The following is a 68848-nucleotide window of genomic DNA, read 5'->3' as shown; positions in this document are numbered from 1 at the left end:
GCTGTTTATTTTACATATAATTTCAATTTGCATTATGAATGATCTTATAAGAAATATGAATAAAAGGTATGGAAGTCTTTGCCTATGTACTTACAGATTTAAAACAAAGACATATGCATTTCAGCCAGTGTGATCAAACACGCCTACTTTTAACTTAATTTTATTGTTCATTTTTTACATCTTTATAATGCTTTAATATAATTTTGGAAATGGAATGGAAAACCTGGTGATATTGAAATATTCTCTCAAAGCCAGTTTTTTCTTTAATGGCATTTGTTTATTTACAGATTTTTTATGTATTCATACGGTGGCTAACATGCAGTAGCCACAAAAAGTAATTAGATTAGTGGGAGTCACTAGATTATTGGCTCCCACTGTTGTGTCCTAGAGCACTTAACCCCAAGTTGCTTCAAGGAGACTGATCCCTGTTGGTATCTGTAAGTCGCTTTGGATAAAAGCTTCAGCTAAATGCATAAATAATACAGGAATTTTAAATGGATGTGAACATTTACTGTATAGGGATCACGCTTCCCTGAGTGTTACAGCTGATTCTGAAGTCTGAAGTGTTAATGTAAACACTTTGGAAGAGTTTGTATGGAAGGCATTATTGTATCAGTTCTCCAGTATAACATTATGCTCAGGGAATACATTGTAAAGTTATTCTTACGTATATGATTATGTATGGAATGTTTTTTGTGACAAAATTAAATAAATAAATGAAATATGAAATAAATAAATGAAATAAATAAAAGTTGAAATAAATACATTACATATTAAATAGATAAATAAATAAACGATTAAATAAATAATAAAATAATAATAATAATATTAATAACTAGAAAAGCATTTCCTGTAGGAAATACAGTGCATGAAAATGCAAAAATATGATGTAAAATATCATACAGAGTAAAACAAACTATATTGGTTGCTAGGTAGATGAGGTTTAATATAGTTGGAATGACTGAACAGTTAAATAGGTGGATAGTTTAAATGGTTAAATTATTTGCTTGGTAGATGAGGTTTAATATAGTTGGAATGACTGAACTAGGTAGATGATGTTTAATACAGTGCATGACTGAACTAGGTAGATGAGGTTTAATATAGTTGGAATGACTGAACAGTTAAATAGGTGGATGGTTGAAAAGGTTAAATTATTTGCTAGGTAGATGAGGTTTAATATAGTTGGAATGACTGAACAGTTAAATAGGTGGATAATTTAACCATTTAAACTATGTTGTGGACAGAGGAAACAGTTGAACAAGATGTGTAGTCTTATTGCATTGCATTTAAATGCAATGGACTATTATCACTGTTCTTCTTATTATCGTATTTACAGTGCATGAAAATGCACTGTACTGTTCTTCCTAGGCTTCTTATTACAGTGCATGAAAATGCACTGTACTGTTCTTCCTAGGCTTCTTCTTATTACAGTGCATGAAAATGCACTGTACTGTTATTCCAAGGCTTTTTACAGTGCATGAAAATGCACTGTACTGTTCTTCCTAGGCTTCTTCTTATTACAGTGCATGAAAATGCACTGTACTGTTCTTCCTAGGCATTTTATTACAGTGCATGAAAATGCACTGTACTGTTATTCCAAGGCATTTTATTATTATTACAGTGCATGAAAATGCACTGTACTGTTCTTCCTAGGCTTCTTCTTATTACAGTGCATGAAAATGCACTGTACTGTTCTTCCTAGGCTTCTTCTTCTTATTACAGTGCATGAAAATGCACTGTACTGTTCTTCCTAGGCTTCTTCTTATTACAGTGCATGAAAATGCACTGTACTGTTCTTCCTAGGCTTCTTCTTATTCTTCTTCTTCTTCTAACGCATTTAATGCAGCTTCAACCGTTTAACGTAGAAACTTCATTCAAACTATGTTACGTAGGTCTTACTTAGGACATGGGTGCTATGTATTTTTCAACTTTGTAACTTTTATACTTTTTAAACTATTAATTAAAAACTAATCAAAATTTCCCCATTGACTTAACATTATGATTATGACATCACAATACGGCCGTTAAGCAATTAGAATCCTATGGCAGGTGTTCGGGCCACCTGGACCAACTGCCAGTCTCAGGCTTTAAGCATACAAACTGGCCCTATTAAGACTACACATCCTGTTCAACTGCTTCCTCTGCCAAAAACTGTTTCAAAATAAAAGTCCTCACTACAATATTTCACTGTTAAACAATTCAACCCTTTAAACTACTGAACTTTTTAACTGTTCAGCCATTGTAACTGTTACTTGTCATCAACTATGACTCCTACCCACTGTAGCTAGTTAGCTAAGTTAGCTAAGTCACATGGTTAGCATAGTTAGCATGTTAGCATGTTAGTTAGCATTTTTAGCAAAACTGCTTAAAATGATTAGCTAAGTTAGCTAAGTCACATGGTTAGCATAGTTAGCATGCTAGCATGTTAGCATGCTAGTTAGCATTTTTAACAAAACTGCTTAAAATGATTAGCTAAGTTAGCTAAGTCATATGGTTAGCATAGTTAGCATGCTAGCATATTAGCATGCTAGTTAGCATTTTTAGCAAAACTGCTTAAAATGATTAGCTAAGTTAGCTAAGTCACATGGTTAGCATGCTAGCATGTTAGCATGCTAGTTAGCATTTTTAACAAAACTGCTTAAAATGATTAGCTAAGTTAGCTAAGTCACATGGTTAGCATAGTTAGCATGCTAGCATTTTAGCATGTTAGTTAGCATAGTAACTTGGTTAACATTATTATCTTTGTTAACATAGTTAGCATAACTGCTAGCAAACATTAGAGCCATTCCAAGTGTCAGTTATCGTCAACTATCTACCTAAATAATTTAACCATTTAAACTATCCACCTATTTAACTGTTCAGTCATTCCAACTATATTAAACCTCATCTACTTAGCAACCAATATAGTTTGTTTTTACTCTGTATGATATTTTACATCATATTTTTGCATTTTCATGCACTGTATTTCCTTCAGGAAATGCTTTTCTAGTTCTTATTCTTCTTCTAACGCATTTAATGCAGCTTCAACCGTTTAACGTAGAAACTTCATTCAAACTATGTTACGTAGGTCTTACTTAGGACATGGGTGCTATGTATTTTTCAGCTTTGTAACTTTTATACTTTTTAAACTATTAATTAAAAACTATCAAAATTTCCCCATTGACTTAACATTATGATTATGACATCACAATACGGCCGTTAAGCAATTAGAATCCTATGGCAGGTGTTCGGGCCACCTGGACCAACTGCCAGTCTCAGGCTTTAAGCATACAAACTGGCCCTATTAAGACTACACATCCTGTTCAACTGCTTCCTCTGCCAAAAACTGTTTCAAAATAAAAGTCCTCACTACAATATTTCACTGTTAAACAATTCAACCCTTTAAACTACTGAACTTTTTAACTGTTCAGCCATTGTAACTGTTACTTGTCATCAACTATGACTCCTACCCACAGTAGCTAGTTAGCTAAGTTAGCTAAGTAACATGGTTAGCATAGTTAGCATGCTAGCATGTTAGCATGCTAGTTAGCATTTTTAGCAAAACTGCTTAAAATGATTAGCTAAGTTAGCTAAGTCACATGGTTAGCATAGTCAGCATGCTAGCATGTTAGCATGCTAGTTAGCATTTTTAACAAAACTGCTTAAAATGATTAGCTAAGTTAGCTAAGTAACGTGGTTAGCATAGTTAGCATGCTAGCACTAGCATGTTAGCATGCTAGTTAGCATTTTTAGCAAAACCGCTAAAAACGATTAGCTAAGTCAGCTAAGTAACATGGTTAGCATAGTTAGCATGCTAGAATGTTAGCATGCTAGTTAGCATAGTAACTTTGTTAACATTATTATCTTTGTTAACATAGTTAGCATAACTGCTAGCAAACATTAGAGCCATTCCAACTGTCAGTTATCGTCAACTATCTACCTAAATAATTTAACCATTTAAACTATCCACCTATTTAACTGTTCAGTCATTCCAACTATATTAAACCTCATCTACTTAGCAACCAATATAGTTTGTTTTTACTCTGTATGATATTTTACATCATATTTTTGCATTTTCATGCACTGTATTTCCTTCAGGAAATGCTTTTCTAGTTACAGTGCATGAAAATGCACTGTACTGTTCTTCCTAGGCTTCTTATTCTTCTGCTTATTACAGTGCATGAAAATGCACTGTACTGTTCTTCCTAGGCTTCTTCTTATTCTTATTCTTCTTCTTCTTCTAACGCACTTAATGCAGCTTCAACCGTTTAACGTAGAAACTTCATTCAAACTATGTTACGTAGGTCTTACTTAGGACATGGGTGCTATGTATTTTTCAGCTTTGTAACTTTTATACTTTTTAAACTATTAATTAAAAACTACTCAAAATTTCCCCATTGACTTAACATTGGGCCTTTATGACATCACAGCAATTAGAATCCTATGGCAGGTGTTCGGGCCACCTGGACCAACTGCCAGTCTCAGGCTTTAAGCATACAAACTGGCCCTATTAAGACTACACATCCTGTTCAACTGCTTCCTCTGCCAAAAACTGTTTCAAAATAAAAGTCCTCTCTATAATATTTTACTGTTAAACAATTTAACCCTTTAAACTACTAACTGTTCGGCCATTGTAACTGTTACTTGTCATCAACTATGACTCCTACCCACTGTAGCTAGTTAGCTAAGTTAGCTAAGTCACGTGGTTAGCATAATTAGCATGCTAGCATGTTAGCATGCTAGTTAGCATTTTTAGCAAAACTGCTAAAAATGATTAGCTAAGTTAGCTAAGTAACGTGGTTAGCATAGTTAGCATGCTAGCATGTTAGCATGCTAGTTAGCATTTTTAACAAAACTGCTAAAAATGATTAGCTAAGTTAGCTAAGTAACGTGGTTAGCATAGTTAGCATGTTAGCATGCTAGTTAGCATTTTTAACAAAACTGCTAAAATGATTAGCTAAGTTAGCTAAGTAACGTGGTTAGCATAGTTAGCATGCTAACGTGTTAGCATGCTAGTTAGCATTTTTAGCAAAACTGCTAAAAATGATTAGCAAAGTTAGCTAAGTAACATGGTTAACATAGTTAGCATGCTAGCATGTTAGCATGCTAATTAGCATAGTTAGCAAAACTGTTAAAAATGATTAGCTAAGTTAGCTAAGTAACATAGTTAGCATGCTAGCAGTTAACATGCTAATTAGCATTTTTAGCAAAAAAACTTGGTTAACATTATTATCTTTGATAACATAGTAGCATAACTACTAGCAAACATTAGGGCCATTCCAACTGTTAGTTATCGTCAATTATCTACCTAAATAATTTAACTATTTAAATGATTCACCTATTTAACCGTTCAATCATTTCAACTATATTAAACCTTATCTACCAAGCAAATCATTTAACTATATAAACTATCCACCTATTTAACTGTTCAGTCATTCCAACTATATTAAACCTCATCTACCTAGTTCAGTCATTCCAACTATATTAAACCTCATCTACCTAGCAAATAATTTAACCATTTAAACTATCCACTTATTTAACTGTCCAGTCATTCCAACTATATTAAACTTTGTCTACCTAGCAAATAATTTAACCTTTTAAACTATCCACCTATTTAACTGTTCAGTCATTCCAACTATATTAAACCTCATCTACCTAGTTCAGTCATTTGAACTATATTAAACCTCATCATGTTGGTTGCCAATTAGCACATCATCTGTTTTAACAATATATTTCACACCATATGTTTTGCATTTTCATGCACTGGTAATTCCCTGGAATTGCGTTTTCTAGTTCTTCTTCTTCTTCTAACGCATTTAATGCAGCTTCAACCGTTTAACGTAGAAACTTCATTGAAACTATGTTACGTAGGTCTTACTTAGGACATGGGTGCTATGTATTTTTCAGCTTTGTAACTTTTATACTTTTTAAACTATTAATTAAAAACTATCAAAATTTCCCCATTGACTTAACATTATGATTATGACATCACAATACGGCCGTTAAGCAATTAGAATCCTATGGCAGGTGTTCGGGCCACCTGGACCAACTGCCAGTCTCAGGCTTTAAGCATACAAACTGGCCCTATTAAGACTACACATCCTGTTCAACTGCTTCCTCTGCCAAAAACTGTTTCAAAATAAAAGTCCTCACTATAATATTTTACTGTTAAACAATTTAACCCTTTAAACTACTGAACTTTTTAACTGTTTAGCCATTGTAACTGTTACTTGTCATCAACTATGACTCCTACCCACTGTAGCTAGTTAGCTAAGTAGCATGGTTAGCATAGTTAGCATGCTAGCACAGTTAGCATGCTAACATAGTTAGCATGCTAATTAGCATTTTTAGCAAAACTGCTTAAAATGATTAGCTAAGTTAGCTAAGTCACATGGTTAGCATGTTAGCATGCTAGTTAGCATTTTTTCTGCGTTTAATGCGGCTTCAACCGTTTAATGTAGAAACTTCATTCAAACTGCGTTATGTAGGTCTTACTTAGGACAGGTGTGGAATGTATTTTTCATATTTGTAACTTTTATACTTTTTGAACTATTAATTAAAAACTATTAAAAATTTCCCCATAGACTTAACATTGCCGATTATGGCATCACAATAGGGCACTTGGAATCCTATGCCAAGTGTTCCGGCCAGAGCCATATGGTTCCGGCCACCTCCAGCAACTGTCTGTCTCAGGCTTTAAGCATACAATCTGGCTCTCTTAAGACTACAGATCCTGTTCAACTGTTTCCTCTGCCCACAACTGTTTCAAAATAAAAGTCTCCACTACAATAATTCCCTATTAAATAATTTAACCATTTAAACTATCCAACTATTTAGCTGTTCAACTGTTTCCATAGCAACCAAGATAATTATACTAGCAAACCACTGTAGTAACTCCTTTTTTTCTGATAGTAGCCACCATGGACACCCTAGCAACAACCTAGCAACGACTTCAAGTACCCTAGCAACAGCCTAGCAACCACATTCACAGTTAAAACCTAGCAACCAACATCATTAACCTAGCAACCAGCATAGTAACCACCATAACTACTCTAGCAACAGTCAGTTGTTATCAACTTTGACTCCTGTCAACTGTTTCCCCTGACCACAACTGTTTCAAAATAAAACTCCTCACTACAATAACTCCATTTTAAATAATTTAACCATTTTAACTATCCAACTATTTAACTGTTCAGCCTTTCAAACTGTCAGTTGCCATCAACTATGACTCCTGCCAACTGTTTCCTCTGCCTACAACTGTTTAAAAAAAAAAAAAGTACTTACTACAATAATATCCTATTAAATAACCTAACCATTTTCACTGTCCGACTATTTAACTGTTCGGCCATTCCAACTGTCAGTCGTCATCAACTACAACTCCCGCCAACTGTTTCCTCTGTCCTCAACAACTTCAACTTCAAAATAAGTCCTCAATACAATAATTCGCTATAAAATAATTTAACTATTTAAACTACTCAACTATTTAACTGTTCGGCCATTCCAACTGTCAGTTGTCATCAATTGATGACTCCCTGCCAGCTTTTTTCTCTATCTGACCTCCATCTTTTTACTTAGATTATATTTTAGACAATATATTTAACAATATTTCATTCCGCAGCCATTTTTCCATTTTCATGCACTCGTAATTCCCTGGAATTACATTCTCTAGTGAAGATTGAAAGTCATTATTCTGTGTATCGGTGTTGCGTTAATCCCACACATGTCGTTTGGCCATCCCTTTTCCATTTACATCACTATACAATCCCATTAAACCGGAAAAAAATCACGGCTTCCAGGCATTTCTATGGAGCCGTAAGGTGAAGCCAAAGATCCTTGATTATGGCAATACAGCTATGCGCTAACAAGTGACTAGTAGTTGAAGGACTTCGCTTAAACTTAATATACTGTTGCAAATTCACTTGAGTATAAACTATCCACTTTAACTAATGTCAGTAATGTTATTCAGCTAGTTGTCATTTCAAAGAAATTACACTTCTCCGTTTAAAATGTTACCTTAGCTAAGAGGCTAGCTAGCATGCTAACAACCGGACAGTAACTGGCAGCAGCATGGTCTGATATTAAGTTATTTTATTACAAATCCGAACACTAAAAAATTACACTTTTAGGCTTGAAATGATCCCAAACACTTACAGATTATGACAACATTTTCCAAAAAAAACCTCAACAAATCCAGAAAGACATAATGACCAATTTATTGGTAAAATTCCACAAGTCTTCATTGACATTAGTGCAGCGAGGGTTTACTCTGGTCTGCATAAAGGGGGATTTCCCCCCCTCCCCCTTGCAATAATCGAACGCGGAAATTGTCGAACGTTTGCGCCTCTCGCTCCGCTTTAACCCTCTCTGGTGAAGCTGTCGGACTTTATCTACATGTGCAGAGCTACTGGACTGCCATTGGCTCATCCGCGTTCGATGGGCGGGGCTTGCGATAGGTCAGTTCCCTGGACAGTTCCAGGGGACAGTTCCAACTCATGGAACGTCTGTTGGCCAATCAGAAACAAATAAATAGTTCCATAGAACCCAATTGTTGTATAAATATCAATAGTAGTCTGAGAAAAAAAATTCTGGTGTTAAAGAAAACAATAATATTAATGTTGTCTTTAGCACTATAAGTAATTGCAACAATTGAATCTGATTATAATGCAGGAAAACTTTTTAAATTATCTGAATAAATAGTTGAATTTGTCTTTCAACAGATATAAAGAGAATAAACTCAAAGGGGAACTACAAACATTCAGATTGAAGCCCACCATTGAGAAGAAAAAAAAACTCAGGCAACCCAAGAGCTATACAATATTTGGTGGCATTCTGTTTTGCATAGTTGTGATTTCTGAAAGTGAACCTTTACATGATATACCTGTCTTAAACTGTCTTTTGTTGCTTGTGAAATACATATAATACACATAATACATATAATAATTTTTTTGTATTAACAGATTGTTTCGTGGTGTTATTTATCATATGGCGTGACACCATATCATTTGATGTGGCATCAAGAAATTATGAAAATAAAAAGGCTTTTGGGTTACATATTTTTGGGAATGGAAGGGTCAGTACAACAAGCTAAGTGATTTCCATGCCTAATATATGAATTTTTTTTAAAAAACTTTTTTTCGGCCTAAAACGTCAACCACCCATATATATATTATTCAATTCATTTTAACTGACCCGCCCACAAATGACCCGGATATCATTAAAATATTTTTTTATGACTCATAACCGCGAGTGGACCGCTCAATTTCGGGCCGACCGCGCATCACTGATGCTGATTGGTAGATGACTGCTCATGCATGAGTTCAGCCAAAGATAATTAATGCGTAGCAAGATGGGTCGTCCTAGTTCATGTCTATGAGGGCAAAGTGGAGTTCAGTTAGAGACGGGCTCTGGTTCAGTTCCCACCTGCACAGGGGCGTGTCACTGACGTATGACTGACGTTTGAACGCCTCGGTTCCACGCCAGACAGAAGCCGGAGTACAAAACAAACTTGGTGTGCCTTCATTAATGTTGATTTTCTCCCGACTGGAGAAACATTCTCCTGAAATGGGGAGGAGGGTTTGGAGATCATGATACCATGTCCGAAATGTGCATCCATTGCTCAGAAAAATAAGGCTTTGACAAATTCTGGGAAATTCTTGGATTCTGCCATAGACCTCAATGTTAAAAAGGGAGCCCGATCACTGCATAAATGTGCGGGGCGTGTACTACTGCTACCCTATTTGCATACATTTCCAGGATTAGGAAATGGCCTCTCAGGAAGTATCTTCGTAATCAACCATCTTTGGTTTAGCGCTGGGCACGAGATTCCTCGCGCATCCATGTTGGTAAAGCATTTCTGGAAGACGACAAATAAAACGACTGCCTTAAGCTACGGATTCTTGACTTACTGCCAGCATGGTTTAGGGTGTATTATATTAAGCTTTGTGGTAAATAAAAGAAAAAAGTAAATGTTATAATACTATTTGCATGATTTGTGGGTTGGCAAGGTAACTGACTGTGACTCTAGGAGCCACATTTAGGAATTCTGAATCAGACAAATTCTAAGTTACTTCCTAATTCTGAGGGAATAATAGCCTGCACGTGTGTAACGTATTGACATAGCCACTCCATCTTGACGTGCCTTTCAGGCGCGAATGTGTAGGCCTTAATTGACTCACTGATTGACACTGCAGCAGGTTAGATGGCCAGATGGAATAGTTTTCCGACCGCATAGCGCATACTTGTACTCGCATATTCATATAGAATCTACTGTTATATCATATTGTTTAGTTTATCCGTATTTTTGCATCCTTTATTTTCACTTCTTGAAAGTCAACCGGACTGTGGAATAACTAGCCTGGAAAATCCAGACCCTGATAATCTAGAAAGATTAAGGGTTAAGGTTAGTGCTCTTGCGAGAACTCTGGATTTCCAGGGTAATAAATAACAGCTCTTTGGTTTCATTCTACTCTCTGTGCATGCTTCTCTGGAATGTGTGTTGGGAGAACTCAACTCGCAATGACCTAAATCCAATTATCAGCCAATTATCAGGCTATAAAAACTATTTGGAAATGCTTGTAGCCTACCTTTAGTCCATATCAACAAAGTGTTGGGATCATCTAGGCATAACCTATGTCTCCCCATGATTTAAAACGAAATTCATTTCTATTAGTTTGCTTTCCAGCAACATTGACATGATTAGGCTATGTAGGCTATTTGATTAAAATGCTTAGGCTGCCTATCAATGCAATAGCCAAATATCCAACAACCCCTTTACTTTAAATAGCCTCGATAGCAACAACTGAATAGGAAAGTCTGATAGTGACAGCAGTTGCAAACTCTTGAAATGTCTGGTTGCTCGAACCACAATACACCTTACACCACCTAACTTTGGTCTTCTATCGGTAAGTTTAATTTGCGTTGGTTTCATTTTGCCTGTCTGTGTAGGGTTAATAAGCTGCAAATTCACACTGGGTGCAGCAAAAATCCCAGCTATCCACAAGTTTCCTACGTCTCATGTCTACTTCAAATAGTAATTTTTGTTGAATAGCCTACATATGGCACATTTATGCCTAATACATGGATTTCTATGCAACATCATGAAAACATGCGTGCACAACTAAGAGGCAGAAAGCACCATAGAACAGCATAGAGCAGTGCTGTCCATGAAAAGAATAAAATGAGTTTTTGTGCTGAAAACTGCACCAATTTGAAATCACGATGGTTAGAGAATGTTCAATATGTTCAATATCCCTAACGGAATGCATATCTTCACCAAAAATGACAAAATACAATGTTATATTAATAATGCAAATGAACGGCAAACTCTGAAATATAGTCTGAAATGAGATGTTATTATCATTTAGACAACAGGGGTATACAAAAAATTCAGATTGTAGCTTACAGCAGCCGACTATTTAGGTTAAGTTTATAACGTTGTGGACAGCCATCAAGTGTCTTCTGCCCCATGGCTGCGTGCGCATCTAGTTTTGTTGGTAAACAGGAAACCTGTGTATAGAGCCTGTCCAAAGCATTTAGGGATCATTATTTGTGTGCCTAAAGTGAATCCTTACTCAATATTGACTCGCATTGTTTAACCTGTCACATTTGAACATCACATTATAAGACTTTGAGACACAGGGCAAACTTCTACACAAACGTCCCCAAAATGTTAGCCCAACCAATTAAATAAATGTGTGCCTATAGTGAGTATAGTGAGGGTAGGTGAAGTGTTTTCCCGAACAACTTCTTTTCCTCTGAGAGCATATCCAATCTGCATCAACGGCATACCGTTGTACCTTACGTTGTCTACGTCTGTAATGTGGAACCTAATTGGCTAATTCTAGCGGGTGCCGGAAATGAGCGTCCATGAAACGCCTTTTTTTTTTTTTTATAGATGGCTGCGGTCAATTTCAAACTTTTTTGGCTGAAGTAGCTAGCCTAGCATAGGCCATTGAAATTGAATGGGGGCAGGATTTAGTCACTCTCTCCAGTTATATCAAAGATGGTTGATTACGAATATACTTCCTGAGAGGCCATTTCCTGTCCGTGGAAATGTATGCAAATAGGGTAGCAGTAGTACACGCCCTGCACGGGGGGGGGGGGGGCACTAATCCCCATTTATGCGGTGATCGAGCTCCCTTTTTAACATTGAGGTCTATGGCAGAATCCAAGAATTTCCCCGAATTTGTCAAAGCCTTATTTTTCTGTAGCCTGGAAAATCCACACCCTGATAATCTAGAAAGATTAAGGGTCTGGCCAATAACAATGTAATGGCCCAACTCGAGGGGCTGCAACAAGCATGCATTTAAAAATCTCACTGCACGCAATTGGATAACACTAGAGCATGTTTACTGTCCTCCAACGTTGCAGCGCTGTCTTCATCAGTTTAACTGGTTCCCTGGAATGTTGGGGTAAAAGTAACGTGCATCATTTCTCTTTGCCAGAGTGTCTCGCAGAGACAATTCCATTAAACCAGGGTAATTTTTCTGAGTAATGGATGCACATTTCGGACACGGTATCATGATCTCCAAACCCTCCTCCCCATTTCAGGTGAATGTTGTGACAGTATGACCCTCCAGTCGGGAGAAAATCAACATTAATGAAGGTGTTCACCAAGTTTGTTTTGTACTCCGGCTTCTGTCTGGCGTGGAACCGAGGCGTTCAAACGTCAGTCATACGTCAGTGATACGCCCCTGTGCAGGTGGGACTGAACTTCACTTTGCCCTCATAGACATGAACTAGGACGACCCATCTTGCTACGCATTAATTATCTTTGGTTATATATACTACCTCCATGGCATGCACAGAGAAACAATGCTTTCGCTCACTTATCTAACTCTAGGGGAGACGGTGAATCCAATTTCATAAAACGGTGTTCCTTTAAAGCAATATCCAGTCCAGCAAAAACATCCAATAAAGTTTTGTATAAAACACATTATTATGTTTAAATAGTCATTCCAATTGAGTGTCCCCAGTATATGATTGAATCAGGTAAAGTAAGCGCATCAATGTAAGAAAAAGAAAAAGAGGGGTTGTAAACTATAGTGTTGAAAGTTAAAACTAACAAGGGTGAAATGGCATTTTGCTGCTATGCTGCCCACTACTGGAACCCCAACTAAAAACAGCATTTTCCACTGCCTTTGACTAATCAGTTGTAATTACTTTGTATCTGTAAGGTTTATTTGAGTATAAAGTGTAATTATGTAGGTGGGTGCTACACATTGGTGGTGGTTAGTGAGATTCCCCCTTCACTGTGAAGCACTTTGAGTGTCTAGAAAAGCACTATATTTATAATATACATGTAATATAATATGTAAATACATTTATCTAGCTTTGATTGGTAAATATTATGCCTGTTTTTATATTGCTGTTTATACATCCTCTATTAGCACTGTTGTTTGACATTGTTTGTAAAAATGTAGAGCACAGTGAATGATCACTAGTCTATTATGAGTATAATAATATGCTATGGATGTGTATATTGACATAAAACCCACAAATGTCCACAGTAACAATTTCACATTTCCTAGCGTTTAAAGTAGGAGTGGAGGTTCCGGTGGATCTGAAAAACTACAATGACTTTGATGACATGCCTGGTAAAGTTTGAGGGAGGGGAACATCGGAGGAAGTTGAATTTTAATGTGGTTTGATTTAGGGTAAATGATAAATGTAATAGTTATAATTCCAAGACATACATAAAAACACGCATGTAAGAATGCAGCAAAGGATTACACCTAACCTTTGACTGGAAACAACTATAAATCCCTTAGAACTTTCATGAGAAGCAGTGTCTTTCACATACTGAATGACTTTTCTCCATGCATGTGTCACCTAACATTTATACCTCAGTGAAACAGAAGGTCATGGATTATTGTTTGACACAGTGGAGCGGGCAGAGGTATAATATGGCATAAAATGTATTTACACTATCCTTGGATGGGATTACTACAGAACAAATAAAGTAACTTCTCTCAAAATGCTGAAAATAATTAACATTAATTTCACTAAAATCTGCAATTCTGTTCTGTGCCAGATGAGCAACATGAGCACACCAGTCTATTCAAGCTACTGTAACTATAAAAAATCTATGACCCACAGGCCCAAAAATGGGGTTCTCACTACCACTTGGGTATTTACTGTCATGCAGAAATATCCTCCAGATACACACATGATCTCTAGCAGTGCAGTACATGGGTAAGCCTGTGGAAACGCATCTACAATAAGGCCAAAGATTGAGTGTAGCCTTTTCCCACCTGATTGGGGAGGACAAGGGACTGAGTGGTAGCGAGGAAGTAAGACAAAACAAACTGTTATTGTATTGGAGGGCAGTACAATTCATTGTAAATGAAAGGCACATTACAAAGAAATATATCATTCAATACAGGCACACGTGGAGTTATATTAGCAAAACATGTCATTGTACATATGGCATTGTATTGTAAGTATGGAGGTAGTGCATCACAACAAAGGAGACTGTTACTGTCCAGTCTAGTACCCAGATCTGTCAAAGACATGTCTAAATGGAAATTTTGTTACAATTCCATTCTTTCATTTCACTACACTATATATAAAACATCTAAGTGGCATTTAAAAAGAATAGCAATTACTAACTGGCATACAAAATTTACATTTTCAATTACAAAATGTGACAGCAGGACATTGTATGCTAGGTGGTCTTCAGGCCTTCTTCCTCTCACAGCCTTGACTTGGCCTGGAAAAAACTCATGATGGCCTGCATGCATTCATCTGAAAGCCAGCGCTCGACCAGCCGCTCCACTTCCTGATCATTGACAGAATGGAGACGGTCCCTCTCTGAAGTCCGAATCAGTTGCTTAGAAAGGGCTAGAGACTGAGGCATACATAAACAAAGACAAAAAGGCAGAAAGCCTTAGCATTTTACACTTTAGCATTTTACACGTCTGGGCCCATATTCACAAAACATTTTATTTTACCGCTAAGAGTACTCCTAAATTTCTCATGCACAAGCTTGACCCCGGAGATTGGCTGATGAGTGACAGGTCTGTGAGAACGCATGCGCTACATGAGTACCGCGAAGGACACGAGACAAATAGGTAAAAAAAGAGACGAGTCGACAGGCTGCAAGGCAAATAGCCCATTAATGGAATACACTACGGATTGATAATCCGTGACCTTTGACCTCTAGGGGGCATTGCAATTAAGAAACATGTCTCTTGGCCTGTAGCTGCTGTTGTGCTTAGAATTAAAATGCACTAGTGGTGTCTAGCAATACTGTTGAAGGCCCTTAGGTATACAGAGGACAACTTGTGACATCAACGTAATTGATTCGGCTGCCATATTGGATTTAATCAAAATCACGAACAAGTTTTCGCAGGTCACAAAGTTCAGCTGATCCTCACCAAAATTGGCACACAACATCTTCAGATCATGCCTTAACAGTGCATTTTATTCTGGAACAATTGACAGAAGCGTTCGCCTGTAACAGCCAATCGAAATTTGCGGCGAAGCCGCCAAACAGGAAGTGAGCTCATATCTCAGCAACGCTTTCATGTATCAAAACCAAACTTACTACTTGTTCCTTAAACCCCATCGGGAGGACACACAATACATTTGGTGGCTTTTGACCTCTAGGGGGCTCTGTAATTGGCAAAAATGCATTTTGGCCTGTAGTTGCTGATGTGTATTATTCTGCAATGAAAGTCAATGGCAGCCCATAGAACCGTCTGGTAAAAAGTTTTACAATTTGGCATACTGATTGGGGACCGTCCAATAATTAATTTCACCAAGTTTCATGCCGGCACCTTGAGTGCTCTAGCGCCACCAACAGGCCAAAGTTGGACGCGCGTTCACGGACGTAACTTTTGACCCATTGACCCGATTATCAAAATGAGGTATCGTTGGAATCCTTGAACCAAGCAGAGTTCAACGCACCCTGTGACGTCAATTTTTGACCTCTGTTAAAATCACCGCAAGTGTGATCATCTCAATCGATCTTTTATTTTTGATGTGAAACTGATGACAGCAAGTTCCATCCAGCTCTTTCTAATGCGTGCGTGCAAGGGCGGGGAGGGCAGGGGCGATTGGGGGTTGGGGAGGGGGTGGATGGGGGCGGCGACACTCAGCACTGAACTCAACAGAATCAGTTATGTTTTGATGTGAAACTTGACCTTATAACTCAGCCAATCTTGGGTTGTTGGACATGGAACTTGCTGTGACTGCTTAATGCTATATGTCTATATTTTCTAGATAGATTTAGCACTCATTAAAACAACCTTAAAATTAAGCATTTTTCAGTCGCAGTTATGTTTCAGCTCTTTTGAACTTTGAAATGTGGCCATAATGGACACTTATCTCTTCTATGATCAAAGAAAGATTTCATTTGAGTTATTTATTAACATTTATTTCAAATAATGACAGAAAATATCCCGAAGTGCATCCACATATTCTAATGCACTATGCACAGTTATTTCCACTCATAGAAAACGGTGGGATGCAAGCATTCCGATCCACTCAGAAATGTAATTAGACTACTCTCACGTCCTTAAAGAGACAGGCACTCAATTAGACCTGCACAACACAAATACAATGTAATGACGTTAAAGGGAAGTGTAGCCTAATGGTTTAAAAATCAATATGAAACACTGAAATAACTAAATACTTAGTTGGCTATTAGTAATTATGTAGATCTCAGAATATGAATGATTTTAAAAATATGAACCTAATATGAATTCCAAAATGTATGAATGTATTGAAACATATGACATGATACCATCTTTTTAGGGGGTGGCTGTCTTTTTTGGACAGTTTTAGATAAGCTTATACTGCTTTGTGAATTACCCCATCCAAAGCATTTCTTCATTTAGCTACACATAAAACACTTTGATTTTTTGTAATCCTTTACTTTTCTTATTGTTTTTTAATAAGAATACTAGCCTGGCTAGCGCCACCACTTCTCAATGAGACGTGGTCTGGGAACCAAAATGCCCAGATCCGTTTATTGGGTGCCACGGATGTCTATCAAATGCGTCTGTGCATAGCTCATCATCGTCTTGCTTTCCCCCTGTTCTGTGATTGGTTCCCTATCTCAGGCGAAAATTTGCTCCATGGTCTCCAGGCTGCCTTAGCAGCGTGAATCAAATCGCTTGAAGGCAGCATGGGAACACCCAGGCTATAAGAATACCAAGATGTGTGATCATCTTGGTCAGAGTTGATCTTTACTACCCTTAGTTGCCCTCAATTAAAAATTTCTTTGCAACAAACGCCTAAAAACACGGCAACTTCATCGCAATTTTTTCCAAAAAGTTGCCACAAAATCAGCCATTTTAGGCTGCAACAATGTCAAAAAAGTTCCCCAAAATCCTGGAAGGACTGATTTTTACTGCTTCATCTAGCTCCACCAATGCCACTTTCATTTTCAATAATGCAACATCATCCCCTTTACCCCTTTGTTGATATAAAGAGCCCCGGGATACAAGCAGGCAGAACCAGACAAGAAATGTAGATGCTGACTCAATAATTAACATACAATAACAATCTCGTTGCTAGGTCACAGGAGAGTCACGCCACTCCATCTGGCATTTTGTTTTTGATTGATATTTTTTTAAAATATTTTTATAATTTAATGTAATGTTTTTTTTTTTTTTTTAGTTTATTTTTAATGTACTCTTAACTTATATTTAGTTGCTTTGCGTGGGCGTTATTTTCTATGCATTTTTCCCTGTTATCAATCTATAAAGCAATCATTGGTCTTTCGGTCTGCATTAGGCTAACGTAACGTAATGTTAACATTACCTTGACATTAACTTAACGGCTGGCTGAGACTGCCCTATGGTGTTGTCTGGGCTTAAAAGCACCATGCAACATATTCAACAGCAACTATGTGTTGTTCAATGCCGAGTCACCATTGCTCATAGAATTACTATTGATATTGTGTTTGTTTGTGTCTATGTCAAACACTTTGAGCCACTGTGCTTGAAAAAGTACACTTAAATGTATCTTACTAGGGATCGACCGATATATCGGGCCGATTTTTGCTTTTTTTACGTGTATCAGCATCGGCCGATAAGCGGCTGCATTCGCCGATAGTTTCCCCCCCGCTTATTTACATAGGCTACAGGCATCCACAGGCAGCTCTGTGTTGCTGGAGACGCTGTTCACGTGCAGACTGCCCTTCCCCCACTAGCAGAGTGCTGAAAGCCTGCTCTTCAAGACAACAGTAAACTTTAAACTTTCAAAGCATCTTTTAACTGTTTGACTTAGCTGAAATATTGCCATACTTGAAAGTGGAAGCAAGTTTGTGGGTCCAAATGGAAAACGCGAATGACGGATAGATAGATACTTTATTTAATGCTGAATGCCTCGTCTATAGCCTAAACCTGCTTGCCATTGTATTTAGGGAGCTGCAAATAGCTAAGTTGCAGGCTATCCATATGCATGCGGTAGCGGTAGCTGTTACGAACACTGGTCATATGATTAAGTAGCCTAATGCCAACGTTGTTCCGTGGCATTTGTGGGAGTTTTATTCAGCAACCACCTGGCTGAGTTTTGGACGTGTGTGGGTGTGTGTGTCTCCCTCCCCGAATGCCTCGTCTATAAAACTGCTTGCCATTGTATTTAGGGAGCTGCAAATAGCTAAGTTGTAGGCTATCCGTATGCATGCAGTAGCTGTTACGAACACTGGTCAATCATATGATTAAGTAGCCTAATTCCGACGTTGTTCCGTGGTATTTGTGGGAGTTTTATTTAGCGACCACCTGCGTGTGTCTCTCCCTCCCCTTCTCCCTTCGAGCTGGGCGGAGTTGCCATCGCAGTGATATCAGAGCTTTAATAATTATTGAATATGAATGAATTCGTGTTAACGTTTATCGTGTACCAGACATTCACTAGTTCGCCCTTCTATATGATTGCTTCAGCTAGACTAGAATGTATGGGAGAAGTGCGTGTTTGGCAAGGTAGCTGTCCGTGGTCCTGGAGTGCCTGGAGCGGATATCGCGATAGAGCGATGACCGCTTGCACCCCCCTGTGTAAGGAGGATGAGTAACAGGGCAATTGGTGAAATGGAGGAGTAGGGGGAGGAGGGGGGATGATTTTGCGAACGTCGGAGCGTGTGACGTATGGAAAAGGAGGTCGGCTTAAATAGGCCTACCCTGCGGCGGCAGTGGGTGAGTTAATTGCTGTCAATCATCCCAAAGGCTCCACCCAAACTTTGTTTAGAAAACATAATTTCACTAGTTCGCCCTTCTATATGATTGCTTCAGCTAGACTAGAATGTATGGGAGAAGTGCGTGTTTGGCAAGGTAGCTGTCCGTGGTCCTGGAGTGCCTGGAGCGGATATCGCGATAGAGCGATGACCGCTTGCACCCCAAAAGATCACAGAGAAAGGCCGCTACCAACTACATAAGTGCTTGCTGAGCGAGTCGTAAATCCGCTAGATTGGAGCGGATGTAAGACTGGTAGGCATCCGAGGACCAACGGCCCAGTATTTTAATTTGTTGCTCCGATAAGCCGTTGAGCGCAGCTGTTGTGGCAGCTCCTATCCTGAAGGAGTGTGCGGAGTAGCGATCCGCGGGAAAACCAGATTTGACTAGAATGGTTTTTAACCCTCTAGGCGCCACAGTCGACTATAGTCGACAAGATGCGGTACTGAATAAAACGGCCGATTTAGTCAAATAGGGTGTCATATTTCGTTCGACTTCCACTCCACTAGATGGCAGACATGTCATACGTCATCCCCGAGTCGAAAAAAGGACACGCTTTAAACAAAACTTTCTAGCTACAGCGCATTGAATCAGTGCATGAAATACCGGAGCTAGTGTGCGTGTGAGCCACTTTGTCAGAGCGATATTGTCAACGTCAGCGAGTATTTGCATTAGATTATCGTCTAATGGCATCAAAAAAGTTTACCTGAAATGAAGTGTTGGGTCTTCTATTCGCGGACCCTGATTTTGAAGGGGAATATCTGCCTTCAGAAAATGACGGTGATTCGTTTAGTGAGGCTTCAGATGCGTCCCTGCCTTGCAATGATGCAGCTGGACAAAGTGAGAGTTTACTCCATAGTTTAGCTTACACCAAGCACAAACGTTGAATCGTTTGCCCAATGTCACTGGTGGGAATAATGTTTCACGGGTTCGGAGTGTTCATCAGGAAGTTAGCAGGGTGTTAGTGGTGTGGCGAACGAGGCTGGAGGTAGCCTAATATCCATAGCGCTAGCTTCTGTCTTCTGAACGTGTGCCTCTCCACAATCGCGGCGACAGTAACGTGGTGGAGCCTTTGTCTAATGCCACTGGGTATGTTAGATGAGGTCGAAGTGCTCATAGGACAGTTAGGGGGGAACGTAGTGGGCACGCGCGAGGCAGATCTGGCCATGCTGCTCGCATGGTGGAGGTGGTGACACGCTCTCTCCCTCTCCCCCACACACACACACACACACACACACACACACACATTAGGTCATGCATAGTCTATCACAAGATGATGGGAATGCCGGCCCTGTATGGATAGGGATAGGGAGTCATTATCTCTACAGCAAAAGGCCTGCTACATAAAAAAAAAATGTCAGCCATTTAGTAATGATTTACACTGTTGATTTGCTATCTACTTCCCTGATCATTTAGGACATACAGTACACTATGTGTTCCTTTTTGTGTGTTCATGTCCTTGTGATGTGTGTGTCTTTGTCAGCTAAGAAAAAAAAACAAAAAAACATCAACAAAAAGAAAAAAAATACTAACATTGTCTCTTGTCTTGTCTCGTCATCTCACTCCTGATCTGTGCCTTGCCGTGGCAAATGAGCTTTTGAACTAAACAGGTCTTGTCTACTTGTGTTTGTGTGTCATCTGAATAATATATATGTGCCCCATACATGGAATCAGAGTGCCTACTGTATGTAGTAAATGGAAAATCTCTACAGCAAAAGGCCAGTCTACCGCTACATGCATTTGGTTTGTTTCTGCCATTTATTAGTAATGATTTACACAGTTTGTTCACTACTTACCATTTACCTGAGCATTCAGTATTGTGCAATATAGCATACAGAAGGTGAGGGACATTTTGGGGGGAAAGAAGTGGTGCATTTTATCATTCAAACATGCGACTTTTCATGAAAATTCTATAATCCAAGATGGCCGCCACCATATGACGTCATAATATGCAAATTAGATATAAACATTTAATCTCTACATAAACTTTGAGTCATCCTTAATATTTCTCTAATTTACAGAAAGTCTATCTCTTATCACTTTTAAGATATAGCCTTTTGAAATGAAGATGTCAAAATTGATCGTTTCGGAAAAAAACCTCTGGCGCCTAAAGGGTTAAGAGTGTCTGGAATCTGTGGTGAGTGATGGGTAGCCCTTCGTCTGACACGAAGAGCGGGCTAGTAGACGAAGCTTGAGCTGACCGATATGAGATGTAGTGAGATAGGTATTGGAAAGGCTGAAGATCTGAGGCGGAGTTAAAAGGATATGGAGTGTCCTTTTCGGGACTGATCGGTTTTACTCTGTTTGATGGTAAATCGAATGGTGTCTTGGTCTAGCTGCTCTAGATCTGCGATGCATGGGTGGACATCGGGAATGAAGAGAGACGAAGGGCATGTAAACTCTACATCTCAGCAGCCCAAAAAAGGCCAGTAGAAACATAACGGAGATGGTGGAATCGGAATGCGGTGACATGAACCCTTTGCGAAGGGTAGCGAGGCAGGTGGCGAGAATGCTTGAGGTAATGGGAAGGCGGGAGTCTTGGGGGACTGGATGTTGCCTACGGATACCTTTAATTAACAAGCCTATCCTGGTGTCGGAGAAGGGGCATTCGGAGCCGTGGGGGCGTTTGTAGAAGAAATGAATGCCAGCTAGGTAGACTCTAATGGAAGAGACTTTGATCCCGAGTGAAGTGTGGGCGATGATATGATGATACAAATGATGATATGGTGACTGCATCGAAACTGGGAAATGGTAGTGAGTGCTTTGCGTGGAACTGTTTGAAGCACGACCAAGCAGTCCAGTAGGACTGCATGGTCCTGGGTGCGAGGGCTTGAAGGGCTAGGTCGGCCGTGATGGGCTGAAGATAGCTGAGGGGGTGGTTTATGGGAAGATGGTCTCCGAAAAGCTGGGGAGTGGAGTAGGGTACGGGTCCGCCTCTGGAGCCGAGCTTCTGAATCTCTGGAATTTAAGACGAGAGAGAGAGTCAGCAATTTCATTGTGGAAACCGGGGACGTGCGCGGCTCTTATAATAAGCTGGTAGCTGGCTGCTATCCAGATTAGACGCCTAATAAGAGGGGAAAGCGCAGGCGATTTTGAGCTCGAGTTATTAATGACGTGCACTACGGCTTCGTTGTCGCTGTGGATTAGCACACTCTTGGAGGTCCACTCATTCCCCCAGGTAGGGCCGTGATGGCTACGGGGTAGAGTTCGAACACGGCTGACGATTCGTTTCCAGTTGTTAGCTCTCTGAACTCTAGTGGCCACGGGGATGCAAACCAGCGCCCTTTGAAAAAGCCTCCGAAGCCTGTTGAGGGGGCTGCGTCGGTGTACAACTGGAGCTCTTCTGGAGATGATTGGCAGTCGTCGTAGAACATGCACAGACCATCCATTCGTCTAAAACATCCTCCAGAGTTTGATATCGGCCAGACACTGGGCATCTAGAGATACGACGTCTTCGAGAGATGGGGTTGCTGAGCGCAGTTTAGGAGATGCGAGATGAAAGGGCGGCCCTGGGGAATGAGTTGACTAGTGGACACTCGACCGCGCCGTGACTGGGGCTATTGCAGAGGGGACAAGATGGCTTAAGTCCTAGGAAAACGCGGTTATGGAGCTCCATATCGAGCGCGCCCCAGTAGGGGTTTTGGTTCTAGAGGCCGACTCTGGCAGCGCATTTTGCTGAAAACAGCCGGTGGTAGCCTACGTATGAAAATGAGCTCCCCCGTAGGATACGGCTAGGCCGGCGATGATGGCCAGGTAGTCATTTAGCTCTTTGCGTCGACTGGGGAACACGAAACAGACGACTTCTGTGTAGTTGGTAAAAGCTACGGTGAACTCGGGGAATGACAGCATTTTTGATGCTGGGCCAGAATGTTTTAAAGACAAAACCAGTTTGCCGCAAACTAAATCCCGGTTATGAGAGGGAATAGGAAGGGAGGGAAGAATGGTAGAAAGGTCTACGTCTGCACCTGACAAAATGAGGTTCCTGGTGGACGCTGTGACGGGTGGTGGTTTGAATGCTGCAGCGTGGGGAGGCGGTGGCAGGGCCTTTGCTGTGGCTAATGAATAGCTTGGAAGCCGGAATGGGACGTCGTGATCCAAAGCACTCGCTGAATGCTGATGACCCGCTGCGGCGGGCTGGTCTAGCGCGGAGCCGGGGAAGAGATGGGAAGGGAGAAAAGGGGGGAGGGAGGGAGCGGTCGCTGACGTGACCGGAAGGGGAGCAACCTGGGACAGGGTCGCGGGAAGTGGGACGGGGAAGGAAAGAGGGTTAGGGGGGAGTAGCGACGCTGTCGCTATCGGCGCCGGCTGAGACCAGGTGCTCGCTAACTCATAAGAGAGATGGGGAGCTAGCGAGGTGACTCTTCGAGCTGACGCTTCGTGAGTTGAGGCGTGCAGTACAGACGTGGCTCCCGGAATGGAAAGGGGAGGGGGAAAAGGGGGAGGGAGGGAGCAGTCGTCGGAACGACTGGAGGTGGGGCAGCCCTGGACCGAGTCCTGGCTAGGGGAGGTGGATGGGGGAGGGAAAGAAGGGGTGGGGGGAGTAGCGACGCTGTCGCTACCGGGGCCGTCTGGAGAAGTGGGGTTGGACCCGGAAATACGGCGGAGATGCGGCGGAAAGAAAGTCGGCGGGAATGGGCCTGAGCCGCTGACGTGGCAGTGGCTGTGGCTGAAGCAGCGGAATGATACGCTCTGAAGCGTGTGGTGCCGGAAGGTTCTGTCGGTGTGCCCGGTTTGCGAGGTGGCTGGTGGTGTGTGCTTCGTCCAGCTGAATGGCCGGCGGAAGGAACCGCGCCGGGATGCCAGAAAGAGCAGCCTGCTTCCTGGTCCGGGGAGGAAAACAAAGTGAGGGAGCGGGAGGGCGAAAAGACCAGGCTATCCGACTGCGTTAGAAGGCAGAGGAGATGGAACTTCCTATCCGACCTACGGAATGCGATGCCGCGGGAATGGAGAGTGCTGCGGATGCGAGCCACTGTCCAGTGGGTAGGGTCGACGCCTTGCTGGCGCTGGGTCCTGGTGCTGCCGCGAGTTGAGGCTGCTGAGCGGGAAATGCTGCCCCGCACGGGGGCAGGAGAGGAGCACCTTCTGCGACCCTGTGTCCCTGATTCCCTACGCTGGCGGCGAGGGGAACGAATAAGATTATTTTTTGCCCGGCGGAGGGCCCTGGGTGTCAGGTGTTGGCGGGACGAAGTTGTCCTCCAGATCGCTGGAAGAGGCGTGGATTTCCAGTTCCATGAGAGCTGTCTTGTCAAAGCGAACAATACGCAGACTGAATGATTTCGCGAACGTCGGAGCGTGTGACGTATGGAAAAGGAGGTCGGCTTAAATAGGCCTACCCTGCGGCGGCAGTGGGTGAGTTAATTGCTGTCAATCATCCCGAAGGCTCCACCCGAACTTTGTTTAGAAAACATCATTAAGTGTAGGCTACCGTGTATGCCTTACTTGTTTTTAGAGCCGTTTGCTAACGTTATCATTATCTATCCAGTTCAATGGTGGTTGAGTTTTCGTCAGCTATCAAACAGAAGTTTGTGTGTGCGTCTTATCTGTCTCACTCAGTGGGACACACACATCACAGCGATATGAGAGTGCTGCGCTACCTGAAGGAGAGCTTTTAAAACTTTGAGAGATATGTTTTCAAACCTTTTAACGTTGATGCCGTTTAGAACAGAAACATCTGACACCGCGTTATTTTCCTCTGCTGATTTATGTTCTGTGGTTGACAAATCTGGCAGCTTTTTTTTAGAAAAATATAGACAGAAAAATTTAAACCATGCAGTCTTAAATTACAAATCAAGCACTTGTGGTTATTTCAATAGCTAGGCTACTTTTCAGGCTTATTGTTTTCTTAAATTATTTAAATGTGTGGACAAAGGACATTTTGTGATGACCTGAACACACAGCCCATGACATTCTCTATTCCTGTATTGACAAGAAATAGAACACAAATGCATCGAGCTTATAGGGTAAACCAGTCCAATCTCCTACCCGTACCACATCAACCTCAGATTTCCCCCATGGATCATATTTCCCCAACACTTAAACTAACAAAACTAGCACTCCTAAATATCAGATCTCTTTCAAACAAATCATTCTTAATTCATGATCTAATTTGCACACACAACCTTGATTTTTTACTTTTAACTGAGACATGGTTAGATCAAGCAAACAGTGCTGCTACTCTCATCGAATCAGCTCCCCCAAACTTCAGTTTTTTGAGTGCTACCAGAGCAAATAAAAGAGGTGGGGGGATAGCCACAATTTTCAAGACGTCTTTTCAGTGCAATCAGTCGTCATTCGGTGACTTTACTTCATTTGAATATCTGTGTGCATGCATTAAGTCTTCTCCTCAGATTTTATTACTGACAATTTACAGGCCTCCAAAACATTCAGCTAAAGTTTTTCTTGAAGAGCTAGGTGAACTGCTATCAGTTGTTTGCATAGAGTATGACTGTCTTATTATATCAGGGGATCTAAACTTGCATGTGGATAATCCTGAAAACAATTATGCCAAGGAATTCATTGCACTAATCGATACTTTCTCCCTAACACAGCATGTACAGGGGCCAACACACTCTCTCGGCCATACCCTCGACCTTGTTATCACAAAGGGTCTCGATGTCTCTACAGCTGTTAAAGACCTGGCCTTATCTGATCATTTTTGCGTGTTCTTTGATGTGTCTATGTCCCCACACACTCAAAACACAGCTATGATGGTAAAAAGGAGAATCATAAATGATCAGACAAGTGAAGTCAAGTCAACTGTCAGACTCTGAAGACTTATTTGATCACTTTAATGCAAAAATGGCAAACATTATGGATGACATTGCTCCATTACAATTCAAGAAAGTTAAGGACAAACAGAAAGCACCATGGAGGAAAAATCCAGCAGTTAAACTTCTAAAAAGAGAGTGTAGGAAGACTGAAAGAAAATGGCGTAAATACAAACTTCAGATCCACTATGAAATCCATAAAGAGATGCTCCGCACATATAACTCTGAAATATGCAAAGCAAGACAGTCTTTCTTTTCTAACATTATCAATAGAAGTTCAAATAACACTCGTATTCTATTTTCAACTGTTGATAAGTTAACAAATCCCCCCTCACAATTAGCGCCTGAACTTCTCTCAACTAATAAATGCAATGAGTTTTCATCTTTTTTAAAAGGTAAAATTGACAAAATCAGACTCAACATATCTGCTCAATTACAAATTCAACAACCTGAACTTCCAGCAACAGAGGGAAACTAAACTTGATGTCAGAGTTCAGCTTGATAGACTACGAAACACTTGAAAAAACGGTACAGAATCTCAGCCCTTCCACATGTGTCTTAGACACTCTGCCTACCAATTTCTTCAAAACTGTTTTTCACCTCATAGCGGCGGATGTCCTTCAAATTGTAAATGTATCATTGCTGTCTGGCACTTTTCCTAAGTCACTGAAAACAGCTGTTGTAAAGCCACTTCTCAAGAAGAATAACCTGGATGCCTCCATGCTAAACAATTACAGGCCCATATCCAATCTACCTTTTATTGGCAAAATTATTGAAAAAGTAGTCTTTAATCAATTAACCACCTTCCTAACATCAAATGGGTATTTTGATTACTTTCAGTCTGGTTTTCGGGCAAATCACAGCACTGAAACAGCTCTCATTAAAGTTTCCAATGACATACGCCTCAACACAGATTCAGGTAAAACATCAGTCCTAGTGCTACTGGACCTTAGTGCAGCATTTGACACTGTTGATCACAATATTTTACTACACAGACTAGAACACTTACTTAGCTCTATCACCAAACAACTATGGTCCTCTTGAATCTATGTGTCAGTGTATAGAACAAATCAACACCTGGATGTCTCAAAATTTTCTTCAGCTGAACAAAGAAAAAACTGAAGTAATTATATTTGGTAAAAATGAGGAAAGACTTAGGGTTGCCACTCTCCTTGACACAAAAGGGTTGAAGGCAAAGGATACTGTTAAAAACCTTGGTGTATTAATTGACAGTGATCTAAATTTCAACAGCCACATGAAAGCGATAACTAAATCAGCTTTTTACCACCTCAAAAATATTGTCAAACTCAGAGGGCTGATGTCAAAACATGACTTAGAAAAACTCATTCATGCATTTATCTCCAGCAGGGTTGATTACTGCAATGGACTGTTCACAGGCCTTCCTAAAAAGACTATTAAACAGCTTCAGGTGATACAAAATGCAGCAGCTAGGACTCTAACAAAAACTAAAAGAACTGACCACATTACTCCAATTCTTAAGTCCTTGCACTGGCTTCCAGTAAGTCACAGAATTGACTTTAAAGCACTATTGCTTGTTTATAAATCAGTAAATGGAGCAGGACCTAAATACTTGTCAGACATGCTTCAGCAGTACACAGCTTCTCGTCCTCTCAGGTCCCAGGTGAAAAACCTGCTAGTAAAACCTACAGTTAGAACTAAACATGGTGAAGCAGCTTTTAGCTGCTATGCGGCTCAGCTGTGGAACCAACTTTCGGATGACATTAAAAAGGCCCCAACTGTAGCCAGTTTTAAATCTAGACTTAAGACCAAACTGTTCTCAGACGCTTTCTGCTAACTGTGCCGAGTTACAAATTCTGAATCTGCCTCGATAATTATTCTACTTTGTCTTTTATTACTTTTTTTTACTACTTTTGCCTTTGTTTTTGCTTACTAATTATTCTTTATTTTTAAATGATTTTACCTTGTGTTTTATGTTTTCTTTTTATTATGATCTTTACCTTTTAACTATTCTTTGACTATATTGCCCTTCTATGCTTTTATTTGTTATTATCGTTTGGTTTTGTTTATGTAAAGCACATTGAATGACCTCTGTGTATGAAATGTGCTATATAAATAAACTTGACTTGACTTGACTTGACTGAATTATGTCTTATAATATGTCAGCAAGCAATGCTCTGTTGTAAGATGTTGATGAAAGCCTTTTACCCTTGCACAGTTAACCATATGCAGTGCACCCATCCATAAGTTCAATAACATTATTTCTGTAATTATGTGTAATTTGTATGATGTAAATTGAGGGAGCAAAAGCAGTATCGGCTCCAAATATCGGCTCAAGAAAATCGGCAGCCTGTATCGATCATCGGCTAAGGCTGATGGAAAAAAAATCGGTATCGGTATAGGCACTAAAAAATCCATATTGGTCGATCCCTATACCTTACCGATTTGGATTTCTATTTTTTCAGTGTGAACTAATTACCTAAAAAATGTAACTCATTGGGTAATTTTACCAGGTAAACAATTTCCTTACATTTTTTTGGCGTACATTTTATGCATATCAAAGACACTGTATAAAATGTCAATACTTATTCAGCCTGTACAATTATTGAAGGAGCATATAGTTGTAACTTTTACATGTTTAATTCCGTAACCCTTAACAGCGACCTGTGTATATTTTCATTTCAAGTAAATCGCTAATGTGCTAATCGTGCCAATCCTGTGTTGTGCTTACAATAAACAACACAGTTAACTCTAACCATTTCAGAAAACTGGTTCTGCAGATTGAAGTGATATGAATATTCCATCTTTGGTATGTAATATATATGAAACATATGGCAAGGGATAACGCACAGGTGTGATAGTGTTTTGATTGATAAATGTACTCACATTCCTAGGCAGTTTTGCATAAGCTTTCAGTCTTGTCCACACCTCTGTCTGGAAGCTACTGTCAGGGAAGACTTCAGTAATCAAACCCTGCTCACAGGCCTGGGTGGCTGTGAGCTTCTTGTTGAATAACAGCATTTCACTAGCCTAAAATGGGAAAAACACAATGTGTGGTTGTGGTTTGAGAGCTTGCCAACTGACTAGATCTCAGACATAATGCTTTATCTTCAAACAAAAGGTACTATATGATGAGCACAGTTACCTCTGTTTCAAATATTTTTCAGAATACTATCTCACATTTATTTTCCCATATTGTTTATGAGAATGTTCTTCTCATTTTAGTAGGCAATATCCCAGCTCAGTTTATATGAATCAAGCTGAAACTTGCTATTTGGCCTATACTTTTTTCACACTGACATACTGAAACAAGACAAGTGGGATGACACCACTGCACTAAAAAAAAATCCATCGGCAGGACTACACCTAGTTAAATATGCAAAGGAATATCAAATGACACCAATGCTCACCAATCAGGGGTGGCACAAATTAAAAAAACATTTGGAACATTGAACTGAATCAATTAATTGACATTCAAAAATCATATTGCAAATCACAATACATGTCAGAAAAATTGCAATTAGATATTTTCCCTAAATTGTGTAGCCCTAACAATAACAATAAAATGAACTCCACTCTGTTTATCCATACACTATACTATTTCTACATAGAGTTCGCCTTTGGGATGATAATGGCGATAAATCCACAATGCACAACATTAGTGAGCTGAAATGAAGACCAGAAAACCAACTAGTTGTTACCAGACAGGTAGCATGGTTTCCATAGAGCGATAAAGCACTAGAGAACTAATTCCTACTGCCTTTTACCTAATGTTAACTTAAACCTGTCCTCTCCTCTAGCCATGTTGTGGTTGCAGTGTGGTACCATACCTAAGACAAGTGCATGATGGGGGCAGTTAGGCTGCTCTAACCCAAGCCTGAACCCTGCAAGAAGTGCATGTTTACTTTGATCAAGCAAGTCATCCGAGTTTTGCAAATATAGACAAGCACATGCCAAAGTTCAACCCTGTGAAATCATGATGTTATATAAGCTGGCTAATGGATATGTGTTAGTCTGGGGTACAGCTGCCACTGGCGACTGACAGCTAAAGAAGTTTTGTCACCATCTGGAGCACCATTATGTTGCTATAAATAATGGTTAGCATGACTGATATGTGCATACCTTTGCAGCACCCATCATCTTTGGGAAGGTATAGGACGAACACCCCTCAGGACTTTGTCCAAGCTGGCTAAATGGTGTATGAAAGGTTGCCTGTAAGGGTTAAGATGCATGTAATTGTTATCATAAATGATTATGCTTTCATGATAAAAAATAACAGACACTGAGAGTAGCCAGCTTTCAAACAAGGTCATCGCATGTAAGGTTAACCAAAGGTACCTGTGATATACTTTTACTTCAATAGTTGAATGAAAGTATAGCAGAATTCCCAAATGTACCACTTGTGGGAGCATTCCTTTTCAAAAGCAAGTTCAGGGGTATACATCAAACCTTCAGTTGCTGGGGGCCAAATATTTAACTGCGTTTAGCTCTATTCAAAACACCATGTAATGCTTTAGATGACTTTCAAAAGTTGTAAATCCCAAACATCTTGGTTAATATTGTTAATATTTTGGTAACCTTGAAATCTTGGTACTAAGGCGATAACTCTGATATCAGTGATATTAGAAGTGCCCATTGGTGTGTGGCTGAAGGCTTACCACTCATGAACAGGATCTCCAAAAACATTAAGGGCCCTATTTTGGAAACGGAGGGTCAGAGGCGCAAAGTTTATAGACATTAACCCTCAGAATTCCAGCGGCATGGATCCACTGGTGACTATCGAAAGGGGAAGGTTCAGGGATTACGCTAAGTTAATTGGTTTTTGGATCCATTAAGTAGAACCAACGTTATCGTAATTTTAAAATAATATTTTACCGTGACCAGAATATGTCAAAGACGTTGCAAAAATATAATAACAAGGGGAAAACTCACAAAACAACATTTTTGCTGCTGTGTCTAAAGGGTTCATAATCCATCCATGCCTATGCCTGTCAAAAGTTTGGAATACCCTAATTGACTGACTTAACTGAAGTGTTTAATTTGGTTCCTTGGTTAAAATAATAGGCTATGTTTGCATCTGCTAATAAACTTAAACATAAACACAAACAAATGTGATTTCCTGTGAAATTCCTGACTGCGCCTTTAGCGTTAGCCTACTATTATTTGTTGACATCAAACCTGGAGATGAACGGACGGCAGCTGTTGCTGAAATTCACTTGCGTGTTTTTTTATTTTTAATTAGGCGACCTTTTTTACATCGGCGCTTAAATTCTAGGAGCGGCGCCAGTGCTGAATACATAGTAGGGGAAACACTGGGCCATGTTGACACTTGGCATCTTTCTTTGACAAGAAAAGTTGGCCAGGGTGTCTGTTATTTGATTAGAAAAATCACTGGCAGCAAAAAGCATTTGAGAGTCTTTTGCTCAACAAAGTGTATACACATACACACACTGACCAAGAAATTTGTGACATGTCTAGCTTAACTCCACGAACGAATGGTGATAGTTTAACTCTCATGTCTCATATAGCTCATTGTACTCAAAGTTGATCGTAATAAGTTTCTCCACCGCTACCATCTCAATTTCTACAAGTTGTTATGGGACATAAACATCTCATTACTATTACTGTAATTGATCAGCTTTCAAAAAAGCACTTGACGTGGGACACTTTTTTCTTAAAAAAAAAAAAAAAAAAAAGAACAACACTGTTTAACAAAGCTCTGAGGATTTTTTGCATTAGGCTAAAGTGAGATTTTCCCCTTCTGTTCCTTCTCCATCTCTGTCTCAAATGCACAAGCAAACCAGAGTTGATTGGATACAAAAATACCCCACTGGAATTATCCCGGTCTTCTTCTTAAAGCTGCAGTAGGCAAGGTTTTTTTTTTTATCATATTCACTAAAACCGACACTATGCTCCGACAGAACAACATAAATCAGCCGGTTTTAGAAAAAAAAAAAAAAACAGCACTTCTACCAATCAGAGCAGGGCTGTGTGAGATCTGACTGTCAATCACAGTCTGGTGCACACTGACGAGCACAAACTCGATGAGAGGGTGCTCGGTGGTAGTGAGGGAGGGGCATGAGAGTTGTAAACATTCAAAATTTTGGCTAAGTCCCATCAATCTGTCAGACTTGCCAACTGCAGCTTTAATTTGCGAATGCATTTTATGAGTGTTTTCTCTAAAGTTCTCTAGGTTATACCAGTAAAACTTATCTGATAGTCAGCAAGCAGAGTAATATCAACATGCTACTTTGCGCAAGTTTACAGAGAGCCGAGGTAAGAAATGTTAAGGCATGTGTTTGAGTGTGGGCATACGAGAGAGAGAGAGAGAGAGGATGAAGGGTGTTTTGGCTACCAGACGTTTCCCATTGTAATAGGCAGTGAGTAACATTGTGTAACATAGCCTAGGCTGTTTTAGACAAGGCTACATTGACTGCACTTACCCAGTACCCTCCAGAATTATTGCCACCTTGGGTAAAGTTGACAAAAAACAGGTATAAAACATAATCTTTTGATGATTAATTGTGGGTGATGATTCAGTGGGTAGTCTCCTGGCAATAAGCATTTGTTTATGAGTAAGAGTGCTGCAAGTGTTGTGCTGTGAGCAAGAGTGCTGACCCATGATGTTAAGAGACTAGTGACTAGTTCAAAAAGTAGGTCAAAATAATGGATAAACCACAGATATTAACATGCATATCTTTAAACATAGAAAAGCTGTTTTCAGCAGTAGGCTCTCCTTTGGGGTCTAAGCAATTTTACTTATTGTGTGAATCAAGAAACATCTCACCCTTTCAGTGGCATACACCACATCGAAAAGGCCGAGCACAGTGACTGATACTCCCACAGCAGGACCATTTACAACACCTATTAGAGGCTTAGGGAAGTCAATGTAGGCTTTCACATATTGTCTGTTAATGACAAAGAATACATAAACTGTCAGTGCATCACATTAAAATCATAACTGTAATGTCAATACTTTCTTTCAGTTTTAACAATCCAACAGCATTTAATCTGTTCATACTATATGTCTCTCACCTCAGCAGTTCTCCTGCATCCTTGGCCATCTGTTCCATCCCTCCCTCAGGAATTTTGGTGAAATTGGTGAGATCATTTCCACTGCAGTAGTAATCTCCACTACCTAAGTCATTGACAGAGATACACACACACACACACACACACTCCTATTCAAAATGTTTGAATTACCCCAAATAAAGCACATATATTTATCTACAGAAATTCATTCTGGATTCATCTACAATTTCATTAAATTACATCTACTTCTCTAAATACGTGCCATTATTGTGCTCTGGATCGCAGTGCTGAGGTAGGATGAGAATGGTGTGCTATCCACAGAGAATGGCAAAAGAATGGGCAAACACAACTTTGAAATTTTTTTTCAAAAACTATCATGAAATAGAGTTATACCCTTCATTTTAATTTGTTCAAATTACACACCTTACCAGCACCTAAGTACTCCCAGACAATCACAATTTCCCCACAACATTTTTGAGAGACATTTTTGTTTGAGAGATGGTGTCAACTCATCCATCATCTTTTACAGTCACGTTACAAAGTTAGCACACCCATGCTAAAGTTGACTAAAAAGAGGAATAAAAAAAATCATCTTTTGGAAATTGATCTTAATGCCTTAATAAAAAAATGAGTAAAAATCCAACCTTCAAGGACACTTTTCTTTGTGAGTGAATAATGTATCGTAAATAAATCATAAATAAATAAATAAATGTTCTACCTTAAAATTCAGGGAGCATAAGTAAACACACCCCTATGTTAAATTCCCATAGAGGCAGACACATGTGTTATATTAACAGGTTCATTTATTATTGTGCTTCTCAATTATAAGGGGGACCAATAGCGCTACTTTAAATTAATGAATTAATAAATAACAAAGTATATGTTTAAAAATCTTAAGGGTTTTATTATCTTTATGGCAGCACTGTATGCCAAGGTAGCATTGGTACATCTTAGCTCAAGACAACAATTTTAATTCAATTTCATATTTAATACCACTTATAAAGTGCCAAAACATTGCACATGTCTCATGGCGCTTTACAGAGTGTTAAACAATCAGAGAAGGCCAATGAGTAACAGGGAAAAACTCCATAGAATTGGAGATACATGTAGGGAGAAACCTCGAGCAGATCCACGACTCAAGGGCCTGTCTAGGGTCAGTACAGAACAGTAAGGTCGGTTTACATGATAAATGAATGTCTTGTCGTATTATACGATGCAGTTCAAGTAAGTGAAAGTCAAAATATCATAAAGTTGAGGTCGAAGTTGATATTTTCAGCCACACATTTGTATGTCTTTACCTGTGAAGACAGTGATGACCGAATCATCTTTAGCAGCTTGGTCCAGTGCTTTGATAATTTCATTATACATCTGTGAAAAATGGCATAGACAAGTGAAGAAGCATTAGAGGTAGACATCCTGTAACTTGTTTTCCTTACTAGTAAATTCTATTACATGAGCACAGAAAAGAATTTGCTTTAACTTTAACAGAACACATTGCTCACATGTGTATATTGTTGTCTATTTACAGGTGGCAAATATTCTACAATTACCTATCAATGCTCTACGCACAAAAAGCTGTCCTAGAGTCAGAAATCTTTTCTGCAGGTACACCTTTATACCACCTTGGGGATCAAATGTGTCTCATGTATTTTGTGTGTGTGTGTCAGGAATTGTAACTATAAAACTGATTTGAGACTTTTCAAAACAATGACAAAAAATATTCAATTTCAATTCAATTTATTGTGCTTATAGAGCGCCAAAACATTACACATGTATCATGGCGCTTTACAGAATGTAGGCAATCAGAGAAAAAAGAAAGAAAGGAAGAAAAGAAAAGAAAAGAAAAGAAAGAGAGAGGCCCATGGGTAACAGGGGCGAGGAAAAACTCCCTAGAATTGGAGATACATATAGGAAGAAACCTCGAGCAGATCCACGACTCAAGGGCCTGACCCATCTGCCTATAGGTCAATACAGGACAGTAAGGTCTGTATACATGACAAATGCATATGATAGTCAGGTGTAGAGAATAAGATATGGTGTTAAAAAGCACTTGAGCTGAAAGTTACAAGAGGTGGGGTGATTACGTATCTGGTTTGATAATTCATTAATCCTGATTTAGTGACAGAAAGTTCAAATAGTCCAGCGTTGGATTTGTCCAGGGAAGGGGCATGTGGTGGGTCGGCAGACGGGCCAGGAATCCGGGCAGAATTGTCGTAGGCAGGTGATGGGTCACTAGGCTGTATGGGCCAGGAATCCAGATAGGGTGACAGTATAGGGCAGTCGAGAATGGGACTTCAGGTGAGATATTCAGTATTGTCCACATGTCCTGTACTTACAAATATATTCCACCAGTAAAAACGCTCCATGTTTACTATGTCTTTCAATTACAAATCTATTGTGCCGTTATGCACTCTGCTGCATGTACAATTCATGGAGTCATTTTAAACTTTTGAGACGATTCAGGCGCTTTCTGGTTGAATAGCCAATGGTGTAGATTAGAATATATTTGTAATTGTAAAATATTTGTAATTCTCCTGAGGAGTGCAGAGAAGGACTGTGAGTCAGAATCTTTAATGGTGCACTAGCAGAGGAGTGTGGTGCCTGAGGGTTACCCTACCTCTTGCCCTGTTATGAAGTGCAAAGAGGAGGAGTCCTCTGTTGATCTCTCTGATAGTATATGGGATGCTGAGCATTTGAGTGACCGATTGAGAGTTTTGGGTCCTGAAGATAAACCTGTGGGTGGCTCTGAGTTGCCATTTGAAAAATTAATTGATCCATGTTGATCTTTTGTACAGTGTTTGGCTTTTTGAATCCGAACAAGTAAGTGGAGAGCTCCTTTTGGTTGACCATGAGTCTGCACTTGGGCTGAATTCAGCTTGTACTGCTGGTGGCGATGGTCAGGGAACTGGCTATGGTAATTAAGTAACAGGTGTCTCTCTACAGAAGTGAAGGGGGATTGTGAGACAGGGGCTGGATTATTTAAGTATAAGTATAGTATATATACTTTTTTGATCCCGTGAGGGAAATTTGGTCTCTGCATTTTAACCCAATCGGTGAATTAGTGAAACACAAACAGCACACAGTGAAGCACACACTAATCCCGGCACAGTGAGCTGCCTGCTTCAACGGTGGCGAATCGGGGAGCAGTGAGGGGTTAGGTGCCTTGCTCAAGGGCACTTCAGCGGCCCACTGGTCGGGGCTCGAACCGGCAACCCTCTGGTTACAAGTCTAGAGTGTTAACCAGTGGGCCACGGCTGCCCGTTATTTGTGGAACATGTGTTTTTTTAGGATTTTGTTGATGCTCCTGACCCTGAAAGAGGGGTGGCTCAGCCTCAGTGGGTCACAGTGAATCATCAGCCAGGGAAGATTCTGGAGTTTGCGCAACAGTTAACTGAAAACTTGGTGAAAGGCTCTCCAGAATTGTTTCACTCCACTGGTAATTTGATTGTTGTCTCCAGACAAGGAGGTAGCAATGCCACTTTGAAAAGGTCTGCATTCTTGCAGTTGCTGAGTTGGTTGGGCCTGGTAGACAAGAAGAGGTTGGAGTCTCTTAGTTGAGACACCAAATTATGAAGTCGGCCCAAAACTGAGTTTTCACAGCCATGTAGACCATTGGCTGGTGGGATCAGGTTGCAAAGTCCTATGAAGGTCATCACCAGTGTTTTAGGTGGAGTTTGGTGTTGAATCTTTCTCACCTGGACATGCGCTGAAGTGTCAGCAGAGAGGTTTTGGTTTATTTTTGTGATTGATTGACTCTGGACTGTCTGAGATTATGGCTTTGTTAGTTTCCTCAGTGTTTCACAGTAAACTGAATTGTTTAGCTATCCAATGGATGGGGTGTTGCTAGGGTGTAGCCGTTGCTAGGGTGTAGCCGTAATGTTGCCTGCCTATAGACCGGTTTCAGGTCCCTAACAACCGTACGAGTCAAGAACGAACTCGGAGGACAAGCACTAGTTTGTTTACACTGACAGCGCATAGAAAGCAAGCTGGCTGAACTTGATATAAGATGAAGAATAAAAACAAATTGCCGAAATATTTCGGTGTAGCCGAGTCTGGATTGTTTTCATCTAGAGGTGTAGCGGATTTACCTATGAAAAAGCAACAGATTGTACGGAAGGTAGGCTAAACATTTGGCCAGTCAGTGTAACGTTAAAGTTAGGTTAGGCTTAGGCTAATGTAAATGTTAGGGCTTCGACTGCACAAACAATTAGTTTATAATTACATTAAAGTGAGAACATTACCTACTCAAAGGCTACATAATGACAGGGGTGGACAATCATTTCCCCCTAGGGTCAGAGGATAAACTTTGATAAAGTAGACTATGCTGCTGGCCACACATTGAACGATTGGCTGAAATACAATGCACAAAATGCATTGTGCTGGATGTTAATTGACAGGAAAGTAGCCTATGACGGATTAGCTAAGCTAGGCTACCTTATAGTAGGCCTATGGAATAACATTACTTGCAAGCCCATGTCTTCTTTCTTACAACAAACGACTCAAATGGAGTGTCAACTTTTTACATTTTTAGCTTTGAACGGACACATCACAAAAAAATTTGATGTCTCCTGTACCACACAGGGGAAATTCAGTCTTCTTTTCTCTGCCAAAAGTTAACCATTTTCAAGCACCTTGCGTCTTTCTTTCAATATCTTGCTATACGGCTCTGGGTTTGCTTGTCCTCCGAGTTCGTCCTAAACGACGGTTGTTAGGGACCTGAAATTAGTCTACTAAGCATTAATATGGTCCAAGCTTAGAGGTCTCAACTTTAGTCTAAGTCTTCAAGTCTTTGTTTTTCAACTGATTTCATTTTAATATGCCTTATAGCCAATGTGGTGTGCAGAGGCGTCTCATTCGGAGTATTGAAAAATCTAATTTAGCATTAGACAAGGCGATTGCGGCAGTCAGCAATGTTGTCACTACCACAATTTTTCAACTAGAAAGCCTGTCAAACAACATGCTTAACATTGATGATAATGGACAGGGCACGAGGAAAAGTTTGGCTGCCTACACTGTAAAAAAATATTTTCCCTTTTAGTTATGTTAACTTGTAATATTTAGCCAAGTAGACTTCAATTTAACTCTGTTGTTCAGATAACTTATATATTTGGGTTTTAGTGGTGAAAACCAATGACAATTGGTACAACTTATTTTTTCTTGTCATATCCACTAGTTATCATAGTTCACCTCCATTTCACGCTGCGTCACGTAAATGGCGCATGCGCTGACACCTAACCGCTCCTCGAAGTAATTTTTCGTGAGGGTGACCTTTCTTTCACTGTGAGGATGACCGACAGCCATTTTCTCCTGACTTGGAAAGATATTCCCAACTGACAAAGACGTTTTGGTGAGTGAACCTCTCTTTAGCAGCTCATTGTTGATTCAATATGGTTTGGGTTGTATTTTTAGAAATATAATATGGAAATAGTCGTAAAACACGGTTTGACTGACAACTCATTCACACGATACCTTACAGCAAAATGGAAGCTAGCCCTTGCTAATAGAAAAACGTAGCATTAGCTAACTATCTTAAAATTGCTTCTCCATGTAACTTAGCATGACTAGTAATCTCCACGTGACGTTTGTACTACGAAGGCATGGAAAAGGTGTAGTTTAATAAGTATCGAACTTTATTGCATGTACCATGCCGCCATTTCCAACTCAAGCGTGCTATAGCAGGTGCACCGGGCAGTTAGCATTAGCTAACTGGCTTTCAAGACCTAACGTTAACTATCTTAAAATTGTTTTCGTAGAAAAATGCTAAGCACGCAACCACCTACTCGATGTTATAAACTAATATTTTGTAAGCATACTGTGTAAGTTAGCCTAGCTAATTATTCATGTTAACATTAGTTAGTAAGAAAGACCCGAGATGTTAATGCATTTCTTCGTGTAAAAATTCATTTTGCATGTATAGTAATCTCCGGCGTTACGATTTTACTATGGAGGTATGTTGCAAAAGTGAATATCCCCCGCCCCCCATGTTCCAGTGCCCTGCAGAATATGTTCCCTATTCTAAAGTTGGGTCTTTGTTCACATTTAATTCAGAATTAATTTGGCACTTATTAACCCCCATGTGTTCCCTAAACTAAAGTTGCCTCCTATTCACACTTTTTAAGTGTATTACAGCGCACAAAAGAAGCAGACAGCCAAGTTAGCACAAATACAAAAATCGATTTTAGACCCAACTTTAGAATAGGGAACATATTCTGCATTACAAAGACTTACTTATGGGTCATTCCACGTCAATTCAACCAGGGCCCACGCACTTAGGTCTCAAAAAATTCTGAAAAAAATACCAGGTGTACCTATGTTACCCAGGTGACACACTGTAAAATGACTCTAATGTAAGATCAATACTTTTCAAGATACAGCCAGTTTTACAGGGGGAGGGGGGTGTCGATTTTGTTCGGCCTCTTTTTTTTGTCAAAGTTCACAAGCCCACAGCGCAAGAACTAAACCATGTAGTAGGCTCAAATTGTGCATGCTGGTACATAAATAGGAATAGTATGTAGCAAAATCGTCACGTTTGATCTGGGTAATCTTGCATGGTCATAGCTGTCCCTCAAATTGATCAAAATTTTATTGGAGTTTTTGGCTGGGCTCTGTTTAGCCCTTCAGAAGACATATTTGTACTCAACATAGGCTTTTGATTTATTTTCCTTACTGAGATAAGTAGAAACACTCTCACAAAAAACAATGAACAGAAAATAAATTCCCTCAGGGTCTGAACAGCAGACCTTACAAGTCTGAAAAATCATTTTGATTTCTCATTTTCAGAGCACCCAAACACCTTGTGGGAATATGCAAAGATTTTTTTATATTTTTTTTCTTTATTCTCCATGATCCTTTCTTTTTAAAAACACCAATTTGACTTGTCTTATGCAAATCTTTCTTTTTCACTTTCCACCCTGAACATAGGCAAAATGCACCATTGAGATCAATATGTTTTGTATAGAGCTACCACAGGTTACTCTATACAACCACAAGTGGCACTGTGGTAACTATAAAACATATTGATGTCAATGGGGCATTTTGCCCATGTTCAGGGTGGAAAATAAAAAAGAAAGATTTGCATAAGACAAGTCAAATTGGTGTTTTTAAAAAGCAGTGATCATGGAGAATAGAGAAAAACATATTAAAAAAATCTTTGTATATTCCCACAAGGTGTTTGGGTGCTCTGAAAATGATAACCAAAATGATTTTTCAGACTTGTGAGGTCTGCTGTTCAGACCCTGAAGGGATTTATTTTCTGTTCATTGCTTTTTGTGAGAGTGTTTCTACTTATCTCAGTAAGGAAAATAAATCAAGAGCCTATGAGTATAAATATTAGGGGTGTGAATCTCTCATGTAAAAGACGATACGATTCGCATCTAGATACATGGGCATGATTCGATACAAGAAAAGATACATGTTTATAAAAAACGATTCAGTACGATTCGATGTGATGCAATTCGATGCAGTTCAAGAATGGAAACCATTCTGAAAGATTTTTTATAATTTGCTCAAGGTGCACATTCATTTTATATTATCAATTATCATGGTCATGGTTGTCAATTAGGCAACAAAATGTGTGAATATGATTATCTAAACTGAGGTTTGTTTCATATACTGTATTGAAATGAAAAAAAGAATAGTCTACATTTCAGTCAAGCACAGCAGCCACATACAACATAAAAATACATTTTTATAGACTTTACAGTCTATAAAAATGTATTTTTATAGACTTTACAGATTTTATAGAGTTATATCTGATTGTTTTCAAGGAGCTGTAGCCTTGTTGAGGTAAGACAATACCGAAATAAAATAAAAGACACTCTTGGCCTTTTCTCATATTTGTGGTACTACCACCTTACAAGCCCCATACTAAGCCATGCATATTTAGGTCATAATTCATATGCAACAACTTTTTAAATAACTATGAATAAGGGGTAATTAGGAGCTTACAAAGGGGAAATTCTTAATTAAGGGTCTAGTAAGGGTAGAATAAGGTCTTGCAGAATAAGGTATTAATTAGTGACTTATAATGACTAACAAATGGCTAGTATGCTACTAATATACATGTTAGTAAGCAGCTAGTTAATGGTGTGTCTATGTGTGTCTTAATATAAAGTGTTACCATAATTAAATATTCAATATTGGCCACTTTCTTATATTTTCTGAAATCCAGATAGAACACAAACCAGTCTTTGATTTGATCTCAGTAGCATACAGACATCACACAGCACATGCACTTACAGCAGAAAAAGCAATATAAGTATATAAATATAAAAAAACTCCACTGCACAATAGACACAGTAGAAAAAAAAAAATACTAAAATACTAAATATACTTTAAAAAAAACTAAATCAAATATCCAAATAGTTTACAAAGACTCAAGACGTGCCTGAGGTGTGTAGATTCATAATTTAAAACTCACTGTTGAGAAATAAAGTTTGAATGGCAGCTGCTTCTCATAATATCAATCATCATCAACCGTTTTTTATTCAGGGAGAAATTGACTGAGTTACAAAACATACAACAAACAATAATCAAAATAACAGAACAAGAACAATAAAAGATACAAAAGGCAAATAAAAAATATAATAATAAATAGAAAGAAAAGAAATATTCCACCTTGTGACATTGTAATGGGAATTAAGCATTTTAAGCTATTACTATAATGTTAATTTGTAACGTTCTGTGTAACCTACAGGTATTTAGAACTAGGCCTACTGTCGGCATCTAACAATATGCATGCTGTTTCACCTTGTAGTGGCACTCGACCTTAATACAGCCCTCAGCAGTGCTTAGTTGGAAAAGTGCTTAAGTCAGTGGCAGAATGAGCGCAAGAGTTGCTAACATAAGAAACACCTGATTTTGGAGTAGCTCCTCCCAAACACATAACTGTCTTCATGGCACATAAAAAGACAGTCAAGTCAAGTCAAGGGCAGAATGTGCGCAGGCAGAAAAGTGCTTAGTTGCACGCTTTTGTTTTACTTACGCACCCGGGGGCATCTTAGAGCGGAGCAAATAATGACAGTTATTAGCCTATTATCTTATTTGGTGAAAATGGGCAATCAGCCCTGATTTATATTATTTGGTATAGGCCTAGGCCTACAGTTTGTAGCCTTAGAATTGCTAGCTGAGTTTGCCAAATATTGGCTAGGCCAACAAAAATGGAATTGGCTTTGTTACATCGTAACTTAAAGAACAATTTAATCTTAATGAAACATAAATGAGTGGATCACTTTACACTGAGGTAGTTTAAAGTAAGTTGCCAAACGCACTTTTGGTGCTACAGGAAAATCCCCGACACTCGTGAAACAATGCAAAAACTTCAAATCAACAAGCCTAAAGGGAAACACCAGGGGGGTATTCCATCAACCTCGCTAATAAAGGCGGCGCTTAACAGAAATAGCCTGGCTTGAACTAGCGTAGACTTTCACTTGGGGCTGAAGCCGTTCCATTAACTCAAGTTAGCGGCATCTTGGCCTTGTTTATTTAAGCAAGGTTTAGTTCAGCTTCATCTCTGCTCGTGCACGAGGTAGAAAAGTAGACCAAAACAGTAGATTGACGAAAAGACGATATATGTCGTAAAATTAAGACAATACTAGACGATTCCTGTTCGATAGGCAAGCGCCATCTACAGGATTTTCATCGAAAGTCATCAAATTTAACATTGAGAGAAAAAAAATAGATTGCCTACAGAAATTGGAGAATAATGAAAGCATACATTTAAAACAACAATGCTAATGGTTTGAAATCAATTGCGAGTTTGACTTTGGCTTCACTCTTGAACACATAGACTATAGTCTATGCTTGAACAAAACGAGTGAATGAATAAATGGTATAAACTCAAATACAACTTTGGCATATATTCAAAACTATCTATTAGCCTACGTTCTTATATTAAAAGAGTTCACTCTAAATTATTGTCTAGGTTTAGGTGGTCATAAAATAAATGAGTATCAACATAATAGCCTATTGTCTCCCATAAGTCCCAAAGTGTTTGAAATAAAGTTGTTTGAAATGCAATGGCTTTCAATTTAATTTATGCCTAGTATTTAATCTGTGTAGCACACAGTTGATTTTATAATTATGAACAATCGTTGACACATGAAGCAGTTTTAATTATTAGCTGCCTAGGCTACAGAATAATTATCCTTTGGCTTGCACTGGAAAAGCGGTCACTGAACAGCCTACCAAATGTGCATGACCCTTTATCAGCAGTAGACATATGTCTTTCATCCAAGATTATAACTAAAAATGCCATTATCAAGGTTATAAACAATGTAGCCTTAATACTTCGTATGGGAAGCGAACCTGCGAACACGCAAAAATGGAATTCCTTTCCTATGCCGTTTCGCTGCACGTTACACCACCACCGAACGTAAGTGACGCAGAGTAGCACAATTTCTAGAACCACACGCATGTGAAGTTAAAACATTTTTAATCGTATAATCTTCATACATTCTTTGGAGCTAGTGAATGTGTAAATCCATGCTTGGTGCACTGTCGGAAAAAAACATTTCTATAGGCCTACTTCTATTTTTAAAGTTGGCTACAGGTGACGAGAGCACAGGTTGAAGAAACCATCTTTTTGGACTCGTTTTCCGACAGATTGGGTTTTTTTGCAACACAGCTTAATTTAGCTTGAAAGTTAACCTGCTACGGAGCAGGTTAGTTCTGTGGCATAAATTCCCATGGTTACCAAGCTGGGATTCACGTTAACCTCATTAATGGAACGGAATTCTCACTAAAATTAGCGAGACTTGTCGAAATAAGCCAGGTTTGGCCTTTAGCGAGGTTGATGGAATACCCCCCAGGTCTAGCAACAATTTTGTTGTTTTGGTCCTAAACTCAAATTTACCATCGTTATCATCCAAAAATAGACAAATAGACCCTGGGTTGTTCTTAGACCGGATTTTCTTTTTCAATACGTGATTTTTGTGACAGCATTGCAAAAACATTCCACCAAAATCCTAATGAAAATGTCTCACCTCAACTGTGATGGCATTCTTCTTTTGTGGTCTGTTCAGGGTAATGGTAGTGATTTTGTCCTGTGTAGATACCAGTAGTGTCTGGTAGGAGGATATTCCATGTACGGGCTGGGCGACTCTTTCAGGTTGTTCTGCTGTCTCCAAAGAAGAAATAAGATCCACATACTGCTGCTTGGCTTCCTCCTAAGAGACAAAGAGTGGCGTTTTCTTTTCTAGGACTTCAAATAAGGTTTGAATAAAACTTAAAGGAGAATTCTGACGATTTTCACATAGATGTCTGTCTCAATGTCACAGAGTACTGTCAGTATGAAAAAAAAGGCAAGCAATCGGTTCTACTTAGCTCGAGTTGCTACAGCCAACAACTAAAGCTTCCAGGCAGCTATAGCACTACACTCTAGGGGCATGTTCATGAGCCCTATCCCTATGTTCATGCCCCACAGAGATCTATGTTTAAAAAAAAAAATAAATAAATAAAAAAAATTAACTCCTTTAAGCCAAAACTTGACTTAATAAAGAGAGTTTATAAGTGTCGATATTTCTGAAGATGACATAGGTACTAACCTGTGACACAGATCCCAAAGACTTCCAGGCATCCCATTTGGCTTTATTGATGAAATCCAACATGCCAGGTTTAGGTGTATTACAGGTACCTTGAGTAGCCTAATCAAATAAAATAACTTATCAAATCAATAACTTATAACACTGAGTTATACAAATTAAGGATAACTTACCTGGCACACATGACTTATCTGGCCCACATGACTATCATGACTTTTTTGGGTCCATCTACTCTACCACTACCACTCATTCAAGGCTAAAGAAAATCATCTTCTCATTCTTATGAAATAAACTGTAACATGTAAGTAAAGCAACATGATTTTAGGTCAATAAGATGCTTTTAAAGAAGCCCTTTGCAACAATTTTAGCAAAAATGACCTTAATTATGCAGGTTGAGAGTCGTTCTGATGGTTCTACAGCACTTTTTGGGTCGTTTGGTGGGTGCTTCGTCTCCCCCTAGTGCTTCTCTGCGGAAAAAACGAATATCCAACTTTCTGGTCGCGGTCCGAACACATCCGGATGCAACTCAGCGGAAGTATCCAATCGCGCCTCAAAAATGTAGTCAGATTGTAGTTTCTAAGAAGACTGCAAAACGGACTCTGACTTGGCTTTGTTGCACGCTGTTGGCATCCCTGATAAGAACTTGCATTGGTGGGTGTAGGCAAATCTCACCTGTTTGAAGAGTGCATATATTTTCAGTTTAACTTCATTGCCAGGATCATTTTTCAGACTGGACAGCTTCTTCTTAGCATTATTGAAGTCTTCCATTGAAACACCCATGGCTGATCCGGTTACATGCAGTTGAACACTGTGGCAGCCAAACACTTTTGCAGCGCTGATGCAATAAATGAAAGAGTAAATTTATCAAATAAAATACATCAAATAGAGTGAAATGCACACAATTACAGTTAAATTCACAACTATATGATACACCAATGCAAAATATTTTAATATATCTGGCGTTACGATACGTCAAGATACATGGGTCACGATTCAATCTATTGCAATACTGTGCGATATATTGGGATTTTTTTAAGTATAATTTTAGAAAAACAAATATTTAAAAAAAGACATATAAATAGATAACACATTATGTGCAATCTGAAAAAAAGAAGAGATCTGTCTGTCAATAATAATAAAAAATGCTTGCACTATTCCTACTGTGTAAAGAGGCTCCATTGTTTGCGCCATATACAGATGCACCGATATGGAATTTTAGGGCCGATAACGATAACCGATATTTATTGGTTTGTTGTGGCCGATACCGATACGATAACCGATAATATTACTCTTGAAAAAAAATTGTGAAAAGTGATTTGGGGAAAGCATTTAATAAGCATAATTTTATTGCAGTAATTTTACCTACCACCAAATGATGGACAGAACTCATAATAGTCCTCAATAGTACGGCAGTCAACAACATAACAGTAGCCTAGCCCTACCGTATGTGTGGCTCCTTTAAGTGAACCTGACGTCAGTGAATTGCGAGTGAGTGGCTAGAGAGTTTGAATCGTTTTCATTTAGGACTAAACGCTCATAAACGGCTCAGCTTGGAATAAGCTACAGTATAGCGACCAAATCAGAGTTTGTGAGGGAAACTCTGGTTTAGTTTCAACTGCGGGTAACTGAATAAAGCTGCAACTCCTCAGACTGTATCTTATGTGAAAGAAATGAAAGGCGTTAGCCCCGAAGGTTTTAATAACTTATTATGATGACCTGTCTGGAACTGAAGCACGAATACTTAGCATATTTCTAGGTAATAATACAAAACCCAAGCTAAAGTAATGCAAATATAATACTAAAACACAACTTAGAACTAGGCCTACTTATGTACCGTAAAACTCCAAATAATAGCCCGGGCTTTTATTTTCCCAAATCGCCAAACTGCACCGGCTAGTATTAGAGACAGGCGTCTATATGAGACAGGCCTTTAATTCCGTTTACACAAAACTTTTCCTCTGCAAAGATGGAAAATATTATCGAATTAATTATTTCAAACACACTGAATGTCTACCTATATGACTAGGCTATCTGATGACAATTACGGATCATCATTCATTTAGTGTTGAGATGTTGTTCATTGAGTGAGTCCAAATAGCGGGGATAGCCAGAACAGATGAAACACGTTTTAATCAAACGTAATTTACAAAGAGATCCTATCACACTGAAAGCTCATATTTTGTCACTAGCAAATAGCCTATATTGATCCTTTGTCAAATACAGTTGCATTATCAGCCCTGACCAAAACCGTTCAGGAATTATTTATGCAAAAGTGGAACGTGTAATGTTTCATTCTCCCTCCTTTGGCACGAATGAAACGGCATGAGAGACCATGAACCATATCGTTTCTCCCGTATTGTATTTGACAAATTTGACAACAGTCTACATTTCAAATCATAGCCTACTTCCAGGCGCGGGGAACATTATTTTGTTATTCAGCACCCCTGGTCAAAAATATCATGGATGTCCGACGATTTCGAATGTAGACAGCTAAATACGCCATTTCAGCGCCGTGTACGAGTACTGTAGGTCTAAGAGTGAGAAGTTTTATAACGCGCTGGGCAGCCACATTCCACTGCAACTATGCGCAGCACTTGCCACTCCGACTCATCAATAAAAACTGCGTGCGCACACCAGACCCATTAGAAGCGCACTTGACTTTACATCATTAACCTATTCCAGTCTATAGCCAGAAAATGTCCGCAGACGGGCTCTGATACAGCCTAGCCTAGTCTAAAGTAAATTCCCTTTCTGGCTTCTTTCTCTTTATGGCCATGGCAGTACGCATTTAGAGTAGAGTGTTGCCAGCATAAAAACACTCAAGGCAAACAAGGCCGACGGTAAGAAGTCGGACATATAGGCATAGTTCATATTGAAAAAAAGTTATACAATTTGGAACTCTGGCTTTTCCCCACCGCAGTCTTTTAATGCCATCTAATCATAACGTGCGCAGTCTGCACCACACATAAGCCCAAATCACACCAAAGATTCGCGACGAGATGAGCTTCAACATTCTATTAACCAGCAACTTGATGCAACATTCTAAAACCTTGCAACTGTGACCACACATGGTGAATGCTTTGCGACGGCTTGCAATGGCGTGCAACATCTAATTTACACCGCTGTAACCTCCTTTCTGTAACGGTTTCGTGTCATTGCGAATCTTTGGTGTGAATTGGGCTTTAAACAGATGATCTGACGGGTTTTAGAAGATTAAATACAACCCGAAACTAAAAAAACGACCAGGCCTCTACTGGAGACCGGCCTTTAACTCAAACCTGTAGCCACGCCAGGCGTTTAAAAGAAACAGGCGTCTCTTTGAGACTCGGCTATTATTTGAAGTTTTACGGTACTTGTCCCACTAACGAGTTTGTTTATTTGTTTCCCCGACCAGCGTGGTAAAGTGCAAACACACCAGCACAAGACGGCTCTAGATAGGGCTTAGCTCCGCTCTGTTAAGGTTAAATGGCGGATCATTCACGAGAGGATTTTGAGATGCATTCCCAAATGAACGCATATCCACAGATTTTGTTAGAGTGGTGAAATACATTCACACCACTAACATTATATTGAGGAAAAAGTATAGCCAACCAAGCTCAAGTAGCTCAGTGTAGCAGGACGGACCTTACGTAGGCCTAAATTAGGACTTTAAAAAATATCTGCGCAAATTATCGGCCAGAATTCTGTTATCAGACCGATATTAATATTTTCATTTTTTCACTTATCGGCTAATAATATATCGGCCGCCGATATATCGTGCATCCCTAATACTAAACTGTCCTAATGTGGGACACTGCCTAATGTGGGACTCCTAAGCTCCAGTGGGTGTGGCTCTTTACCATTTAAAAGGGCTATTTCTCCTGATTATAATGGTGGGTAAATTATATCTCTGTCATGTAGCATACTCACACAATAAGCCTTTTTGTGCCATAAGGCCATCGAGTATGAAAAAATGGAATGTTCGGCGCGGTCTGCAAAGGGTTAAAATTATTAAAAATGTTTAAAAATGATCAACTTTTTCATTTGGCATATTTTTTCAAGTCTTAAGATAAATATTAAAGTAAGCTAGACCTTTCAGAAATGTCATTAGTATTTAAACCAAATTGTTCCACAAAAACACATTTTCCCTGTCATACGGTAAAACAAAGTTTGGAAGCCATTTTGAAACTGAATATTAATTACTTGCAGTTGCAGTTGCTAGGTTACAGGGGCGCTGGCAAGACACGCTGCTCCGTCTGGCATCATGTTTTTATGTAATGTTCGTAATTTTATGTAATGTCATGTTTATTTTTTGTATTGGTTTATCTAGTTAAATGTTTTCCCTATTTATTTACGTTATTTTTGATAGTTTTCGTGTTATTCTTAGTCCTTTTTACTGCTTCTAAGTCAGCTGATGTCATTGACGTTTGTCCATTGGGAGCTTGCTATGGCTAGCTTTTGCCCTACCTGGGCATCACATCAAACACAAACTGTTCTTTATAGATCAGTGATCGGACATCCTTCCATCCATCCGTGAGCGGTGCTGCACTTCACTGTCTGGTCGAGGGGATCTCTCGGGACAGCTGGACCTAGGCTACTCTGCGAAAGATCTGCCGTGGCCGCCGAGCTGTTGCTGACCTGCGAGCTGCCATGCCAACTGTAGACTAACGTTAACGGTGAAGAGCTGCAATCTCAAGGAGCAACAAACAGTCGCTGTTAAAAGTCCACCGAATTGCGGATCTACACGATCGCCCAGTAGGCCTACTTTAGACTGTGCTTCCAGGAAGGCCTAACGTTAACGTTATCTCCAGACTGCCAGTGAATTCACCAGGTTGGTCAGTTGCTAAAGAACTTTGTTGGCATTGCATCGGTTGTGAAGACACAGCTCTGTGCCCAAAAAACACAAAAAATACAAAACATATTGATCTCAATGGTGCATTTTGCATAAGACAAGTCAAATTGGTGTTTTTAAAAAGAAAAGATCATGAAGAATAAAGAAAAAAATATAAAAAAAATATTTGCATATTCCCACAAGGTGTTTGGGTGCTCTGAAAATGAGAACCAAAATGATTTTTCAGACTTGTAAGGTCTGCTGTTCAGACCCTGAAGGAATTTATTTTCTGTTCATTGTTTTTTTGTGAGAGTGTTTCTACTTATCTCAGTAAGGAAAATAAATCAAGAGCCTATGTTGAGTACAAATATGTCTTCTGAAGGCCTAAACAGAGCCCAGCCAAAAACGCCAATTTGTATCAACTTTGAGGGACAGCTATGACCATGCAGGATTATCCAGACCAAACGTGACGATTTTGCTACATACTATTCCTATTTATGTACCAGCATGCAAAATTTGAGCCTCCTACATGGTTTAGTTCTTGCGCTGTGGGCTTGTGAACTTTGACAAAAAAAGAGGCCGAACAAAATCGACACCCCCCTTCCCCTGTAAAATTGGCTGTATCTTGGAAAGTATTGATCTTATATAAGAGTAATTTTACAGTGTGTCTCCTGGGTAACATAGGTACACCTGGTAATTTTTTCAGAATTTTTTGAGACCTAAGTGCGTGGGCCCTGGTTGAATTGACGTGGAATGACCCCTCGTGTTTCTTTAAAACTATTCTTAATCGGCCTACATCAATTTATTACATAAAAAATGCAATGAAACATTGAAATTGTACTATGTTATACGGTAAAGCAAAATATGTCATACGGTAAAAGCTTGAATTAAAAAAAAAGAAAAGAAATACTTTAGTAGTTTACATGGTTAATGAAAATAATGGAGGAGAGCTAGTATGATGTATAGTTAACTTCAAGGCATTTTTGACTAATTTCTAGCAAAAAAAATAGAACAAATGTTAATAGATGATATGCTGTTGTTGTTAAAATACAAAATATCTAGTATTTACTGTGTGGTGGAAGTGTTTATAATTTGCAACTAGTTATAGAACAGATCAACTATTGCATTTTTGGTTGTATTTGACCCCGTCATGAATATCAAATTTAATTCATTTCTAAAAATAACTTCGTTTTACCGTATGACATTTTCAAGGACTGTATACAATGAAACACATAAAAATGCCATATTGTTATTTTTTATAAAGGGCACTTATAAAATCAAAAAATATACAGATTTACACAAAAAATGCCATATTTAACTTGTCTTTTCATTTTTATTTTTTAACTGTTTTGAAATTCTAAAACGTCACTGACCCAGTTATGAACACAAATAAAGGGAACATATTCGTACAAACTCAGATTTCTTCACTGAAAAGTAGCAGCCTATCCTATAGGCTCAATGCAAAGTTATGTGTGGTTAACGTTTCACACGGTCAGGGTATCGGATGTCACTTCTACAAGTAGCCTACCCCAGGCATATATTTGAACCTTTTTGAGCTCTTTAGTTACTTATCGGAACATCACCTATTACCGACCATCCCGTCTGACCCAGTTGAAAAAATAGCAATGACATATATTCAGATACTGAATTCATGAAGCATTTATTTTAAATGCATATAAAGGGACCACATAAATAAATCACAACGACAATTATTTCTATTAAAACATTTGAAGTCAAATTCATGCGTTTCACAGATTAAAGTGATGTACTAACAAACCACATTGCAGGGTAGGCATTGGTCAACCAGTACAGAGCATGAAGGCCTTGGAGCGGCTGAGGTGGAGAGTAGCTAAAACAGTGACTGCTAATCAGAATCCAATCCTAATGTTAATGCTGTCTAGTGCAATTTTGACTAAGATCTCCCTCTTGTTATCCAATTACTGGCCACAATAACAGTCTTTTCTCCCAAAAACTCCACAATACTCATTTTGTAATCAAACACAGAGAATGTAATTACAGTAAAAAATATTGTGTCTGTATGAAAAATTGCAAGATAATACTCTGATGAGAGCACAAATGACAACATTGCAGTATGTCATGAAGAATGGCCATGAAGATTATTTTTGTGATTGCACTTTGTTTCAGTCAACTCAACAGTCATTGATCTTGAATCAATACATGCTAAAAACCTTTATGTCAATCATGTCACAAATTCTATGCAAGTTCTGCAAAACACCAATGCTGTTGTGAGGTTTTTGTTTTGTTTTTTGTTTTCCATTTCAGAGGACAGCTACTGGCCACTCAACAACCCCACACAGAGGGCAAAATAAAAAAAGTTTCTATTTTACAAAGGACCAAGACCACCAAAAAAAGATGACTACACAGCATAAACTCACTTGCACACCCTAAAACTCGCCATGGTCCAAGGTCCTAGGTCAAGCTAAGCCTTATAAACACAACTTTCCACAGACCTACCAACAAAACACACAAAGTAGCACACAGAGTAGCACTACATAGAAAGAAAGTTAACCCATCAAATGCTTCCACTTGAACAGGTAGACTAGGAATAATGGCCTGACAAGAAATGCGTTGAACAAGCTGGTGGCTGTATGGACAAGGCTTGAGGTGTAGCACAAATGTAATACAGCCATGGGTATATCATTTACTACAGTGGGCAGTGCTTCGAATTGGCCAGCTTCACTCGCGGTCCGCGCGTGGGATCACGCGGTATCACGCGACTTTAATTTGTATTTTTCCAGTGAGACGCTGCAACAACCCAAACAACCGGTAGATGGCTCAAGTGAGCAGGGTGTCTCGTAAAAAGAAATGGAGCCTGGAAAACCCTACACAGACTTCACTACAGACTTTAGCAGACTGGTTTAGAAATAATATAATAGCCAGAAATATGCCTGCCCTAATAAAGAAATATTTGGTTAACTGCGTGAATCCCGTTTGCAGCCGTAGAGACGCAGGACAAATTAAACATTCTGGTTTTCTCCGAGTGCAACGATGATAGACAGACATCATTTGGACAAAATATAGAGTATTAACCTCCGTTGCTCAGCCAAATGCCTTCCTGTTACGTCCTGTTATCACGGAGTTAGGCCTACAGGCGATAAACGATTTTTGATGGTCACAAGTTTACTTCATTAGGGACTGTTCGTTATTTATTTAAGGGGCTACCGGAGGAGTTTGGGGGGCATTAGTCCAAAAAGACGTGACCCTCCCTCGCCAGCAATACATTTTTCTATGACCCTCCAAAGTGATTATGAAAAAATCACTGTCAACTTTTTCCGGGTTTATCGCCTACTGTATTTTAACGTTTTCACATATTTGGCCATAAGCCGTTTATCATAGGCTATCACGAAACCAAACTACAAAGGCGAACACTTTAACAGGGGGAATTAATTTGGCATGAATCATGCTGAACGCTATTTCGCTACCTTAGAATAATAAGGTTCTATCTGCGTTTTGAGTAGGTACAACCGGGACGATTGAAACGGGGACGAATGAAACATTCCGGTTTTCTCCGAGTGCAACGATGATAGACAGTCATCATTTGGACAAAACATGGAGCATATTAACCTCCGTTGCTCAGCCAAATGCCTTCCTGTTACGTCCTGGTATCACGGAGTTACGAGCGATAAACGATTTTTGATGGTCACAAGTTTACTTCATTAGCGGTTTATTTTTTTGGATTATTAAAGAGTGTTTTTCATTTAAAGGTTTGACTTCGTGCTTATTCAGTAGAGCATTTAGTGCTCTCCCCAATCCCAGACGTTCACATTGCATGTTTGTTTGTAAAGGATGCAACCGCGAGATAGGCTATGCGTTTGACAATAAGTTGTTAACAGAACCAAGACATATAGCCCAGCAGCAATCTAGGGACTGATCGTTATTTATTGAAGGGGCCACCGGAGGAATTTTGAGTGCTTCAGTTGGAAGTTGCATGACCCTCTCTTGCCTGCTAGAAATTGTTCAATGACCCTCCGACAGAATTGTTAAAAAAAAGACATGACCCTCCCCTGCCAATTGTCTTCCGCCCGCGCCACACACACTTTGTGATAACATTCTTAAATCAATCTTTCCCGTGAGCTTGCATGCTACCAGTCCTTCCTTTTCAAATGTGTTGCGCCTGTTTGCACAATTTCACAAATAATCATATGTGATTAATAGTATGACAAATAATCCCTGTGCACGGGGACCGAAACAATGCATGCCAACTTTTTCCGTGTTTATCACGTATTTTAACTTTCCCCGCTGTCTTGCCGTTTTAATGTTTTCCCGTAGAATATCCCATATTTTAATACTCTCATAACAGCCCTGCCATCGGGCCTGTCTCTGTGTTGCCCTGTTGCTACCCCTTGCCCTTCCAACGAAACAGATGTCTTCAAATCATCGTTTTCCTTGCTTGAAGGCGAACTTAGAGTGATAAACCTATTTAAGTTTAACGGCGCGATTGTCGTGAGAGCACGATTCATTGGCGCTTGCATGTTCGGCCTTATGTCTACGTGCGCACCTGAGGCTACTTAGCTGCAAGAGAAATAATTTCCCCTCTTTGTATGTTCACTGCAAGTTGGCCTACCATAACTTACCAACTCTGCACTGTAGACTGGCTATTTATATTTTTCTGTGAAATAAGCAAATGTATTTGTTCAACTTTATGAAGCAGAATTACGCATAGGGTACTTGGAACATAATACATTTGACAAAGGACAGATGAATGTTGCTAGTGACAAAATATTAACTTTCAGTGTTTTATGATGTCTTTGTCATGGGGAAGTGTTTTTCCCCATGCATTTATTCTAGGTTACTGTCAGTGACTGCCGTGAGAGAAGCGGGTTCTGTGTTTCGTTCATGTCAGTGACTGACGAGAGAGAAGCGGGGTCTGTGTTGTGTTGCGTTGCGTTAATTTATTTTCATTGGGCATACCGTGCCGTGCCGTCCACAGCTCTTCAGTTCTGACAAAGCCAAAATTACTCCTTTTGAAACAATGAGTGCAGGAAGCGCGTTTGTATGGTTATATTGCTTGATGGAGGGGGGTGTCCCAAGCAGCTTTCAGCCATAAGGCTACTTTGAGAACATTTCAATTCACCCGACACTAATATTCAATTATTTCAACATATAATATTATATGTTGAAAACTATTTTGGCATAGCCTATAAAGCAGTTTAATTAAATGGAATGTTAGTTGTAAACAAACGAGCTACTTGGTGAGGCTTGGCCTCACAGATGCGCTCGTGCCTTAGATGGCAGGAAAAATCTTCACGATAGGCCTATTAACTAACCACCCGATTCACGTTGGCTGGGGGGAAGGGGGGCCATCAGACAATTGTGCCCAGTTAATCCGGCCCTTCCCCCAAAAAATCACACCTTCCCACCTCTGACAGCTTAAAAGAAGTCAAGAGGACTCCTTACTCACAGACCTATTCACAAACCTGCGGTTTTGAAATCCTATGCAGCTACAGGAGCTTCCAATCGCGAGGAAGCAATTTTGCATTGTATAACTAACATGCAATAACGCCGCCAACAACAACCAACCAAAACTAGGCTAATCATTGTCAACATGTACATTAAATGTAACATTATTGTGAATCAAATTAAAATGTTCTCTTTTGCAAACGTAGGCATAGTAACAGAATAATTTAATAATGTTACAACATACTACATCAATCCGTATGTTTCATTGGGCTACTAGGCTATTTGTTTTGCCTTGATTCATTTAGGCTAGGCCTTTTTATTCAGGGGCCATATTCACAAAGAATTTTAAGGCTAAAAGTAGCTCCTAACTGGCGAATTTAGGAGCAACTCCTAAAAATAATGGGCGTGTCACTCCTAACTTTAGGACTTTAGGATTTTTTCACAAAAAGTAATTCACGAAGCATTTTAGACCTAAAAGTAGCACCTAAGTCTGGGACAGCTTAAGTCGAGAGGACTCCTAACTCACTAAGACCTATTCATAAACAGCTTTTTTGTGGCATTTTACGTTGCGATGTTTTGAAATAGCCTATGCGCAACAGGAGCTTCCAATCGCGAGGAAACAATTTTGCATTCATAAAAGGGATGCAATAACGCCACCAACAACAACACAAACTACTCATTGTTAACATGTAAATGAAATGTAACGTTTCATTGTGAATCAAATTAAAATGTTCTCCTCTTTGCAAACGTAGCCTAGGGATATGGTGACAGATTCATTTAATAATGTTGCAAAGGTAGGCTACTGCATCAATCCATAGGCCTATGTTTCATTAGGCTACTAAGCTATTTGTTTTGCCTTACTCTTTATTCATTTAGGCTAGGCCTTTTTATTCAGTTATTAATCATCTTCCGTCCTTCGCACTACTTGTGTAGCGCACGCATTCTCCGACCTGTCACCTGTCAGTCATCATCGGAAGAGAGGTGTTTGGAATTCCCGCGTTACAATCGTCAGCCAATCAAGGTGGTCACTTCAGTCAAGCTCGTGCATGAGTAATGACGTCATCCATAGCCACGAAGACTCACTCCTAGTTTAGGAGTTGTCTGAAAGGCTTTGTGAATAACTTTTAAGAGAAAACTCCAATCTAAAATCTTTAAGTGCGATTTAGGAGTAGCCTACTCCTAGTAGTAAGATAAAAGCCTTTGTGAATAGCCTACGGCCCCAGTTATTCATCATCTTCCGTCCTTGTGTAGCGCACGCATTCTGAGACCTGTCACTCATCATCGTAAGGGAGGTGTTTGGAATCATGCCCGCGTTACAATCATCAGCCAATCAGCCAATCAAGGTGGTCACGCTTGCCCATTTACCCAAATTAATGGACGAATATTACTGATGATCATTGTTATTTAAGAACATGCAGTGTGCGTAGGGTACCAAAAACATCTTGCTCGTAAAAAAGCATCATAACGCACATTCTGGCAGGTCTGTTATTTACTGTAGGCTGCGCAAACCACATGCCTTTATTTTGGGCAAGCCTGCATTCATTCATTCATTCAACCTTTATTTATTCTCGGAGGGTCATTGAGGGAAGCCCTCATTTTCAATGAAGCCGAAATTACAGAAGCGAAGCAAAGCGCTCCACAAACAAGACAACATTCGAGGCCTTCTGTTGAAGAATTTTATATAAAGCCTGCGCTGACAGTAATCCTCCTGCCCCTGATAGGCCTACCACAGCTGTGGATAGTGTGGAATGTTCAAGTAATAACACAATCCAATGTGTGTCTCAATTGTCCCCCGCTGACCACCTCACACATTTCTCTAGATTTTGCAACGAACTTACATGACACAATGCCATAAAATATGCCAGTTTTAGGACACAGAATAATGTTTGTAATGATACCAGGTAGGCCAGGTATTGTCGAAGGTGCATGGTGAAGTGAAATTCTTACTTTGGAAAACAAACATTTGCCGATATCATCGCCGATCATCAGAATATTGCAATAGATTCTGTGTTCTGGACTGCAGGTAACTTGTTAAGCCAGTGGTTATCAAACTTTTATTTCATTCCCCACTTTGATCAAGGGGCATGACTGATGATAGTGGAGATAACGTGTTATCCCGAGGCTTTTTCAAGTCAGCATCTTCGACGGTAGTCTATTAAAAATATAAGTTTTCGATGTCCCAAATGGAGAGCCATACTTTATTGTTTTTAACGATCTCTATGCTACTCACAAAAATGTAGGCATGGGGACATGATGAAGTAGGTTATCCAACTGTCGTGTGTTAAATTATTGTGATTACGAGCCAGTGGTTTTCAAACATTATGCGTGACTCGGACATCTAACTAAATGCAACAGGCTCATATCGTCCTCGCATTCGCAAAATGAGGACCAGTGTTTTGTCAAATTGCAAATAGCTATTCGTTTTAACTATTTTTTTTATGATAGTAGCCTATACAAAAAGCACTTCATACTATCTTAATATTGGAATATGGGGAGGGAAGTGGCGCGTCTGCAGTCAGCCAAATATGAATGTAATTCTGCGGCATAAAGCAGATGTAATTGTTTAAAATGACATCTTATAGAAAAATAAAAATGACATGTCAAGCAGTCAATGGACTACATTGCAGTCAAGAAGTAGGGCAAATTAATTTACGAAACCAAAACGTGGGTCATAGTTGTCTAAGCCTCTATTGCGTAGCCTGTTAAAAACGTAGCCAGATAGTATTAAATCGGCAACAACATTGTTTTCTGCAGAAGCCTACCCAAGGCTACAGATTAATTCTGAACAGTTATTTCTCTACTGGCTCAATTATCACACCACTGTTTTGATTTGCGTAGTTGTTAACCCCAACACTGACAATAATGTAGACAGCACATTTCGATTTCGATTTTCGTGTAGTCAAGCCTTAAGCCATACCCAAGTAGCCTAAATCGAGGTAATGTTTAATTATGCATGATTTATTTTGTTATTGAATTCGTAGGCTGGGATTACTCTCGGCAACAATTATGTAAGGGACGGCAGGCAGAGCGATGTACAGTGGCAGAGCGACGCACAGTGGCTGAAAGTGGTACTAAAGCTTCACGCAGCTTCACGCCGCGTAATGCGCGAATGAAGTGGTCATTTGAAAGCGATGCCCACTGTAATCACACTCTCACGCAGGACATTTTGCCCAATTAACAGAACTATATAAGAAGCTATTTCAAAATACTATCGGAAACAACAAAGACTGTGGTCGGCATCTCCCATTTAAAACAGTGATTCACAAGGCATATAAGGGACAGGGAAACACTAGACCCCAAAGGTAACTGCCCCCCAGTTTTCTATCAAGCTGAAGTTGTCCTTAAGCCGCAGAGGGGCTGGTTCTGCTGTTGCAGCTGAGGGTTGTCAAGATGTCCTTTTGCCTCCAGTCGTCTTTAAAATGGTGGATCCCAGCATTTTCAGTTCGGTTCCTGGAAAAGGGAAAAAAAAAGAAAAAGGTAAGAATGTCTTACTTTCTGTTCACATACATACATTATGCTGAGAAACAGTTGAATAAAATATCCAGCGAAATGAAAAAGTGTGCGAGGGCAGCTATAAAAGAACAATTGTGTCTAGCTAGCTGGGTTTGACAAATTGGTCTTGTTTTTATGCCTGTAGCTCACAGATGAGTGTGACCAAGTAATCTCCATGCTTGGTCACAACTGAATGGTTCAAAATAGAATAATAAACAGACTAAATTAACATATATATTTATTACTATATATTAATTTGTAAGACATTTCTTAATAAATACACCAAAAACCTTCAACTTTAATAATTTGTATGATCACCACTTTTAAATTAATGTTACTGCCCCTTTAAGACGCCTTCCTAGCCACGAGCTAGTATGAGTTAGACGCGAGCAAGTTCACCTAACGGAAAAAAACGAAAAGACGCAAAATCATTCATCATGGGACAACATACAGCACCGAACTATATAGGAATTAAACACCTTTCACGTCTTTTCTATCACCAAACCGAGTCTGTTCTATCACATCTAAGTGACAATTTCGTGGTGCTTTCAATAGTATTGAAGACTGTTTTGGTGAGTTTCACTTTATTTCCTAAAGTGTAGGCTATCTGTAATACTGAGTTCAATGAAGATATTACAGAACATGCTAGCTGCTAACTGTGTAAAACCATCACCATTACCCAAATACAGCTCAGTTCTGTAAGTGTTTTTATTGTTTTCTGATGTTTTTATGTTAGAAAGGGAAATGTGTTTAAGATTATTCCCTATCTTTTGACATTTTGTGGATTATTTTACGGTTAAATAACGTTACGTTAGCTTAGCGTTTTGTGAGACCGTTTGGTGTTGCCATGGCAATACAGTCAGTGGCGAGGGAAATGGCATGTTATTTACTGAGTGTTTTATTTACTTTTATGGCCTGTTGTGCAGGTGAGTTTATCCGTTTTCTTTCTATGATAGACAGTTAGCTGTGCACTTCATCTCTCCCTGAGTGTTGGTGACACGCCCATTTTTTGGCCTGTCCTGTGCTGTGGTTCATGGACTTGTATGCTTTCAGAAAAATAAAGTGTCTAATATCTGTAAGCGTTTGCCTGAAATTTGATCACAAATTCAATCTTATTACAGAAGCGATCATGAAATGGAAGCCAGGGCTGGAAGAGGAGGTGGAGCTCCTGATAGCTGAGGTCTTAAAACATGCCCCTGCTGTTTGTAAAGGTGAGTTGAAACAAGAGAGGCAAATATCCCTCCAAATCAATTATACGAACATGCCGACTATTAGGGAACAATTATCATATTTTTGTACACTACCTCAAAATGATATGCAGATCCATGCCCTACTTTTCAAGCTTGTTCACAAGACGTGGTTACTAGTCTTCATCTTCAAGCCAAACAATAACCATAGCGGCTCGACACCATCTACACAACGCTGTTTTTTTTTTTTAACCGGTTATTATTTTCCCGTCATGATTTATGTGCACAATGTATCAGCCTTTTGTGGCCAAGTTACTGAAGCACACCATTAGCTTAACTTAGTTAAACATTAGCTAAGCTTACTACAACCTATGACTGACTGACGCATGTTAATGTTTTCTCCAGTGGTGCTCAGACCTAATGCAATACGTAGGCCTAAGCATTTGAAATTCCACATAAGTCACATACCTTGAAAATGAACTTTAGTACTGAACAGCTGTTATGAACAGCTTAATTGAAAACCGAATTGCATGTAGTCTCCTTATTTCATGCGACAGCTTAACAAACTATTTCAACAATGTTTTGTCTTCTACGCGAATTAGGCCTAAATGTGAAGCCTTTGCACGGCCCGCGGCGCCATCGACTGGTCTGGCATATGCACTACAGCACTTTTAGCCGCTTTCACCTCTGTGTGTGCACGCAAGTTTTTTCCTTACCGGTAGGCCTATCGTTAAAGGTGTGAAAGCGGTAAGAGGAAATACACCCGATGGTTTTGTGTAGACATAGCCCAATTTTAGGCGAGACATCTTTATGCAACAAGCTACAAAACTCCAAAACAATGAAGCTTATAGCCAAAAATGCATGAAATCATGGTTCACTAACATTACAGCTATAGCAGCAATGTAAACTGTAGGCCTACAGTTTAGCTGCAATATGCTGGTGAATCATCACAATATTATCTCCATGTTTATAAAGTAACTGTCAGACGTCGTACATTAAATGTGCATATATATGGCAAGCCGATTGAGCATTTATTCAGATATCTTGATATCAGGCATAATTGTCATGTACATGCAAGCCATTTCTGCCTACTAGTTAACTAATGAGCCATTTCTGTGTGAACTAGTTAACTAGTGACAGCCAAAATGCCCACTAGTTAACTAGTAAGGCCCAAATTATCACTAGTAAGGCCCAAATTATCTCTAGTTAACTAGTTGATATGTTTCATATCTAACTAGTTTAAATACTTCTATATTTTACAAGTCAACTAGTAAGGTACAAAAATGTTTACTAGCTGACTACTGAATGTCAAATTCCCACTTGTTAACTTCTATGTAATTTGGCCAGCCGCTTGAGCATTTATTCTGATATCTTGATATCAGGCCAACATGCAAGCCATTTTTGTCAACTAGTTAACTAGTGAGCCATGTTTGTGCACACTAGTTAATTAGTGACAGCATAAATGCCCACTAGTTAACTAGTGAACACATTTTAGCTTCACTAATTAACTAGTGAGAGCCAGAAATGTCCACTAGTTAACTAGTAAAGGCCAAAATGCATACCAGTCAGCTAGTTGAAGGCTTTTAGGTCTCACTTGTTAACTAGTGACAGCCAAAAATGTGCACATGTTTACTAGTTAAGGCAAAACACCTCACTAGTTAACTAGTTGCAGTAGGTCAATGTCACTAGTTAACTAGTGAACCATAAATGGCTTACTAGCTAGCTAAGTGATGGCAGTAGGCTCACTAGTTAACTAGTTGATGCATCATTTGTCCAAACTAGTTAACTAGTAAGGTCATAAATGTATACTAGTAAACTAGTTCAAGACAAAATTCACACTAGTCAACTAGTGGTGCAGAATTCAAATTAGAAGGCGGAGAATTCTGGAAATTGAGGCTTTCTATTGGCTCCCTATGTCCAAATAGAACATGACAACTAATCACAGTGCAGAAATTCACGAAATCCCACCCACAACATTTGCATGTGGCACACAAGTTAACATACTGGCCAAAGGAACTCTAGCTAGTAAACTAGGCTTCAGTGTGACACTTACATGTAAACTAGTGAAGGCAGAACTGCTCACTAGTTAACTAGTGAAGACACAAATGCCCACTAGTTAACTAGTGAGGTCTAAAAACTGTCACTAGTTTACTAGTGTGCACCAAAACACCCACTAGTGAACTAGTGATGGTAATTTCCATTCGACTAGTTAACTAGTGAGGTGCAAAAATGCCCACTAGTTAACTAGTGAAGGCCATTTCAGCCCCACTAGTTAACTAGTGAGATGCCAAAATGGTCACTTGTTAACATGTAAAGGCCAAAATACCCACTAGTTTACTAGTGAGGGTGTTGTGGGCCTTACTAGTTAACTAGTGGCATGCATATTTTGTTCACTAGTTACACCTAAAAACACAAACTAGTTACACCTAAAAGGACAAACCGTTTTTGTCCTCTAGTTAACTAGTGGAACAATTTAAGTCTCACTAGTTTGCATGTGTGGCAGTGAAGCAGCTCACTAGTTAACTAGTGCCTGAAACAGCTATTATGCAAATTTTAATGAGAGGGTGGGTAGAAGACTCCTATTGGGTATTATGCAAGAATCCCACCCAGTCTAAATGTAAATTTACTGTTCATAGCCTCGCGATCAGGTCCTGATGGGTGCCCCTAGTGGCTGAAGTTACACACTGCTCTGCAACGGTACTTCAGTATAGATAGTAAAGCAGATCCTGCAGTATGCAGTATCTCATATTCTGTCAAAATGTTTTTTAATAATAACAGGGAAACCCCATGCTTTAACAAGTGAGCTCTTAGTGATCCACACCAAAGACTCAAGAGATCGATTTTAATATTATTCTTTGTTTATTGTTGCTAGGCAACCACAGACATAAATGTATCCATTCAGTTGCGCTTTTCTGATTAATAACTGAAAAACAAAAGATTGTAGGCCTACACATTAACTGCACATGGTTTCAAAAGTAATTAAAAGCTCAAAGATCAAGAAAAAAACTTCATGCACTTCTAAGGAATTGAACCCTGGTCTCCCACATGATCTCCTGCTGCTTAACCACTTGAGCTAGTCTTGCCACATCAGCAATGCTATCATCAATGTTCATGTTACTGAAACGTTTTGTTGCTAGGCAACCATATACAAATGCTTCCAGTTTTATCGCGATTTTCAGACTAATAACTGAAAAACTAAAGATTGTACACATTAACTGAAAGAAGATTACAGCAATACACCATAACTGTCACTAGACATGTTATCAAAACATATTTTTATGCTCAAACGATCTTAGTTTATAAAAGTTTGCTCTTTGAACAGCCTGTACGAAGTTAGCCATGTTTTCTAGGTTTCTGAGTCCTAAATCGACCAATCAAAATCCTTGTTCCGCCTTCTTCATTTGCATGCAAGTGCGACATTGCGCTCTAGTTAACTAGTGGCCAATGTTACGTCCCACTAGTTAACTAGTTGCACAAAATGCCAGCCGTTTGTGTATTTATTCAAATTCCACTAGTTTACTAGTGTGAGGGGCATTTTTTTTCCTGCTAGTTCATTATGGAGCTCACTAGTTAACTAGTGGGCATTTGTGTCTTCACTAGTTAACTAGTGAGCAGTTCTGCCTTCACTAGTTTACATGTAAGTGTCACACTGAAGCCACTAGTTTACTAGCTTGAGTTCCTTTGGCCAGCATGTTAACTTGTGTGCCACATGCAAATGTTGTGGGTGGGATTTCGTGAATTTCTGCACTGTGATTGGTTGTCATGTTCTATTTGGACATAGGGAGCCAATAGAAAGCCTCAATTTCCAGAATTCTCCGCCTTCTAATTTGAATTCTGCGCCACTAGTTGACTAGTGTGAATTTTGTCTTGAACTAGTTTACTAGTATACATTTATGACCTCACTAGTTAACTAGTTTGGACAAATGATGCATCAACTAGTTAACTAGTGAGCCTACTGCCATCACCTAGCTAGCTAGTAAGCCATTTATGGTTCACTACTAGTTAACTAGTGAGGTGTTTTACCTTCACTAGTAAACATGTGCACATTTTTGGCTGTCACTAGTTAACTAGTGAGACCCAAAAGCCTTCAACTAGCTGACTGGTATGCATTTTGGCCTTTACTAGTTAACTTGTAGACATTTCCGGCTCTCACTAGTTAACTAGTGAAGCTAAAATGTGTTCACTAGTTAACTAGTGAGCCTTTAGGCTCCCACTAGTTAACTAGTGTGCATATTTTGGCCCTCACTAGTTAACTAGTTCACACAAATATGGCTCACTAGTTAACTAGTTGACAAAAATGGCTTACATGTACATGACAATTATGCCTGATATCAAGATATCAGAATACATGTTCAATCGGCTTGCCATATGCATACCGTATCATTCCGCGAACATTTCACTCTCACACTCGCGTTATATCAACGCATTTACAATCCTCAATAATGCTTCTAACGAGCACAGACTGATAACAGGATGAACTAAACTTAACAAAGGAGCAGTATCAATACTTACGGGTAGGCTATCTGAACGTACACAGTTATAATAATAATATTAAGACAGAAACACCATCCGCATCTCCAGTCCACTGCTCCGTTATTCCCGCGACTTGGTAGCTACTGTCGGCGCTGGCATCCTCACACTTGATCTAGGCTACAAGTGCAAGGGCGAAGGAATGACCCAGCAGCAGCAAAAAAGTCTAGCGTAACCAGCTATTGGCATATCCTATTTAAGTTTTAACTAAATGTAAAATGACTGTTGACAATGTAAAATTCATATAAATGCACTCACCTGTTCTCTTTTATTTGTTCTTCACAGGGTCGGATGGAACAGCAGGTGGAAGACCATCCGCAAAATTTCCACATTATTTTAAATAAAATATCGTTTATATTTGTTAGTGTACTGTCTTTTCTTTTGAATAGGCTCAACATTAGCAACAGCCAGTCAAAATGCAGGTAAAATATGAATGCGGCTTGTCTAGGCTATCTCAACTAGATTTTTTTCCTGGCAGTCATAAATAGATACTTGTTAGTGTACAGCTGTCTTGAATAGGCTTGGGGTCAACATTAGCAACAGCCACCAGCCAGAATGCAGAATGTGACTTGTCTATTTCAGATAAATGAGGACTGCACAGATCCGCCCTAACGTGCTGGCGACATTATGGCAACCTTTCTCAGGTTGCTACAATGTCGCCAGTATGTCCTTGCCGCAACGTGGCGGTTACGTGGAGGTTACGTGCGAGAAACGTTGCCAAGATATGTTGCGGCAACATAATCGCGTCTTTCACCCGCACGTATCGGCAACGTTGGAACCTACGTGGCGGCAACGTATGTTTGGTAATAAAGTTAGTGTGGGAATTTAAGGTGCAAAGACAATCGGCAAGGTAGTTGAGTGAGTAGGCCTATTGTGTAAATATAGACCCTTTCAACAAGGTAAACAAAAACAATGCTTGAACGTTCTATTTGGGCCCCAATCTACTTCCTCTGCATTGAGATAACATATGGAATGTTAAAACGGAAGCCTTGTGGGGCCAACTATGATGCTGATAATGGAACTCTCTTGAAAGGGTCCATACTGTTGAAGTAGCTACTGTTGTTTTTATAACTAGGTGTTCCGTGAGGTTACTTTTTAGCTGTCCTTGGTTTTTATAAGTGGTCCTTGGTCTGAACAAGTTTGAGAAATATTGGTCTATTGCATTCGCAACATACTGAGGCTAAGACATTGGCTGAACTGACATGTTAACGACTGCCTTTAACGTTAGCTGCTACTGTTTTTCTGTCAAGATTAATAACGTTAACGTTAATTTAGCCGTGTTGCAGGTCCTAACATTATTATGCCATAACGTAGTTCTGTCATAGTGGGTTGGATTTGCGCGAATTAAATTAGTCATGCACTTAGTGGGGAGCCATTTACTCACAAAATTCCAGCAGATAAATCAATGTTAAGTTAACGTTACCAACTGATATTGTAAGCCAGAGGACGAAAACGACATACAGTAACAATTGTTTCAGAAATCATTATGAATTCTAAACCATCGATAACGTCAGAGGTAACGTTAACTTAACAATGCAAAAAAATAAAAGATCAGGCTTACCGAGTAATTCTGACGAGTCGTCCAGGACTAAACCATTTTAATGCAGCGGCCATAACTAGGGGTGTGACTTTCAAAACCGACGTCTCGAATCAGTGTCGAGGCTTCGAAGCACAAGTGTTTCGAAACACTGCTTTGAAACGTGGTTCAAAACAGCCATGTCATGTGACCAAAGTTAAGTGAACCTTCGGTGCATTGCACCGGTGTCGGCAGGCGTGCCCGCGCGTTCAATTAACAGTGTAGACTTTTCATAAGCAATAACCATGATGGTGTAGTGGTTAGTGAGGGTGTTTTTTGCACGGTAGCCCAGGCTGCTCAAATGTGGTTCGATCCCCGTTTGATTTGTAAGGTATTGTTTTAGATCATTTATAAGTTTTCTTGATTCATCATTAACCACACAGTTTCAACTAAACTAAAATCGAGAGTTTTTATAAGAAAGTGATTTAGAGAACACTAGAGGCAGCAATAAGACTCTCTTTATTGTGACTTCATGTGGTCTCCCATCCAGTAATTGACCAAGGGCATGATTGCTTAGCTTTTGACAAAGGCTGAACACAGGTAACACAGCGAGACACGAACTTTAAAGACTACATCTCCAATACGAAGCATTTGACAGATTTGTTTCATTCTAAAAAGCTCTGAGGTGTCGGAATTGTTTCGGCACAATTGCTTCGAACGTTTCAGTGTTTCATAAAGCCTCGCTTTGCCCATCCCTAGCCATAACAGAGGGGCAGGGGTTGGTACTCACTTCGAACTTGACGCTGCGCTAAGGTGAGTGAGGTAGTTACAAGGGGGCAGGCGAATTCCCGGAAGTAGAAGCATCGATGTAGCGGTGGTTATCAACTCAGCTAACCCCATAGAACTCCCATTCATTTCGGATTTTTTTGAACTCCCATAACTTAACATATATCATGTGCCAAAATTTTAGCTTCTGTGTTATCTACATAAACAATAAAAGGCAAAACAAGACTCGACTACCTCGTACGTAACGTTAGGTTCCCGCAGAGCCCGTCTACGGAGAACCTTGCCACTCCGTATTAAGTCCCATTGTACCGAATTTTGGATGCAGTTCCACCAGAGTTCCACTGGGGGCGATCGCCATGAGTGCAGAATAGGCCTGTCAAACTCGATTCCTTTTAAGGATCCGGGTTATTCTGAGTCACTCACTAAACTGATCCGGGTTGAACGAGTCACTTGAGTCACTTGAGTCAGTATTGCTAAATCGCAAAGAAATTCAGTCCTACGTTCAAGCAGTGCCGTGGGGTGCTTTATTTCGTTAAGTGTCTTCTCATGTTGGATGTGGATCCTCCATGATTTGAAACCAGGTTTTTGCAGCACTTGCATTTAGCCTTTAGAGTTTTGCTCTCCTGGTCAAAGTGCATCCACACATTGTTCATCTTTTTGGTGCTAATGTTCAGAAACTTTGATCTTATTGACAGAGAGGGTAGTCTATATTATAATAATTAATTATTTGTAGTTGTTTTGTTAACAATAGAAAGTTTGCCTAGGTCTAATGCTACTCTGCTACAATGTTTATTACCACTACTACTAATAGTAGGCTACTAGGAATCTATTCTAGCTATACTGTTAGGTACCCTAATATAATATCATATAATATAATATAATATAATATAAAATAGCCTAATATAATAGCATCAAAACCTCCACCCACTCACGGGAAAGAAAGCAGTTTGAGCCAGACTGTTTATTTATTGTCTTAACCTAGCCTAAGCAATTGACTTTCAATGTAGACATAGAAACAGGAACGTAGAAATGCCCTGCAGTGAATAAATTATTATTATTGTTATTATTATTATTATTATTATTATTACTACTACTACTACTACTACTACTATTCTCATTAGGCCTATTATTATTATCACCTTGACACGAGTAGAAACTAGGCTACTCGCTCGTCTACAGATCCACTCATGTAGCCGGCTGAGTCGACTGACTCGCACTCATAACAACATAACGTAACCGGTCCGCCCGGCTGATCCAAATGACCCAGGTAGGCTAGCCTACTCAAGCAACTCCATACATGTTTCGGACTGTCTTTGCGACCTAATTGCATTTTAAAGTAGGCTATGCGTGCAGAATATATGTTATTTCAGAAGTGAACGCATGGCTTTTGTTGTGGATTTTCTTTTAACCTTGACGAGGAGTTACTCGCTCCTCTAAATATCCACTCATGACAACGTAGCCGGCTAATTCGGCTGACTCGCACTCATAACAAGATAACGTAACCGGCCCGCCCGGGTGATCCGACTGACTCAGGTAGCCTACTCAAGCAACTCCATAGAGAGTTTGCAATGTTTCGGACTGTCTTTGCGACCTAATTGCATTTTATAGTAGGCTATGCGTGCAGAACATATGCTATTTCAGAAGTGAAAGCATGGCTTTTGTTGTGGATTTGCTTTTCACCTTGACGAGGAGTTACTCGCTCCTCTAAAGATCCACTCATGACAACGTAGCCGGCTGATTCGGCTGACTCGCACTCATAACAACAACGTAACCGGCCCGTCTGGCTGATCCGACTGACCCAGGTAGGCTAGCCTACTCTCCATACAAAGCTTGCAATGTTTCGGACTGTCTTCGCGACCTAATTGCATTTTAAAGTAGGCTATGCGTGCAGAACATATGTTATTTCAGAAGTGAAAGCATGGCTTTTGTTGTGGATTTGCTTTTCACCTTGACGAGGAGTTACTCGCTCCTCTAAAGATCCACTCATGACAACGTAGCCGGCTAATTCGGCTGACTCGCACTCATAACAAGATAACGTAACCGGCCCGCCCGGGTGATCCGACTGACTCAGGTAGCCTACTCAAGCAACTCCATACAGAGTTTGCAATGTTTCGGACTGTCTTTGCGACCTAATTGCATTTTATAGTAGGCTATGCGTGCAGAACATATGTTATTTCAGAAGTGAAAGCATGGCTTTTGTTGTGGATTTGTTTTTCACCTTGACGAGGAGTTACTCGCTGCTCTAAAGATCCACTCATGACAACGTAGCCGGCTGATTCGGCTGACTAGCACTCATAACAACGTAACCGTAACTCAAGCAGCTCCATGAGCGAACGACCTAATTGCATTTTAATATGCTACATCTACACATCAAATCTAATTATGTCTAGGCTACATGCAGAACATTGAATGCTATTTCAGAAGTGGAAAAATGGCTTTTGTTGTGGAATTGCTTTTCACCTCGAGGAGGAGCTACTCGCTCTCGCAGATCCACTCATGATAACATAGCCGGCTGATTCAACTGACTCGTACTCAACGTAGCCTAACCGGCCGGCTGATCCGACTAACCCGGATTGCTACTCAGCCGCTCCAATCTGAGTCCCATGGTCTGTGAGTCTGCAATGTTTACGGCTC

General features: G+C 39.6%; 1 protein-coding gene across 1 annotated transcript; it reads right to left on the bottom strand.

Moving 5' to 3' along the window:
- Positions 1 to 14271: 14271 nt before the first annotated feature.
- On the bottom strand, positions 14272 to 66268 carry LOC121688440 (enoyl-CoA delta isomerase 2-like). The gene is made up of 11 exons (XM_042068064.1): positions 66194 to 66268; positions 65474 to 65528; positions 45145 to 45307; positions 44476 to 44574; positions 43915 to 44097; positions 34231 to 34300; positions 32936 to 33038; positions 32688 to 32808; positions 30023 to 30112; positions 28787 to 28930; positions 14272 to 14827 (listed from the first exon to the last, which is right to left on the bottom strand). Exons 2-11 carry the CDS (start codon positions 65524 to 65526, stop codon positions 14672 to 14674), a joined length of 1182 nt encoding a protein of 393 aa, XP_041923998.1. The 5' UTR covers positions 65527 to 65528; positions 66194 to 66268; the 3' UTR covers positions 14272 to 14671.
- Between the last annotated feature and the right edge of the window lie 2580 nt (positions 66269 to 68848).

This window comes from Alosa sapidissima, chromosome 17 (genome assembly GCF_018492685.1).
Source record: "Alosa sapidissima isolate fAloSap1 chromosome 17, fAloSap1.pri, whole genome shotgun sequence".
Lineage (NCBI taxonomy): Eukaryota > Metazoa > Chordata > Actinopteri > Clupeiformes > Clupeidae > Alosa > Alosa sapidissima.
The sequence above is the reverse complement of the archived record's forward strand: the minus strand, read 5'-3'. Positions and strand labels throughout refer to the sequence as shown.

Excerpts from the sequence above, each read along its gene's own strand:
- LOC121688440 (XM_042068064.1), bottom strand. The coding sequence starts at position 65,526 with ATGGCCGCTGCATTAAAATGGTTTAGTCCTGGACGACTCGTCAGAATT. Across the intron at positions 34,301-43,914 it reads AGAATGCCATCACAGTTGAG|ATGTATAATGAAATTATCAA; the intron begins GTGAGACATTTT and ends CATTTTTCACAG. Across the intron at positions 32,809-32,935 it reads GATGCAGGAGAACTGCTGAG|ACAATATGTGAAAGCCTACA; the intron begins GTGAGAGACATA and ends TGTCATTAACAG.